Here is a 72,089-nt window from a genome sequence, read left to right as displayed (position 1 = left end):
AGTGAATAGTTTAATTTACTATTCCAACTCCAGTCCCCGTGGATAGTAGGGAAGGTGTTGAATAGTACATTAAACCTATTCCCTATCCTAGAGCGCCCCCCAGCGCAATGCGTTGTAATGGTTTGTGTTGTAAAAGTTGCGTTGTAAAGGCAGTGCGTTGTAAAAGTTTCGTTGTAAAGGTTGTTTACCCCTCCACAGTATTAAGGCACTGCCATCCGCCAGAGCTTAACAGTAGGTCCAGGAATTAATTTTGTTGCAAACTGTCCCTTCACAGATTCCAACCAAGGGCAATTTTGAAGCACATATTTTGGAAACCTGAAATATGTGCCTATTAAAACAGAAAGGGTCAAAGATAAATTAGTGGTAAGATACAAGCTTGAAATGGCTAATAAATGTAACACATTATTGTGATGAGGCAACATCTAGGCTACATGAATGCTGTACAGATCAAATAAACAAAGAAGCACTGACAAAGCCAATAGGTTTGATGCTCAGACTCAAGGCCTGGAAATATTTTTGCAGTGGCTCAAGTGTAATTTTCAGATCTAAAATATCCCCTTAAGACTTCTTGTGGAGATAGAAGCATGCATCCAATAGCCGACTGAAAGACTGAGAAAATACAATATTTATGTGGGCTGTTTCAAGATGTGATTGACTATGTCCCAAGCAAGTGCTTGATATTTTTGTAACCTAAGAAGCTAAAGAGTGAAGGAAGCGGAACATGAGCCCTTCGGGTATTATATACAATGTATTCCCCATGAAAGGAACAAACAATGGTGCAAATTTCATTAGACGTTAGATCTACAAACTTATAACTCTTGCTGCTTCGATTCTTAGATGCCTTCTCTCCTCCCCAAGCCAGGAAAGTCTATGTTTACTGATGTTTTTGCACTCCAGCCAAAATTCCCATTGCTTGTTCACCACATGTTGAATAATAGTAAAGGATCCCGCATTAAATAATAAATGTTACAATAATTCAAGATTGCTTGTTTAGTTACATTGTGGCTGTTCATTTACAGTTACAGTAGTTCAACTTGTAAAACAAGAGAATTGTCTCATTTGTGTTTATAGCCGAGTGCAGACGCTGCAGAAAGACACAACAGGTCAAATGCACCATTCTAGTCTTTTCATTTCAACAGGTCCAGTGTAGGTTGCTCATTGTCACTTTGCTGAACATATGTAGGTTTTTCCGTAAAGATGAACGAGTATTGCCAAATGTAAGTGTTTAGACATTGCATAGTGAAATGAACTTCACTAGCGTTACTAACAACAGTTACGGCACACCCAAGATCATGTAACCAAAGTGCAAGGTTCACTGACAAGACAGGGAGTATGCCAGGTTAGGTGTGAGTCAGAGGGAAGCATGTAATAAAAAGAAGTTAATGCTATATTAAATTTAGAATTTGATAGCACTCGATGTATCAGCCTTGGAAGGATTAAAGATTAAGCCCTTACTAGGACTTAAACGTAGGACTTTCAGGTCAGACATACATCATCAACTGGCACTTATCTCACCAGCTTGTTTGCAAAAAGTATTATATTGCATGGTAAATACCAATAGTACAAATAGAATACACATTTCCTTATTTACATATTCCGTAGGCAAACAGAAACTATTACTCAAAATGCCTTAGAATTGAGTTCCATCCAGGGAAAACTGCCTCTTACAATGAAAAAACCCAACTATGATCAGTGTGTGTCAAACTCCTATCAATCACTTCTTTTATGCCTAACCGCAATAAGACATTTGTCATGAATATCAGGAAAGATAGCACAAACTCATTACCTTTAACCAGGCATGCATGTTTAGACCGTCCTTCAAGTTCAGTAGAGGTCAGCTTTGGCTAATATGGAGCACAGAAACATAGAAACTAGGCTATTTCTCACTTTTGAGGATTTAGGGATCGCTGACCAGAAAAGGCCAGTGCATCCCTGGGCAAATCTCCGAATTGTTTCAGCTTTCTTTGCTTCTGTCAATTTATCACTCAGCATTTGAGACTCCTCACTGCTTGCTATTTGTACCGTCCTCAGTTTCTCATTCATGCTTGTCTTTTGAACCCCTTGGTCTTTATCCTCTGTTGACCCTTTTTTACCTACAAAGTTCTTTGGCTCCCCTACCTCTCTGTGCTCCCTAGCCATAAACATACTGCTGCTCTCCATCCTAGCAGCAACTCTAAGGCATTCACATCAGCTTCTGCTGTAGGTACCCCCTCGGCCTCCAACTGGAGACAGCAAGAACTATGGCCCCCAAACTCACTTTCCAATAGTGTTTCCATGTCGGAAAGTCCGGCATGGAAAGCCTGTCAGGAACTGAGCATAGTAATCCCAACGGTGGAAATGTCCTCCATTGGGATTACGGGCCGGTTTCACTTTATGACTGCCTAGATTTTAATTAGGCGGTTAGAAGTGAAACCAACGATGGTTGAGTTGCTTTTTTTCTTGTATTGTTTGCTTTGTTGGAATGTTCTTTTATGCCTTGTGCTTTTGTTTCTCTTACATTTTGCCACCTTTACTTCTGAGCTTGTTTTGGATACCATCATGGAACATCTCCTTTCTGTCCTTTAGTCACTCTGGATGACAGTGCTGAGGTTATTGTCAAGATTGCCTGTGCCTTTGGGCCGTATTTCAATTGCGGCTGTCCATTGAAGTGCCATAGTCTTGCTGGCAGTCCATGGATCACCAGACTGGTAGTCAACTTGCCATACTTCGACTATGGTGGTCGGACCACCACAGAACCCCTGCTGCTGCCAAGGATCCACGATCCCTGGTGGTCTTTCAGCGTTGTGAGGCCGGTAATATGTTGGTGGTGCCACTGCAGCACAGTCAAGCATATTACTAGTTTCCACAGTTTTCATGGCAGTAAGTGTGGTGGTGAGGAAATAAAGGGTGCCCTACAGGGTGCCTTGTTGCCTCTGCGCCAGGGGATACATTTAGGGGGGTATATGGTATGGTTTTTATTTTAAAATGTTATTAAAATATTTCAAAATAAAACATAAATTATGTTTTTAAATGTATTCATATTTTGAAATAGTATGAATAATTGTTACATTCATTCTTATGGGGTTTTATTTGATGTCCCTGCCTCCTATTTCCCTAGAGACAGTGTTGTACTATCAGTGGTTCTCCATGTATGGTGCTGACTTACTCCAACGCTGTGTTGAGATATATTTCTTATTGGTTTGTGTTCATTTAGGCTGGAGTGACTATAGAATCGAAGTTTGTGAATATCAATGGGCTCACTCCTTTGTTGTTGGGTTTATGCCTCTCAATAAACCCCTCCCTAATGCTCCCTACATCCCCCTTAAACTTTCTTAACCCTTCCCTTTAATCATAAATATCCCTTATTTTGCCATCACTCCCCTCTGTTCCTCCTACATTTCCAGGTATAACCTATACTTATGTGTGTTGAAATCTCTGCAGTCAGGGTGGAGATCCCTGTACAGAAACGGTAGGAGAGGTAGAGACCTCTGCTTGTAGGTATGTGAATAGCATTTTTTAGTATGCTAGTAGTACTAATGTAGTAGTGCTAAATATACTACAAAATTCAGTTTGTGAATATGCTGGATAATGCAAAAGGTTTTTAAATTTTCCGTAATAAGGAAATTCTATACCAGGAACAGGCATGACCAAGTTGATGTTCCTATTCCACATGAAGGCTAATATTATTTCATCTGTTATAAACTTCAAATTTGAATTTCAATTGGGCGTGGCTTGCATCTGAGAAAGATGGCCGCATACTAGTGGAGCTGCACTAGCAGATAGCAGCTAATCACCCATAATCCGACATCACCCGTTCCAGGGAAGGCACCTAACGGTGTGGGAAGCCGTCATGAGCCGGCGGAGAGCAGCGGCGACGAACGCAGTCCATCAAGTGGTGTTCTAACACTGGGAATTGGCGGCCCGTAAAGCGGATACAAAATGGCGCCCGCCAACACAGTGAGCGGCGGCTGCGGGAATCCCTGAACGAGTGCAGCCGGCAGTGCTGCCTGGAGCGCTTTATACGTATCCCCTGCGACGAGGACTGAAGTCGACAGGAGTGCGGCAAAGGTGGGGAACCTGTAACTTGTTCCGGCTGCGGCCCGTGGTACCGGAGACTACGGCGTCCACCGGGCGCAGCAGAGCAGAGGAAAGCACTAGTGGCCCTGGTGAGAAGAAGCGTGGCGAGGCAGTGCAGGAATTTGTGCCTGAGGAAGTGAGGGCTGGTGGCCCATCTGAGCGAGAACCCGCGGAGCCACCAGGGCCTCGCCTGACAGCAGCCTGGGCCCGGATGTCCGCTGGCACTTGAGGAACTGAAGTCTAAATTAGTCCTTAAGACATGTCGTAAGAACACGATCGCCTTAGAAGATTAGCGGGATGTAGCTATTTAATTCAATATAAGCACTAACACACTGATGGGTATCACATAAATCGATATTTAGCTCCTCCTCCCCTTGCTGTTTGAGTTTCTACCTTTTCACGAGCATCATAACTTAACCCGACCAGCTCCATTTTGTGGCCTAGCCTGACTATAGCACTAGCAAAACCCATTACGCGTTAGGTAGTAAGGTTTGCCCTCTCAATCAATTGCATCTCAGCCGCAACAAACTGCTGCTTCTGCATGTTAGGCCTGTCAAGATTATAGGTGGGGGTAGGTCGGATAAGCACATTCCAGGAGGCGCTGTGCGAGCCCTCCTGAGTGATAGGCAGAAGGGAGTCACCCTCATCAACCTTGCTATAACGTGCTGAGCCGAACAAGCTGCCTTTGTTTGCCATATATGGTTCTTCCTTGTCTGCAACCTGTACCAACTTGTATCTTTCCTTCTTAGGTAACGGTTTCGAAATGTAACAGTATATATGTGACCTCTTTATAATGTGCCAGCAGTCTTCTCGGCTAGCCTCGAGGGGTTAGAAGCTCCTCTGGCAGAGTCTTTGTATAATAAACGATTGAACCTTCTTCACTGCCAACTGACTGGTTATTGGTAATTGGTATTGGGGGCTATCAGTAAGTATAGCTCTATATGTTAATATTTATTTTCGGTACTTCAGTTGGCGACTCCGCTGGGACTCCGCGTTGGGGTCGTCCCTCCGTAATCGGAAAAGAACAGGACATTAGAAAAGGCGATCTTGGTTGAGGGGGTGGACTGACCGAAGTCTGGAAGTTACTCCGCTCTCCCGATCAGAGAGCCTCAGCTGCTAGTGACCCCACGCCGGAGTCCTACAGGTGTAACCCAGAAGCAGACCGCGTTGGTCTTCAGAAGTTGGCAGTGGAGAAACTTGCAATCGAACCTGAGTGCACCAGGTGGTGATTCGTCTTGTTTTGTGTTGGCTACACTTTGATTTTGGTTATTGGTATTTGGTGGTCGAAGACCACGGAGAAGTTGGCGGAGGTCCGAAGGGGTAGTACAGAGACTGCACGGGCGGATGCTCCTGTTCAATAGAGATATGAACCAGATGCCTAGGTGAGACTTGTGATAGTTCACACCCAGCCGGACTGCTCTCGGAAATGCTGGCAGTTAAGATTGGGTAGCCCTTGGGCAGATCTGGAGCAGCGCTTAAACAGCGGGCTAAGCCAGAATAGTTCAGGAGGTGAACCAGGAATGCTGCTGGATGGTCCGTAGGTCGGTCTGTGGTTTGAAAACCTGTGTGGCTATCTCTAGGTAGTCTGAGGATATGACTACTTGACTTTGGGTTTCTTTTTGTTCTCCATGAGCAGGAGTCGACGGCTCTGCTTTTTGTTTGGTGAAGCCATGTCACTGTGAACAGTTTTTCATCTTTTATGTGGTCAAAAGATTGTTGTATGTTTATTGTATGTGAATAATTAAAGTTGCTTGGACATGGCCATGTGTATGAGAGTGTTGTAATTAACTATCTTTTCTTTCCAAATTAGACTCTAAAAAGAATGCCGTGCTTCAGTAAGCTCTGTTTCGGCTGTATTTGCCAGGGAGGTACGAGATTGGATGAGAGTCAACCAGCCCCTCCCGAAGGGAGCCCTGGTCATGATATGTATTGCAAGCATGGGATAACCCCGATCCTGTTTAATACCTTATGGCACAAATATACAAAGGACAATGTAGAATTACAATGGCCATTAACAGGGTCTTTTGATGAGAAAAAGCTTCAGTATTTACAAGACCGTCTGTTTTCTAAACAAAGCAGACAATCCATGTTTGACACCCTTAATATGTGGCAGAAAGAGGCAAAGCGCAGGCGCATCAGGGCAGAAAAGTTAGTTAAGATAAAAGCAGGATAGACTGTCACCCAGAAAGCTGTTGCCTATGATAAAAATCAGACTGAGCAGAATATTGATTGTTTGAATAGGCAGTTTAGGTTGCAGACAGACAAGGGTTATGTTACTCGAAATGAAGCCGAAGACGAAATAGAGGATTTATTGGATGTTCGACTTCCCCCACCCTATGCGCCGCAGCGCGTATATCCCGCTGTTCCGCTTGAGGTGCACCCCTTGCACCAGCCCCTGTCGTAGCAGTATCTCTAGCTACTGCTGGTACTTTAAGTACCACACCTACCTCACTAAGAGATATAGCCACCCTGATTCCCGGTATACAGCAACCCATAGGAAGTTCTCGTGTAATTTTAGCATCCCCGAGTCCTATATGGACTTCTCAGTCGGCTGGTGCAACACCTGAGGTAAGGGAACAGACTCAATTAGGGAACGCAAGTGGACTGAACGCTAGGCGACTGTTCACTAGGGCAGCAGTCGGATATAGTGAGAAAGAAGCAATAACAGAGCAGGCAGTCAAGTGGATGCAGAACAATATGTACACTGTTACTGACGTATGGAGCACCATAAGGGATTTTGAGCCCATCATGCAACAGCATGTATTTGATCGAATGTCCCGCTACCTTATTGAAGTTTGGCAACAGTGTTTTCGGGACGGGTTGGCACCTCAGATATTGTATGATATTATGGATTGAACTCATAAGTTTGATCTAAGCCCAGAGGAGGTATACGGGAATGTAGAGACGTTGGTGAAATACCGAAGTAGAATATTTTTGAAATGCCCCAATTGGGATTCTCAACATCCCATGAGAGAAGTGCATCCCATTTTTCATCCCGAAATACCCGAGCTACATAATGACCAGAATGCAGTAACGAGAGATAGAGTGGAAGCTCAGTTTCAGGAGCAATGGGTACACACTCCATGGAAGAGAAGGGAAGTTTTGGCCCTAAAATCACAGCTCCCCGACCCCCGTAAGAATCCCACGGCCTATTATAAGGAATTGACAGAAGCTGCGGCTTCAGCAGTAATGACTTTAGCCGATGTTGAATTATTTTTCGAGCTGTTGGTTCCTGTGGATATATGGCGACAGGTACATGACACTGATCGTGTGGCAGAATTGGGAGGAACATGGGAACAGTTAAAAGACTGGGATAAGGACCGCAAGCCAAGGGGCAAGCCGAGGAATGAAATTATTACCCTCCCTGCTAAAAATATTGCTTACATGCATTACTTGATTACCCCTCGCAAGGTTGATTGGGACAAATTGACAGCCTGTAAGCAAAAGAGGACAATAGTGTTTCAGATTTCTTCAGCAGATTTGAGGGCACATTCATTGATTTTAGCGGTCAAGATCTTGCCACTGATGGTGGAATCCGGTTATTTGTAAATCGTTTTGTAACCAACTTGTTACCAGAAATCTCTGCCAGGCTACAAGCCGCTGAGAGCATTTGGACTACATCCACCCCTTTGGTTATATTAAGTATGGCCCAATATTATGAACATCGGTAAAACAAGAGTAAAGACAAAATAGAAAAGAAAGCTAAGGACCTCAAGACTCGGGTGTTATTGCAGCAAGTCGTCCGAGGACGAGGAGGAGGAGGAAGAAGTGGCAGAGGGCCCGTGTCCAGAGGGGTGGGGACAGGAAGGGGTGGAGGGCCATCCCCGTCTTTGGGGATGAATCAATGCGCATACTGTAAACAGGAAGGGCATTGGAAGGCCCAGTGCCCGTTGTTGTTAGCACAGAACGGAGCTGTCCGAGGGCGGGGACGTGGTAGAGGTGGTCCGGACCGAAGTGATATGCGTAGAGAAGAAGCGGCGCAGGGACATTCTGAACGAAACCATTTTGACAATCCACAATGTAGGCAGTACTTTAACGAGGACTACGAGTTTAGGGACCAAGATGGGTACGCTTATACATAGGACAGCCAAGCACAGAGTGGAGGCCAAGTGTCTATACCCGTCAATCAACAAGGACCTTATGTAAAGGGGAATTTGATGGGGACTTCTGAAAATGTTCTGATTGACACAGGAGCAATTAACAGTTCTGTTGCTCGATCCTTGGTCCCAGGGACTGCTCTGTCCGGGCAGAATAATGTTTCGGTGGGATTTTCAGGAGATCCAGTGGTAAGCCCCATCTCCAGGCTGCTCCCATTCACTATCAGTCCAGTTACCATTGACTCCCCCTTTTTGTTGACCTCGCATTGTGGCGAAAATGTATTGGGTCTGGATATGTTAAAGAAATTGAATGGAAAAATTCACTGCTCTCCAGACGGTGTTTATTTGACAATACAACCACCCTATCTAGATGCGAAACAGTATTTTGCTTAAAATGTACCCCTTCCTCCTGAATTAGTCACTGTTCCCTCTACATTGTGGGCTATGGCGGGATGCAGATGTCGTAGCTTAGACATCCCACCTGTACATGTGACATTGAAACCTGGTGAAAAGTTACCACGGATACCTCAATATAAGATTTCGCCCGCTGGTGAGCAAGCTTTACTTTCTATTATACAGGATTTGGTTGATAAAGGTGTAGTAGAGGAAACGGGTGCTAATATTTGTAATAGTCCCATTCTCCTGATTTTGAAAAAGGCTCATGGCACTGGGAATTCAGAAAACATCGATACCTATCGTTTTGTGATTGACCTACGAGAGGTTAATAAAATTGTAGTACCGCAGTATCCAGTGGTGTCTGATATAACTACCATACTTACCATGATTCCCCCAACCGCAAAGTATTTTTCGGTTATTGATCTCAAAAATGCTTTCTTTAGCATACCAATGCACCCAGATAGTCGTCAGATTTTTGGCTTCTCGTTATCTGGCCGTAGTTTCAGGTTTTGTCGCACTCCTCAAGGCTACACCGAAAGTCCTAGCATCTATAGTCAGGCTCTTAAAGCTGTTTTGGATGATTTAATTTTGCCTACGGGGAATGCACTTCTACAATATGTGGATGACTTGCTGGTGGCATCGGACACTGAGGAGGTTTGTAAAGACGCCACTGTACAATTATTGCACCACCTGGCAGCAAAGGGTAATAAGGTGTCCCTGTCTAAATTCCAATATTGTCGACAGGAGGTGACCTACTTAGGTCATCTACTGTCGAAAGTGGGGAGGCGTTTGACTCCTGAACGAATTACTACCATTTCTAACATGTGTGTTCCTTGTACCCAGCATAATGTTCGTCCTTTTCTTGGCATTACCTCTTACTGTCGCCAATGGATTGCTAATTTTTCTCTTCTTGCTAAGCCTCTGTTGTATTTAACCACTAAAGATGTGCATGAACCTCTTCCGTGGACCGATGAATGTCAACACTCTTTTGACTCTCTGATATCTGCTCTTTGTTCTGCACCGTCTTGGGTACCCCTGATTGCCGTAAACCTTTTGTACTATATGTGCATGAGGTTGACGGTTGCTCGCTTTCAGTGTTAACACAAGGATTTGGTGCTAAGCAAAGAAAGGATTTGGTGGCTAATTTTTCGACCACATTGGATAATGTGTCCAGACCGCTTCCTAGCTGTCTGAGGGCCACTGCGGCTGTTGCGGTGGCCATCCGACAGTCGGAGGGGCTCGTTCTAAATTCTACCCAAACGGTAATGGTGCCTCATGCTGTGGATGCCTTGCTAAATAAAATGAAAACACAGCATCTTACGAGTGCACGCCTTACTGGTTATGAATTAACTCTGTTTGCCCCGTATATTACGATTAAACGATGTGCTACTTTAAATCCTGCCACATTGCTACCTCTCCCTTAAGATTAAACTAAAAACGATGTGCATAATTGTATATTTCGGACAGAAGAAGAAACTAAGGGAAGAGTTGACCTCACAGACATTCTTCTATCTGACCCCCAAGGGGAGTTGTATGTGGATGGTTCTTGTTTCAAACTAGCAGATGGTACAACAACAGCTGCGTATGCAATCACAACGCTAAAAACAGTAGTTGAGACTTCTCGAGTGCCCTATCGATCAGCCCAGGCTGCTGAATTAGTGGCATTATTACGAACTTGCGAGTTGAACGAGGGGTTGGAAGTTAACATTTACACTGACAGCCAATATGCCTTTGGCGTGGCCCATAGATTCGGGCAGCTGTGGAAGGAGAGAGGTTTTCTTACCTCTCATGGTCAGAAAATACAGAACGGTCCCTTGGTGTTGCGATTGTTCACAGCTTTGACATTACCCAAAAGAGTAGCAATAATAAAATGCAGTGCGCATAAGGCAATAGTGGATGATGTTGAGGAAGGGAATGCCTTTGCTGACCAAATCGCTAAACAAAGGGTCCAGTCCACGCTCACCTCTATGTTTGTAACTTCTTCTGCAAGGTGGGTGGAAGAATCTGATTTGTTTGATAATACCATAGAAAGTGTGCAAGAAATACAGAAAGAAGCTACCCCGGTTGAGTTGGCTCGATGGGAACAAGAGATAGGGAGGTTGGATGAAAATAACTGCTGGGTTGATTTGACTGAAAAGCAACAATGGTTATTGCCCAATGCCCTGGTACAAGCTGTTGTAACTATGGCTCACGGCCCAGCTCATATCGGGGCAAAAGGCATCTGTGCCCTATTAGACCCAGTATGGAATACCCCTAACATTCAGAAAACGGCTGTCCATTTAGTCCAATATTGTATGATTTGTTTGCAACACAATCCGGGAAAAGGCGAACCTGTCTGAGCGGGAACTTTGTACCCCCAACTTTACCTTTCGAAGTGATCCAGATGGATTATATCCATATAGAACGAGTCAACAACTTGAAATACGTCCTAGTGGTGGTATGTGCCTTCAGTAAATGGGTTGAGGCCTACCCGACTAAAGAAAACGCCGTTTTGGCAACATCAAAAGCTCTTCTCAAGGAGTTTTTCCCCAGATTTGGGGTACCCCGTTTGATCTGGTCAGACAACGGGGGACACTTTAATGGGGCTCCGGTAAAGCATATCTGTAACGGACTGCAAGTAAGACAGAAATTCCATGCAGCTCGACATCCCCAGTCATCGGGATTGGTTGAGAAATATAACGGAATCCTGAAACTAAAAATGGCAAAAATTCAAGAGAGTACTAGCCTAAAATGGCCTGACACCCTGCCCCTGATGTCATTACGAGTTACCCCTCATTCCCGTTCTGGCCTGTCGCCCTATGAAGTGGTTTTTGGACGACCGGCTAATGTGTGGGGGGTGCCTAGACCGAAATCATTTAGAGATGTTGAATATCCTATGTTGATAGACTATCTGTACACTCTGACTAAAGATCTCCGTACTATTCATCAGCTGGTAGCATCAGTGTTGCAGCCCCTGCCAGAGGGCCCCGGACATCGTTTGGAATCTGGCCATGGGTGCTAGTCAAGAAATTTCAGCGAGACACCAGCCTGGCTCCGAGATGGTCTAAGCCACATCAGATTCTCCTGGTGACACGGACGGCAGTGAAGGTGGAGGAAAAGAGACACTGGATTCATGTGTCCCACCTGAAGAAACTGCCCCTCCCACTTCCTTATGATCGACAGCATCCGGATGGAATTCTGACGCAGGAAAGTGAGAGAGCCACCAGATTTGTCCCTTTTTCGGACGCCTTTGAAATTGAGCAGAGGTTAGAAGAAGGAGTGACAGGATTGGGTGAGGCAGCACCAGTGGAATCCGCAATTGCCCCTGATCCTGTCGTTGTCACTTCGCGCAAAGTCAGTAGTGGCTCAGATGAAGGAAACACACCTTCTCCTGTGTTATTTGCTGATCAGGAAGTCCCAGTTCATGTCCGTTACAGCCTGCGGCCAAGAAAACATCACGGTACCTCAGACTAAACGGTTAGGAGATAAGGAAAGACTTGAGTAAATAGGGTTTCATTGAATTCTTCTCTGAGGTACCGAGCGAGACACTGGACTGAACCCGTTGAGAGCTGGAACTTTGATATTTGCTCTGTTCAGAAAGACTTTTGCATCCCAGGGCCCAGGTTGTATGTTGTTTTCCCTTCCGCATCAATGATTGCCACACCAATCGATTGTTTCCTTTGAGATGAACGATAGGAGTCTGCCTGTGAGGCTCTAGACGGACACAGGGAAGAAGAACCCTCTGGCAGGAAGGTCTGCTCTGGCCCAGTGTAGTTTTGGACTTTTAGCTAGGAATGTACCCTTTTGGTCTTGTTGTGCCTGAAGAAGAACGTCCTTTTGCTCCACGACATTTACCATTTTATGTACCCATGTTTTCTGCTTGACCCACGCGTGTGCAGGTAGCATTTGTAATAGTAATAGCGGTTATATTAGTAATCTTTATGAGTGTGTTCATATATCTAGAGTACCAGTACCCAATGCAGACCATGATGAAAACCACTGTTGCCCCCCCAGATCATATGCTGTTTTCATTAGCTCCCCACAAGGAAAGACATCGTCAGACCTATGCTAAAAATGTATTTGTGGAAATGCTTCATCAAACGCATAGTACTACTAATATTACCGACTGTTGGGTTTGTGGCATTTTGCCGTCAGTTATGCACAAGCACAACTTGTTCCTCTCCTTACCCTTATCATATTTAGCTAGTTGTGAAGCATGGTTCCAGATGCTGTCGGCCATGTATAATCATTATGTGGAAAATCCTAAACAGTATACGGAGAAAGACTATAATATGATTTTAGCATATATTGAGACACACCAAGGTTTTGATCCAGAAGGGAATGATGGAGATGGATCTTTAGATCCAAATGCCTGTATGAATGTATACACCACTCATGAAAATAGTTCCTGGTTAAAAAATTAACTTTTCGATTTTACCAATTTCAAGTCATTCACAGTATTTTCAGCAGTTCATTACTAGAAATGTTACTAGCGATCGAATTATGCCAGTACCCATTTTGAATGCTTCCTCTGCTTTCTGTGTCCAGGAAATAGGACATGTGCAGGTCGGGAATAGTCTGTGTAACTATACTTACAGAATGAAGAGTTTTAGCAGCCCGCCATTATTAACTCCACCAAATGTTTATTTTGTATGCGGAGAAAATGCCTATACTTGGTTGCCTCGAGGATGGGCAGGTCGATGTTATTTGTCCTTCCTGTATCCCCCAGTGTATATAGCCCCTTCGAACTACCACAAGATTCACCAGTTGTATGAATCTGATACAGTTCCTAGTAGACGCAGGAGGCAACTTGAGATGACTGAAGTAGATCAGACTGATACTTCATTGCAGCAATTCTACGATGTTGCCATGGGATTATTTCCAATATGGGGTCCAATCTTCACCAGCAGGGAAATTAGACGATTGTCCAGGGTGGTGGAGAGAGTCATTAATATTACTACAGATATAATGACCAATATAACGGAAGAACTTCAGGTAACGAGACTCGTCTCGCTTCAAAACCGGATGGTTTTGGACGTTATCTTGGCTGATCGAGGAGGAGCATACCGCGTGATCGGCAGTTCCTGCTGCGTTTATATTCCAGACTCCGCCCCCACAGTTCATTTAGCGATCCAGAAGTTGCATTGCTTAGCCTCAGAGATACATACAGATAATGGGTCCCGGTCACTCTCTGGTTGGTTCTGGGGATTGTTGTCAACATGGGGATGGAAACTATTAATGATAGTGGTCGGAGCTGCAGGCATCTTATTTACCTGCTGTCCATGTATGCAATGTGGTCCTGACTGTTGCTCTTATTGTGCCACTAAACTTACGACTCTGATACTCCCCTCGCCTGTCTCTCCCACAATTCAGATGCTCCAACAGGAGATTCATGAGCTGATGGCCATTGATGAAGAGGTTTTCCAGGATTAGTATCTGATTGGTTAGCTACACCACGCTAAAAGGGTGGATTGAGGAACTGAAGTCTAAATTAGTCCTTAAGACATGTTGTAAGAACACGATCGCCTTAGAAGATTAGCGTGATGTAGCTATTTAATTAAGTATAAGCACTAATACACTGATGGGTATCACATAAATCGATATTTAGCTCCTCCTCCCCTTGCTGTTTGAGTTTCTACCTTTTCACGAGCATCATAACTTAACCCGACCAGCGCCATTTAGTGGCCTAGCCTGACTATAGCACTAGCAAAACCAATTATGCGTTGGGTAGTAAGGTTTGCCCTCTCAAGCAATTGCAGCTCAGCCGCAACAAACTGCTGCTTCTGCATGTTAGGCCTGTCAAGGGTATAAGTGGGTGTAGGTCAGATAACCACATTCCAGGAGGCGCTGTGCATCCCTCCTGAGTGATAGGCAGAAGGGAATCGCCCTCATCGACCTTGCTATAACGAGCTGAGCTGAACAAGCTGCCTTTGTTTGCCATATATGGTTCTTCCTTGTCTGCAACCTGTACCAACTTGTATCTTTCCTTCTTAGGTAACGGTTTCGAAATGTAACAGTATAACAGTATATATGTGACCTCTTGATAATGTGCCAGCAGTCTTCTCGGCGGACCTCGAGGGGTTAGGTCGCGAGAAGCTCCTCTGGCAGAGTCTTTGTATAATAAACGATTGAACCTTCTTCACTGCTAACTGACTGGTTATTGGTAATTGGTATTGGGGGCTATCAATAAGCATAGGTCTATATGTTATTATTTATTTTTGGTACTTCACACTTTCCACATAAATCAGCGCGGATGGCGCTCTGACCATCGAGACTTTGAAGGGAGGCTAGTCGAGTTGAGCAAGCAGTGCAGCTGACTCCGTTGGTGTCTCTGTGGTCCCGGGAGCGTGTGGCTGTACAGGGTTGGCGAGAGGCAACTAGTGGAACCTCAAAAGGCCGGTGAGTGAGTGTCAGCGACGCCCCCATTGAGACCGGACCTTTGACTACACGAGAGATCATGCAAGGGAGAAGACGGTGTCCTCTGGGTCTACATCATGCCCAACGCAAGCTACTTATTTGCGACACAGGGCCTGACACGAGGCGGCTCAGTCTGGTCCTGTGCGAGCCCTGAAGAGTGACAGTGGGTGGAGGTGTAGCAACCAACAACAGTCTGCCTGAAAAGGACTGAATTGCAAGAAGAAATGTCTAAGCGAAAGCCTAGCCTGCATACAGAAGGCGCCGGAGGGCCCCACAAGAACGCAGCACCATCATCAGAGGTCCTCCCCGCAACACGTGCGACAGGAAAATGGTCACAGACATGGGTCGCAACAGACTGCAAGTTCAATGCCAATCAAACCACATAGATAAGTATACGGTGGCCATGGGAAGAGAGGACGGAAGCCAAGGAGGGAGCCCACAGGGTGAAATACTGGAGGACGGACCCGACCCATCGCTCAGAGACATCATGGCGGCCATCAGAGAGATGCGCGGAACCCTGAACCTAAGCTGGACTCGGTAACCGAGGAGGTCAATTTACTGCGCGCAGACTTCAGGAAGATGTCGGACAAAGTGGCAGAGGCAGAGAGTGGTATTGGTAACCTCCAATCCAAAACAAAGAGACTCGAAGAGCAAGTAGCCGCCCTAATGAAAAACCAAACTGACATCTATGCCCGGCTGGATGCTCAGGAGGGATGGGCGAGGCGCAACAACATTTGCATCATGGGGGTCCCAGAAGGCATGGAGTGGCCGTCCACAGACTGGTTCATGGAAGACTTGATACCTCAAGCCGAAGCGCCTGTCCAACTTCTTTTCGGTGGGGAGGGCTCAATCTTCTTTGGGAGGGAGGCCTAAGCCTGGGGCCCATCCACGTACCATAGCCCGGATCCTGAACTACAAGGATTGTGATACCATCCTGCAGGCATTGCGGGTATCTGGGGACCTGCAGATTGAGAACGCCACAATTCGCTTTTTTCCAGACTTTACTGTTAACGTCCAGCGCCAGAAGAGGTCCTTTGACGGGGTTAAGAGAGCCCTCAGAGAACAAGGGGTGAAATATATGATGCTCTATCCAGCACAACTCAAAATCATAAATGAGGCAAGTCATACTTCTTTGACTCACCTGAAGAGGCCAGCGACTGGATGGAGGACTGTGGGTAAAAATGGTGGCCTGCGCAGATCTGAACACAGCCAACCCGGACGAGACGCGCCGAAGAAGGATAGACCGTCATCAGAGAACCGAGAACGTGAACAGAGTACGCTCAAGTGACTATGGATGTCGTAACTGACTGAGGTGATTTCTGTCCTTAATGGTGGTGGAGATGGTATGGACCTCGGGGCCCTGAGTCTAAAGGGGGACCCTGTAGGATAATTGAGGACACCGAACTTCACGGTTGTAGGAATGTGCTGATTTGATATTCAGAGGTTGTGTTCCTAGTGACTTCAGCAATGGTCGGGAGTGTTAAGGGGGGGAGGGCCCGGGGAGTTGGGGAAGGGTAATCCTAAAACATCTATTTACTGGGAGAGAAGACCGTTAGCTATGTATTATTCTTTCTGCTGACTGCAGGCTTACGCTACCTCATCAAGTTGATTTGGGGCTGATGGGGCGACAGGCTCTCTGCAAGTTTGAAAGGTGGGAGGTTGGGGACCCACTGAGCAGGGAGGCAGTGTGGGGGAGTGGGCAGGAGGGGGGGTACGTTCTATGGGGAGGTTATGTTTTGCTAATTGTAAATTTAGTTCTTATGCATGTTGGAATGGCTTTAATGGGATGCAGTGGGACATGACTGATCCAAGGAAGTGGAGGCCCCACGAGGCGAATGGGTGAACAGACACAAGTTAAGATATGGACGTGGAATGTAAATGGACTGGACAACTAAATTAAGTGGGCATTAGTGTTACAGTACCTGAAACGGCATTCCCTTGATGTGGTTCTCCTCCAGGAGACACACCTACGTGGCAATAGGTGTAATGCTTTGGCTATTAAATGGTGGCCCATTCGGTGTTCACGTCTGGCTCTAGGGCAGTAGGAATATTGATACGCAACACCCAGCCTATGGTAATTTTGGGTACATGGACAGAAGACTCATGATGCATGGCTGCTGTGATGGGTAGATGGGAGGGGTGAACAATAGTCTTGGGCTCTTGCTAAATCGTGCCTGGCCTACATGCCACGACTTATGCGAGATTGGGATCCTTCCTGGCTGACCTTCCTCCTGTTGGGAGGGTGACACAAATTCTGTAATGGACGCTGACTTGGACCGATTGAGTGAGGGGCAAGGGTACAGGGGGGAATGTGGACTACAAGGCTTTGTGATGGCCCTTTGGCTTGGTGACCTGTGGCGCGCACATCACCCCTCTCACAGACACTACACATTCTATTTGGCCCGACATGGGTCCTTGTCCAGGTTAGATCACCTATTCACACAGACCAGCTTGGCGACTTTGCGAAACCCGGCATCCTGGCTCAGGGAATGTCTGACCACTCCCTGGTCAGCGTTATCCTTAAGGGCGCAGTGACCACTAGGGCATCCTTCCCAAGGATAGACCCATGGCGTCTTAGAGACAAAACCTTAAGTGATAAACTACGGGAGGGTTCCCAGCTATATTTTGCAGAAAATCGGGGCTAGGTCGAATCCCAACAAACATTATGGGAATCTTATAAAACGGTCCTGAGAGGTCAGGCCCAAGCATTGATTGGTGCTCAGAAAAAAGAGGAGTCCATACAGATTAGACAGTTAGAAAGCGAGATAGAGATCCTCAAGCGTGACGCCGGTGTGACGTTCTCAGTCGATCACAGGCATGTCTTGGTCCTGAAACAAAAGGAACTCCATGCATCAGCTGAGAACGAAGTGCGAGCCTACTCTCTTGCTACGCTACATCGGACATAGGATGCAGAAGACAAAAGCCTGAAGCTGCTGGAGTGGCTTGAACGCTGGGACAGAGAGGGCTCATGGGTGGCCGAGGTGCGAGATGGGACGGGAGCGGAGGCTTCCACTGGCACAGATACAGCTGAGGCATTTGAGGCTTATTTAGAAAGGGTTTACACCCCGGATTGTACCAGGACGGAACAGGACTGTGCGGAGTTTCTGCAGGACTTTGCGCTGCCCACACTCTCTCAGGAACAAAGAGACCGATTAGAGGCTGAATTTACTGGGTTGGAGATAGGAGAGGCCCTCAACTCTCTCCAGGCCGGGAAGGCGCAGAGACCGAATGGACTTCCAGTAGAAATATTCAAGCGGTAAGCAAACATCATCATTAACACTCTCCTGCAGATGTATCTAAAAGCGCGTGATGTGGGGAGGCTTCCGCCGGATCAGAGAGAGGCCACAGTAGTGATAATCCACAAAGCAGGGAAGCCGGCAAATCAATGCTCTTGTTACCGGCCAATTTTGCTTATTAATGTGGAGGCCAAGGTCTTGGCTAAGCCCCTGGTGATGAGGCGGCTCTGTGTTCTGCTGGATCTGGTACACATTGATCAGTCAGGGTTTATGCCGCGCCGGAGTACTAGACACAATCTACGACGCCTGTATGGGGTCTTATATATGACAGAAGACGTGGGCAACACCCATGGCCAACAGCATTGATGGGGCTGGACGCCTCAATGGCATTCGACAGTTTTGAATGGCCTTATTTATTTAAGGATGTCCATTGACTGGGCTTTGGCCCGATATTTTGCAGTTGGGTATGACTTTTGTACGAGCAGCCGGTAGCGAGGGTGAGAGTTAACAGAGCGGTGTCTCGAGTTTTTCCCCTGCGAAGGCAACCAGATAGGGGTGTCCTCTGTCCCCCCTCCTGTTTGCCCTGGCCCTAGAACCACTGGCCCACTGGATTCGGAGAGACAGGTCATTCTGGGGCCTGGAGCTGAACCACGAGAGGGAGGAGCGTATTTCCTTATATGCGGATGATATTGTGATATATATGGCCAGACCTTATCACTCGATAGTGCAGGCGCTCCACCTCTTTGAATTGTTCGGTAGCTATTCGGGCTATACGATTAATTGGGCAAAGTCATTGTTTTACCCGTTCTCAGGCCCCCCCCACGGGTCCCGATGAGGTGTTCAGCGGTAAACGGGTTTAAGTACTTGGGGTATACATTACTAGAGACAGGGTGGAGTTTCTTGCAAGAAACCTGGGGCCCCAACTGATACGTCTGGTAACTGACCTGAGCCACTGGAGGTCACTGCCTCTTTCCTTCATGGGACGAGCTAAATTCAGGGATGGACTGGCAATGCCGGGCTTCGGGCAGTCCCCCGGTAGGCTTCCAGGGGTGGGGGCCGTTTTTTTGGTGGGGGGGCCGGTTTTGTTGCTGGGTGGGGTGGGGAGCCGATTGTTTGTGCTGCACTCAGTACAGTAGTCACTTACTCACTACTGTACTGCTGCGTCTGCTGCTTCTCACTGTCTCCTCGCTCCGTGGGGTAAAAAACACAATTTAATTAATCTCTCCTGGTCAGTGCTGGATAAATAATGCAGCAGCAGTGAGGGTCATTTTAGGAGGAGGTCCGGGTTACACATGCCGTGCGGCATGCAGATGTCTGCACCGCCGCGTCTGCACAGCCTGCTCAGTCTTCAGTTCACAGTTAGTTCATTCACCTTAGGGGGATGGGGCGGGCGTGGCTGTTGGTGGTGACACATGCGCATTGGGGCTCGTGCAATAAAAAGTGAGCGTGACCCCCTGAACCCAGGGACTGAGAGTGAGACCATGACGATGAGAGGCCCTCTCTTGCAGTCGCCACCCCAAAATGTAATAATTTCTAGCCGTAGTAGTCCCCTGGCCCCTGCCCTGCCTGTCCCAGTTTGAGTGTCCAGTCCCAGTGTCCCACTCTCCATGGCTGCTGTTGACGGTTTGCCAGTGCTGCGTGCCGCCCGCTGCCAGGTGAGTGTTGTTTGCATTTATGCATTTGCAATCAGATAATCTCGTATCTGCACACTGTGCATTATCTCAGATAATGCACAGTGCGCAGATACGAGATGTGATGTGAGATAATAAGAGGAGCAACTTACTGGGATGCTTGGCACACCGTGCACGTGAACGCTTCACAATTAATGAAAACTGCTTGGTGATGAATAGATATTGTGCAAAACAAAGTAAATTCATCCAAGTGGCGCCTCGCAACTTTACCTTCTGTGTCTGGAAACCGGCTGTGGCTCTTGGTTTCCACGAATGTGCCTGTTCTGAGCAGCACTTCTGCCAAGCTCTCGTGGGTGTTGTGCTGGGACGTGGTGAACGTCGCTTATTCCTGCACGATAACCAATCAGGGGGCTGCTGAAAAATTGCCTATTTCATGGCACCCATTGAACTAGGTGGAAACGAGTTCTTCTTTCTATACACAGCTGGTATTTAAATATTTAGCTACTTACCTAAAACACACAAATTATACAATCATCGTGAAAGAAACTTCTAAAGACACTTTATTCGTCTCAAAATCGGGAGCAGCTATCAACTGATGATTAGATTACACTTCTATACAAGTGCTTGCCCCCCAACACCCCTTCCTGCCCGTCCGAGTCATTGCACAGACGCTAATGATATCTTTGAGATCAGCACTGCCCTCACCTGCTCCACTTACCTCGGCGATGGATGGGCTGGCCATTGTAGTATCCTGCGAGACACGTTCTAGTGTCCCGCAGGAAGTTGTAACGCCAGCTACTCCCTCGAGGGCTGGGCACACTGCACCCCCACACCAATGTTTCCTCTAATTATTTTCCTTTGTGTACGGCAGTGGAGGGTCTCCGTGCACTGCAACCATGGCTATGTGCGCCAGGAACCAGACCATGCGTGTGTGCAGCCCCAAATGTCACTCTAAATGTTTACTTAAAAAAGTGAAAAGATGGTGCATTTTCGCACATACAGCACCACGTTAAGGGTCTTAAGGCCGGTTTGCAAATTGGATAAACACGCCATGACATGAATTGGTTACACAGGCAAGTACACTTCAGGTTTAGAAAAGCACAAGACTCCAACGGTGGTACAATCATAAGATTTTTATTAAATATCTTAACTGAAGCACTGTTCATTGGGTGGGGAAATGTTGAGAGCCTACACAATATCACATATGCACAATAAGTTACACAATTACATAACATATTTACAATTTAATCTGAAAGCTACTGAGTAATGTTGGGCTATCTCACCAAACATAGTTTGTGAAACTTCGACATCCAAGCAAACATGGACTGTAGGAGAGGGCCGTCCAGACACGTCAAGTGGCATCACTAGATGGGTGACAGTGTTGCTTCTCACGGCGATCCTTGCCATTTTTCCAGTGCTGATAAACTCTATCTAGGTCAACTTTCCCATTCAGGAGGTAGGCATTTGTTCTCATCAGCATGTCCAAATGCTTCTGCTCTAGTCTATTCCTCAATTTACTTTTGATAGTATTTATAAGGCGGAATCCGCGTTCACAATCTGCACTAGATGCTTCTAATGTTGCACAGACATCAACAAGTTGAGACACCACACTATACTGAGCAACACTGCGTACAGTGAAATTCACCATGTCTTAAAAAGGTGGTAAATAACCCACCCTTTACATGTTCTGCCACCACATATTTATAGTCTCTTTATTGTCGGACAACATCTTCTGGTGTTTCACAATCACCCAGGACCAAGACATTTTTATTCTTTTCAACAAGTCTTTGTATATTCTCAGTCCCAAAATCAAAATGTGATTGTGTTTGGTATTGCCTGGATTTCAAACCTTGCCCATTCTTTCAGCTCATCTTCAGGGAACCTTTTTTGCATGTGCTCACAAAGAAGGGAAACAAAAGACAAAATAAGCCCACTGTCAAACTCTTGCCTTTCCGTGTACAACAACATCATATCTCTTACATTGCTGCTCCCCTAAATACTGTTCCTTAATTTGGCCAATCTTTGCTCTTGCATACTGTACAGCTTCAACAGTAGTCAAAGAACTTTTTTGGAACAGTTTGCACAAAGATGCAAATTCACTCAGAATGTCATTAAGTACTGCAAGGGAAATATGGTAGTTAGAGTCAGATAGCTTTTTGTAACAATATTTAGCAACTGGATCATTCTCTTCAACTTTCTCATGCTCAAAGTACTTAAGAACAGCCTCGTAATTCCGAATTAATACAGCACCAACTGCAAAATGCCTTGAAAGCCACTGGACTTCATTCAATGGTCAAAAAGAGACCACTTCACAATCAGTGACCGATGCCATTTCATCCAGCTTGGACTTCCTTGCAGGAGATCTGGAGAACACAGTGTAGACAGTCCTCAATAATGTCTCCATCTCTCTAACATTGGAACCCTCTTCCAGGCATCATCAACTCCCAAATCTTCTCGATGAGCGACACAATGCTACTCAACTAGATGGGGAATAGATTGTTTAAGGCGAGTAGCAACACCATTATTCTTACCCAGCATCACAGATGCACCATCGGATGTGAACATGACCATTTTCATAAGGTCCAGTTTATTGGCAGTGTAGAATTCTTTCACAGCAGCAGTAATAGCCTCAGCATTACAACTAGTCAGCTTCACTATGCCCCCAAACAGTGTTTTGTGCTCTGTTGAGGTTACAGGTCAGAACTTGAAGTACAGGATGAGCATTTTTGTAACAGAAATATCAGTGCTCTCATCAATTATCAATGTGTGATACAAAGCGTTACGAAGTTCGGCCATATCTTCACAGTGTATCACGCTATTGATAGCCTCAAGGAACTCAAAGGCATAGTTCTTACTCCTCCAGCTGTCTGGTATCTTCACATACAAAGCTAGGTGATCATGGATGTCTTGTACAGATAACATTGAAGTATTCATCTTGACTGCCAGCAACACATTGTTGATGAGAATCTTTATCTCCTCAGGCAGGGATCTTTGTCATTCAACTACTTCCATTCTATTTGCTTTGTCAGTGGCAGTTTCTGTCAGCATTGCCCGCACTCCAAAACCAAACCTGGCAGCAGCACTTCTGTTTCTCAATGTCACCATGGCAGACTCGTGAACTTTGCTAATTAGATGACGTTTCAGGTAATCCAGTTTCCAGCCATCACTCCATTTCTTCCCTGTAGAAAAGTCCCAACAATCTTGGCTTCGGCACATGTTTTGCAAATCAAGCCCACGTCTGGACTGTATTGAAAAAGTTCCCCAAGTTGCACGCGAACCTTGCTTCGTGATTTCTGTGTCTCAGCCTCCACAATTTCTTTCATCCACTCTTCCTTGAATACAAGGCAACATTTCTTCCTTTGTGGTGAAGCATCACACTCTGCAGAAGGTACAGCTTTGCGCTTGAACATATTTGTGATAACTGGGTTTAGCCTGCTATGCCACAAAGCCTGCAAAATAAAGGAACATGTCTGAAGTTGATGCCAATGCTCATGATTGCAACCTGTCACATAATACGGAGGCATCCTGGGAAAAAGGTAGAGTGTAATTACCTGGATTTTTCTGTCCACTGCCCTGCCCTTTCAAACTTAAATATAGCACTGTCCGTAGAGCCTGCAATTGAAGTTAAGATTGTTTTAGCACATTGTGAATTTGTGATACAGCAATATACCATGTGCACCATAAGGGAACTCTACCAACCAATGACCTGCTTTGCTTGTACTCACGTATGCCCGTTCAAATGTGTGGGGTGCTGTCTGCGAAACCTACAACATAAGAAAACATGGGTAAGGTGTGTTGTTATACTACAATGCACAAGATGCACCACAGTTTAAATCTATCAAACAATTACCTGCTCTGCTTGTACTCACGGATGCCTGTTCAAATGTGTGGGATACTGTCTGCGAAACCTACAATAGAAGAAAACATGGGTAAGTTATGTTGTTATACTACAATGTACAAGATGCACCACAGTTTAACTATCAAACAATTACCTGCTCTTCTTGACTCACGGATGCCTGTTCAAATGTGTGGGGTACTGTCTGTGAAACCTACAACACAAGAAAACATGGGTAAGGTATGTTGTTATATTACAATACACAAGAGGCACCACAGTTTAACTCTACCAAACAATTACCTGCTCTGCTTGTACTCACGTATGCCCCTTCAACTGTGAGGGGTACTGTCTGTGAAACCTACAACACAAGAAAACATGGGTAAGGTATGTTGTTATACTACAATACACAACATGTGCCACAGTTTAACTCTACCAAAGAATTACCTGTTTGTTCTGTCTGTACTCACGTCTGCCTGTACAACTGTATTTGTAGCACGGTCTCACAAACCTGCAAAAGAAAAGGGGTGCAGATTGTGAATCTATTTTCCCATCATCCCCCAAATCCAATGTGGAACATAAACAGAATTACCTTATCCTTGTGGGTACTCATGCCTGACCATTCAAATCCAAATACCTTACAGATTGCAAACCTGCAATTGAAGACAAGATGGTTAGCAAAGGCTCTAAGAGTTACAAATAATGAATGGGACTTGCCCAGATACTCCAATAGGAAAAACGACCCAATAGTTACCTGGGATTCCAGTTTAGGCTAATAGGCACATGCCCCTATGCTTCATTATAAGCATCGATTAGGTTAAACTTATTTGCACCTCCCCACACAATCCAACCACTCTCCTGCATTTTCTTTACCTTTTGCCATGTCAATGTTTTACCAGTCAATGTTTTTATGTACTACGAAAAAAATCCTACACCCTCTCCTCTTACATGGATGCTCAGCAGGATTGTCGCAGACATTCTTTCACTTTGAAGTTAGAGAAAGAAAAGTAAACACCAAGCCCCCTCTGAAGCGAGAGTTTGACATTTGACCTTGTCTGTGAATGCACCGCAAATGCGACAAGATAAGACCAAGATGTAAAGGCATGTTTACAGAAAGTGAGTTTCTGGAACCAATATAGTAATCAAAGCTTGGGCAACCGGAGAGACGTACTCAAGCTGGACAGCCTAAACCAAATTAATCCAGCAAATAGAAAGCATGACAATGTGAGTTACAAACCCCTTAGCTAACGATAAGCAATGGGAAGAATGCATTCCTATCGCAGCTTTCTGAATGTCTCCAAAATGTCTTTAGCAACCCAGACAGCGTAAGGCTTTCAGCTAAAATAAAATGAAAGCTGGCAGGAAAACTACACATTGTTGCAGGTAGGCAGGGACGAAGTTCAGTGACCGACCCGGGGATGACAGGAACGGGCAACATTGCTACAAGTGGGTAGGGAAGTAGTGCACTCACAGATCGGGAGGTGGCAGAAATGGAAAACCTTGGTGCAAGGGGGCAGGGAAGAAAAAAACTTGCTGGGTTAGTGTAATGGCCGGATTTTCCGTTTAGATGGGATCAGCCCCTAGGGGCCCCTATAACCCAGCCAGAACGTACTCACCCCCCTCCTTAGAGCGTATTCACAATGGATATAGATATATATATATACAAGTCGTACCTAAGGATAGGGAAATAGCAATAAACATGCATAGGTTTTCTACTATATCTTATTCACATCAGTTAGTCTCGCGGCCGCTCCGACCCAGACTGATCTACCCCAGGGCAGATATGACACACAATCCGGTGCGTCTACACATGGGCCTGCAGAACCCAATGCTCTCTTTTCCAAACGGTTTACAATCCGGCAAACCTACACGCTGGTAATCCCCCCCAGCGCTCTCACTTACACAAGCCACAATCCTGTGGGTATACGCGTTGGTAATCCACCCCAACGCTCTCACTAACGCCGCATATCAACGACGACCACATTCCTATGAACACCTATCGGAACAGTTTCTCCTTTGTCTACTTGGGATAAAACTATAATAGAATTTGGTACGGTTTCCAAATAGTATGATGTGCCTCTTATCCTTGGCATCGAAGGTCCACTTCGCCCCCTATTTATGTGATCACCACTTACCTGATTGGGGTTACTCATCCATTCAAACAAACAATAACCACCTAGAAGCCACGTTTACCAAGATTGAACAAGAATACTCGGCACACATCCGTTCACTAAGAACTAGGGTATTTATTGTCAATAAACACATATAACACAATACTATGCAACATGAATTATGCAAAGGAAAGATAAAGATTAGAACGTGCACTTATTATGGAAGGGGCAGATATCACCTTATTAATATGAAGTCGGGACTCGGCAGTCATCTAGGTTCCCTTCTCGTCTCTGTGTCTTGGCTCGTCTTGTAGTCACACCCCAGCCGCCACAAGCACACGTCTGCACCGCTAGGCTCAACCTCGTCTGCTTCCCTCCAAGCCACTGGAACCTTGCTGGTTATTAGCTACCGTGTCTCTCTCTCCCTCTGTTTCAGTGCTCTCCGCGCTAATTCTCCTTCAGTCTTTCTCAGAGAGTCTCGGTCTTAAATCTTTCTCGGACTTCAAAGATGGCGACTGTCTGCCATGAAATAATTAATAGCAGAGATGCTAACGGCTAGATGCCGCCTACGAACTAACTGTCGACTAACTAACACCTTCGCTAATATCAAAGCCTGTTCCTTCATGGAAAGCTACGGCCAGTAACCTGCCGCCCACCAAATTCTTGTACCTCCCCGTACCAAGGACACGTTCCCAGCCGGCCGGCCTGAAGTTGTGTCTTCGGAGTGGAGAAAAATACATTCTTTCGATAAGGGCCAGCCTGAGCCGGTTCTCTCCAAGCGAACAACAGCTTGAAACTAAAACATTACACTTGACCTAGAAGGCCTCTCGAGCTACCAGGCAGAGGGCAAAATGGAGTCTGTCTCGTTTAGGGCCTACAGGGCCCGCAATATATATATAACTCCATGGAAAATATCCTAACATGTTAGCAAATAGGCAAATCATGATTAATACTTATGTATCTATCCCCTAGCTTGAATTCATAAGCCCTATTCTACAGAAAGGGACACGAAAATACTCTACTATATAAAAGGCAGGGATCCTACTTATAGTCCTAATCCCTATGCTATAAGGGTGATAGGCTGGAGTCACTCTCCATCATTCTCCTTCTTAAAGGAGCCAGAAAAAGTCAGCCATTACATTACACCCCTTGACTCCAGTCTATTAACCACAAATTATATAGAACTCACATCAGTAGAAGAATAATAAGAAACAAAGTTAACTGACCTATGCCTCTTGCTAAGTCTACAAAACTGGAGCAGGGAAGGAATGCACTGAATAAAGCAACAAACAGCTATTAAAATACAAATGGCAACGATAACTCCCCCTAAAATCTGTCGTAGAGAATGCAAGTCGGGTAACCAATTAAAGAGCCAGTCAAATAAACCCTGATCGATATGTTGTCTAATTTCTGCAGTCAAGTCGTGGAGTTTGTCAATATGGGCTTGGATCGTTTTAGAATGGTCGGACAAATTAAAACAGCATAATCCCTCAAAATCAGAACAGTCATGGCCATGTTTTAACAAAAGGTAATCAATTGCTGCGCGATTCTGTAAAATCGCTCTACGTTCACCCTGGGCATCTAATAACAGGTCAGATAAAACAGTAGATGTTTGATTGATGGATTTAACCATCCAACAGGCCATCTTGCCAATGGTTTTTGCATTATAAACGGCCAATGCAGGGACTCCAATAATAGAAAAAGCTAAACCAAGGTATTCCGACTTGGAGAAAAGGTGAACAGAGGAATCACAGTCCTCATGTAGTGACATTGAATCTCGTATCATACGGGAATGTGAACTAGGATGCGAAGAAAACATTAATAAACTCAATCTAGTGATAGCACATGGACCACCGGAAATGTTTGCGGGAATATATGGCCAAGACGAATTCCCGCAGGAAAAGAGCCAGCCAGATGGTAACAGCATGGAACGATAATAACTAGGGGCAACCAATAAACGTTTACATGTCATATTGTTCTTAACAGAAAAACATGAACTTGGAAGTCTCTTTAAACACAGTAATCGTTGATGAGCTGAAAAAGAAGTTGCGGCCTGTATTTTCAACCTAAGACATTCGGTGATAGCTTTGGGGTCACATGTCATCATAAAACACAGGTCACCGGGAGTAATATTGAAAGTGGTAATTCGGGAAAGAATAGGGGTATCGAGGTCAGGAAGAACAGTACATAAGGGGCAAAATTCATGGGCCGCGAAATCGCCCAGAATAACATTTGGTCGGGCATTCGAAATATTAAAGACATGCCGTAAAGTCACAATAGATGCTGGGACGGCAACCAGGCAGGTCGCCAAAATGTCAGTCACAGACCTCATGGGAGTAAGGCAAAAATGTGGAGAGTTTGTCAATCTCTTAGCCAAAGTAATCCAGAAGTTGGAAGAAGTAGTCCATGTCGAACGCGGAAATCGGGATTTCCAATCAACCGAAGTCGGTGGATCCTCTCCTCTCCCGGCGTAGCAGACCAAAAGGAGTCCAACGACGACACATCCTGCAGTAGCAGTCCAGGGAATTATCTGAAAAAATACAAACACAGGCCTTAATCATTCTCGTAAGTAACATTTATCAGCTGGGACAGCTTCCCAGCTATCTTTCCCTGGCTTCATCACCAAAACGGTGTTGTCACGACCGGTCGCAATAATATCAGCCTGTTCAGGGGGATTTTTAGGCGATTGCACCCATATTTTAGCTCCAGGAAGATCAGACGATCCGAAGCCTTTTTGTCCTCGTACAGTTAGTAACGTTGGGGCAGAGCCTTTCTTGATCTCACCACTGAAAACAGGCATAATCAATAACTGAGCAACACGGTCAGACTTTTTGATCAATAAGTCAGTCTCACTGCTATTAAGCAAGAGAACCTTAATCTCTCCCTGATAGTCACTGTCAATTACTCCCCCGAGCACTTGAATACCTTTCAGGGCAAGGCCTGATCTGGGGGCAATTAATCCAAAACTACCGGCAGGTATACAGACACCAATGCCAGTTTCAACAATGATTCGATCTTTTCCTTTTAAATTTGCATCATTTAAAGCATGCAGGTCTAGGCCTGCAGAACCTGGGGTCACTCTACACGGAGCCAGAGCACCGGGGGTAATTTCCCAATACATGACAGTGTTGGATAGGGAATTAGGCTTTACATCAACATTTGGAGGAAACAAACGCATCAAAGGGGATTCAGCATGTAACAAAGGACGATTATTCAAAATTAATAACGCCTGAAACAAAAAATCCCTCCAGTTCTTGTAGTGGTCATCCGTTAATTTACGTAATTGATCTTTTAGCAAACCATTCATTCTCTCAATTAGTCCCGAAGCCTGTGGATAATATGGAATGTGAAACACCCATTCAATGTTATTTTCCACACAAAATTCCTGTACCAATCTTCCACGAAAATGGGATGCATTATCAGATTGAATTTGGAATGGGACACCATAGTACAAAATAAGCAGCTCCAGGGTTTTAATGGTATTCACTTGGGTAGCGTTCTTACAGGGAAAAGCGACCAGAAGGCCACTATAAGTGTCAACAACTGTGCAGACATATTGACAATTTTTGCTCATAGGGAGCGGGCCAATGTAGTCAATCTGCCAAATTTGGGCGGGCAATTTTCCTCGATGTAACTGGCCTCGAACAATTTGAGGCACCTGCTTCTTTCTAGAATGTTGGCAAATGGGACAATGCAGAATTACATCTTTAATCAAAGAAAAAGGAATATGAATCCCTCGATCGGCAGCCCACCTGCTAGTGGCTTTCTCTCTGTCCTGCTTTCTGGTGGGCCCATTTCGCCAATCCCGCCAAATCAGAATCTTGCATTTCCACCACTGCCTCAGCAATTTTATATTTCTCATCTGCAATATTATGAAAGAATTTATCAAGGGAGTCTATTGGAGTGTGAGCATCCACGTGAAAGATTGTTACAGTACTCTGTGGGAGCAACTCCCAAATTTCTTGCCATAATTCTTTTCCCCACAATTCTTTTGAATGCAATTCCCAATTATGAGAATGCCATGTTGGTAACCACACCGCCAGTCCATTAGCAGTGGACCAGGAATCAGTGAAAATATGACATGTGCCAGGCAATTCTTGTTTCAAAACTTGGTAAACTGCATAGAGCTCAGCATATTGGCTACTCTTACCATCACCAGTTGTACTCAATAATTTCTGCGTGATCGGATTGTAAGACACTGCTTTCCAATGTCGTTTCTCACCAATGAACCTCGCTGAACCATCCGTAAACCACACATGTTTTCTATCCTCCGCGGACAGATCATCAAATGATTTACCCCACTTGACGGGAGATTCCTGCACTACGGGTACGGAACAATCACTTCCAGTCTCATTTGAGGGCGCCTGCGCCACTCGTTCATGCAAGACTGCCACACCTTTCGGACCCACACGTGCCCTATCCTGAATGTACCATTTCCATTTAATCACGCTCGCCTCTTGAGCATGTCCAATTCGATGAGATTTCGGCGAACTCAAAACCCACTGCATAATGGGAATTTCAGGTCTCAAAACCACAGCATGGCCTAGGGTCAATTGCTCGGTATCCACCAGAGCCCAGTAACATGCAAGCAATTGTTTTTCAAAAGGTGAATAACGCTCGCCAGCTTCAGGTAACTTTTTAGTCCAAAAACCTAATGGTACTTTTTGTCTGCCCTGCTTTTGCCACAGACTCCAATTTGCATACGGACCTTCCACGGACACATTCAAATCCACATCGCCTTCACCCACTGGCCACAAATCCAGAGCATACTGAATTGCTTCTTTCGCCAAATCAAAAGCATTCTGTTGTGATTCACCCCATTCAAACGCATTCTTCTTACGAGTGACTCGATATAACGGGGCTAAAATCTGACTCAAATGGGGAATATGCTGACGCCAAAAGCCAAACAAACCAATGAAACTCTGAGCCTCTTTCCTGTTCTTTGGGACTGCAAAATCTAGAATTTTTCGCTTCACCTGTGGGATCACTTCTCTATGACCTTCATGCCAATTAATTCCTAAAAATTTCACATTTTGGGATGGACCTTGTAATTTATCAGGGTTAATTTCCCAACCTTTTGCTCGCAAACAATCAATGATCTGATCCAAATGGGACTGTACCTGATCTTGCGTCTCACCTTGAATCAAAATGTCATCAATATAATGACACACCTGCACCTGTGAATTAGCGGGAACCTCAGACAAATGCTCCGCCACCAGCCGGTGACAGATCGTGGGACTGTGTACATAACCTTGAGGAAGACTCCGGAACGTCATTTGACGTCCATTCCATGTAAAACTGAATTGTTCCTGGCACTCGGGGGGCAATCGGAATTGAAAAGAAAGCATTAGCAATATCAATAGAAGCATACCATGTACCTGGATGCTTTTGAATTCTCTGAATCAAAGTGACAATGTCTGGTACTGCAACAGTCAATTTAGGTGTATGTTTATTCAGTTCTCGATAATCAACAGTCATGCGCCAAGAATTATCACTTTTGCGCACGGGCCAAACGGGATTATTCCAAGCAGACGTGACCGGAGTTATAACTCCCGCGTCAACCAAATCCTGAATTGTAGCATTAATTTCTTCATGACCTCCTGGGATACGATATTGCTTCTGAGAAACCACTTTCGTGGCTAGAGGAATCTTAATGGGGGGCATTCGCAAACGGCCAACCCGTACGGGTCTGGTCGAAATGTACTGTCTAGTTCCAAATTGATAACAACCATCATCCAGATGCAAAGTCATTCCTTTTAAAATGTCAATTCCAATTATATACTCCAAAAGTGGTACAACTAACACAGAGTATTCTCTACGAGGAATCCTGCCAATTTTAATTTCAAGTGTAGTTTGCACTGTGGGGGTCTCTTTACCACCTAAACCAGTAATTGTAAAAAACTGTCCTTTAAATTTCTTCGATTTTCCGTGGATTAAAGTGGCCTCCGCTCCTGTATCAACTAGTGCTCGGGCCCTTTGGATATTACGATGTTTCCAAAAAATCTCAATATCTACATAGGGTCTGTTGTCTCTGTGAGCCCACTTGTGTACTGGAGCTTGACCTATTTCCTAGTCATTTTTCCTGCGTTCCGTCAACCAAGACAAGTCAGGGTAAATACTCTCTGTTTTCTTTGGTATCAAAATGTCCTGTTCATATCCGTCTCCATTACGAAACGGATTTTTGTCATTTTCAAAATACTGTGAATTACGGTCAGAAAATCTATTACGATCCTCCCTTCTTTTCATTTCAGGGGAATAACTTCTCTCCTCTCTATATCAGTTGGAAACACGATCATCTCTCCCCCTTTCTTTTTCCCCCTCTCTCGTAATCACGATGAGGGGACACATCACGATCATAACGCCGATCATCACGGCGTTCAGAATCCACACGTCGTCTCTCATCACCACTATCATCAGAACCACGATCATACTCATTCTTTCGGACACGACGGGCACCCTCCTTTCGATCCAAACCACGCTTACGAAACATATCCCATAAGCGATTGTTAGGCTCCCCGTCAATGTCCTCCCTTTTGACACCATCAGCAATGAGAGCAAGAAACATGTCACGTCTAGAGAACTTATAGTCCCCAGCAGTACGACCCTCAGGTCGAGATTGTCTTTCAGGTTTAAACCACTCACCCAGCTCACCCAGCTGACGAACAGATTCAAGCACAGCAGACAAAGGATTGCCAGTTTGATTAATCAATAAAGTCATCATGACCTGCTTGTAAGCAACAGGCGAAGAACGGATAATGCGATTACACACAGAAGATGTTAAAAGACCATCTAGCAATCTGTCAGAAGTACTAAGAAAGATAGCAGTTTTCATGACTTCCTCCTTCAAACGTTGCGACGTATCGCGCAAAGTGTACCATGGCTTGTCATTAACAGGCCAATCAGATTCAGTAGGATATTTGTGATTACAGCCATCAGACGCAAGCTGGAGCAAAGTAATTTGACCAGCACCATTATAGTTCCGAAAATGATCTTGAATAGTGGAATCAGAGCTCAAAGAGCAAAACCGTAAACAATCAACAGCATCAAGCATAATACCGGCAGCGCCGAGTTCATAAAGGCGCACCATCCAAGTAAGCAAGGCCTCACCAGGCCGTTGTCGAAATCGTTGTAAAATGTCACTAACCTCCTGTTGAGTAAAATCTTCAATACAATCCAAAGCAATACCACCTGGATTACCAGGGGCTTGTTGTAATTTGCGACGAAATACAGGATGAGCAGAAACCTCAGGAAGGGCTTCCGAGGAAGCCCGCATCTTAGATTTAACAGAACAATCGGGGCAAGATACGTCACCGGAATGGGAAGAGCGAGCGCGTTCGCCGTGAGCAACAGTATCAGTATAAGAAGCAAATTTACAATCACGTCCGGAGCGAGAAGATTCGCGCTTATCACCCTCCTCAGCCGAGGAGTCTGAAGCATTTGAATCCCAGATATTACCATCCCACTCATCAGGGTTCCAATCCATTCCGGCCTTTGCTACGACCAGACGCACTTTTCGCGTAGATACATGACCACGACGATGTTTATACTTGTATCGTGCAATGCGGACCGCAGCTCTTTCGGCAATGGTCTGATATGTCTCAAGTTTATCAACAAGCAATTTATTTTGACAGCGCAAAAGAGTATGCGCATTTTGCAACTCAACACATTGTCCTTCCATGTCTTTAAACTGCTTCTGCAACTGAACAAACCTCTCGTGAAGAATTCTGTATGCATTAAGAGCAATCCAACCTCTGCGTCCTAAAATAGGAAGCTCATCACCCTTCACTACTGGCGCTTTCTGTAAGCACGACACCACATCGGCAGGCTCCGCCTGCTCCAAACACGAAGACCAATTTTCGCTCAAACCAGTAGAATCGGCCCACTCACGGGCCAAAGCCTCGTAAGGCGTAGACTCCCAGCCGGGAATCTGAATAGGTAACTTAAAAACAGACGGAGATTTTTTCGCAAACATATTGACACACAAAAATTATATACACAATTATACACAAAATATTATACGTACGAGCCGAGCGCAAACCAACAAGATCAAAACAATACAGCGCACACAGGCTTCGTAAACAGTTCGTGACGCCAGATGTAATGGCCGGATTTTCCGTTTAGATGGGATCAGCCCCTAGGGGCCCCTATAACCCAGCCAGAACGTACTCACCCCCCTCCTTAGAGCGTATTCACAATGGATATAGATATATATATATACAAGTCGTACCTAAGGATAGGGAAATAGCAATAAACATGCATAGGTTTTCTACTATATCTTATTCACATCAGTTAGTCTCGCGGCCGCTCCGACCCAGACTGATCTACCCCAGGGCAGATATGACACACAATCCGGTGCGTCTACACATGGGCCTGCAGAACCCAATGCTCTCTTTTCCAAACGGTTTACAATCCGGCAAACCTACACGCTGGTAATCCCCCCCAGCGCTCTCACTTACACAAGAGACAATCCTGTGGGTATACGCGTTGGTAATCCACCCCAACGCTCTCACTAACGCCGCATATCAACGACGACCACATTCCTATGAACACCTATCGGAACAGTTTCTCCTTTGTCTACTTGGGATAAAACTATAATAGAATTTGGTACGGTTTCCAAATAGTATGATGTGCCTCTTATCCTTGGCATCGAAGGTCCACTTCGCCCCCTATTTATGTGATCACCACTTACCTGATTGGGGTTACTCATCCATTCAAACAAACAATAACCACCTAGAAGCCACGTTTACCAAGATTGAACAAGAATACTCGGCACACATCCGTTCACTAAGAACTAGGGTATTTATTGTCAATAAACACATATAACACAATACTATGCAACATGAATTATGCAAAGGAAAGATAAAGATTAGAACGTGCACTTATTATGGAAGGGGCAGATATCACCTTATTAATATGAAGTCGGGACTCGGCAGTCATCTAGGTTCCCTTCTCGTCTCTGTGTCTTGGCTCGTCTTGTAGTCACACCCCAGCCGTCACAAGCACACGTCTGCACCGCTAGGCTCAACCTCGTCTGCTTCCCTCCAAGCCACTGGAACCTTGCTGGTTATTAGCTACCGTGTCTCTCTCTCTCTCTGTTTCAGTGCGCTCCGCGCTAATTCTCCTTCAGTCTTTCTCAGAGAGTCTCGGTCTTAAATCTTTCTCGGACTTCAAAGATGGCGACTGTCTGCCATGAAATAATTAATAGCAGAGATGCTAACGGCTAGATGCCGCCTACGAACTAACTGTCGACTAACTAACACCTTCGCTAATATCAAAGCCTGTTCCTTCATGGAAAGCTACGGCCAGTAACCTGCCGCCCACCAAATTCTTGTACCTCCCCGTACCAAGGACACGTTCCCAGCCGGCCGGCCTGAAGTTGTGTCTTCGGAGTGGAGAAAAATACATTCCTTCGATAAGGTCCAGCCTGAGCCGGTTCTCTCCAAGCGAACAACAGCTTGAAACTAAAACATTACACTTGACCTAGAAGGCCTCTCGAGCTACCAGGCAGAGGGCAAAATGGAGTCTGTCTCGTTTAAGGCCTACAGGGCCCGCAATATATATATAACTCCATGGAAAATATCCTAACATGTTAGCAAATAGGCAAATCATGATTAATACTTATGTATCTATCCCCCTAGCTTGAATTCATAAGCCCTATTCTACAGAAAGGGACACGAAAATACTCTACTATATAAAAGGCAGGGATCCTACTTATAGTCCTAATCCCTATGCTATAAGGGTGATAGGCTGGAGTCACTCTCCATCATTCTCCTTCTTAAAGGAGCCAGAAAAAGTCAGCCATTACATTTAGAGAACAACAGCAGCAGCGAAAGTGGCTGGGAAGGGCCCATGGTTAGCACTGAGCACTCAGTTAGGCTACCTTAAAGCAATGCACGTTGTCACCGGGAGCTGGCTTCCTGCGGGCGCCGTATTTGCAACTTTATTATGTTCTTTAAAGCACCATGTTCCTTTCCTCCAGCAATTACCAGGCCACACAAACATGTCAAGTTAACTCCTGTGATTAATGTTCTTCCAGGAGAGAGATTGATGTTTTGTATAGTTCATGTTTTGACTTCTGTGAAGGTAGTGCAGAGGGTTAATATGCCTGCTGCACAGAACGTGTACCATGTAGGTTACAGAGTGCATATAATGTAAATAGATCAGCAGGTTAATGCTTTTAAAAGAGACATCCTTTTGTTACTTGCAATTCATAACCTAAGTTGTAATATAGAATAGTGAGGCATTAACTTTCATCTTAGAACTGCATACACACTGTAAAGTTTACATTAGAGCATAAATTAATGTTGCAAAATGGGTTAATTTGGATAGAAATCGATTCTTTTTATTAAACAAAACTCCCAACTATGCTGTTTCTTTTTTTATTGACTGAGTTTGTGATTCTCCACACCAAGCACTCCTAAACTATACGGCCTACCAGTATGGATGACATGATGTGACTCCTACACTTTTAGTCCTTTGGCTTAAGTAGCATTTCCTATACGTTGATTTACACACATATGTTTGATTGTCTATGTGTAATGTGTATGTGATGCAAAGTGCCACTGACATCCTTTAATGGTATGAGTACCATACCAAAGACAGCTCGCCCACACGCCACCACCTTCTGAATGTTACCTTTAGCCGTCCAGTTGGCCCTCTCAACAATACCATTCCTCTAGGTGGTTGTTAAGAGAGGTGCGGTTGTGCCCAATACTGGAGAACGCTAAAGACCCTACATTTCTAGGGAGGTCAACTGCATGCCATTATCCATTATGATCACTGACGGAACTCCTTCATGCAAAATTTCCTTCAATAGACCAACTGTCGCTCTGGTGGTAAACTCCTTCATAAACATTACCACCAGCCATTACTGCCACAGACGGAACCTGGAACACCAGAACTGACTGTGTTCCACATTCCTCCAGAACACAGAGAAAGGCTATGCAAACACAGTCTTATAGGACTTAACATAAAATACAAGTCACAGACTTATTTTAACTCCAGGGTGAGGAAATGAATGGCTTTCAGCAACTGAGAACGACTGTGGAAGCACATAAGAGCTCCCCTGGTTCATAGAATCATCGGGTTCCTTTTACTACATGACTGCCGCGCATTAAACCTACCGTCCAATGCCATCATATTGAGGAAAGTAGATTTAATGCTGGAACTGAAGATGCTCATAACTGGAGAGGTCCGCTGTGTAATAGCGAAGTTTATTAAGAAGATGCCAAACTGGGTTGCAGGAAATTGGAGTAGTAATCAATGAGCAGAACCTTGCTATAATTGCAGATGTGTGCCCCTCTAAGGAAGTTGAATGCTACACCCCATAGAGCACACGATTCTGTAATCGAGCAGTTGCCAGAAAAAATGATAATTCTGCATTGGAAAGGATACAACTACCTCTAGAACATGGAGATACTACTTATATATGAGCGTTAGATTAAGTCATGAGCCAAAGATGACACCCTCAGTTTCCTCATATTGATTCTGGCAGGTCAAACCTGCGGGCGGTGAATGATTCTAGTTGCATCAAAAATATAGTATAGCTTTTTTTTCCTTTTACCTAAACCTTCATCTATTGTACTGAGTAGCCGATGACTGGTTACTAAAAGTCAGGAAATGAGTAGAGGTAATTGTGCATAAGTCGTCAGATTTCACCCTTTAACTGTGCCCCCCAAAGTCTCCATAACCACTCTCTTCAGATGCATTTAAATTGATTTACAGCGCCACTCATAGCATTGTAGTGTGTCAGAACACTTTACATCACACACATTACACAGAGACAATCAATATGTGTGTAAATCACTGTATAGAAAATGTTACATAAGACTAAGGACTACAAGGTGTAGGAGTCACATGACAACCATACTAGTAGCCCATATAGTTTTATAGTGATTGGTCTGGAGAAACACAATACCCAGAATTTAAAACGTAATACCATGGTTGGGGTTCTCCTTAATAATCATAATTTGGGTAGGATAATCAAAGACTGGGGGGGGAGGGGGACATAACGCTCTAATGTATACCTTGCAGTTTGTATGCAGCTCTTGGATGACAGTTAATAGCTCACTGTTCTAAGTTAGGATTTTAACTTATAAACTGCAAGTAACTGCAAGTAACAAAAGGATCTCTCTGATAAAAGCAGTAGCACACTGCGCTATTAACATTATGTGCACTTTGTGATCTGCAAAACAAGAAAACAAAATTAGCGCTTCACAGGCAAACTCTGTAAAAGTGGCGCTAATGTGTTCCAGTGTGAATAAAATCAGTTTGGCCAGTTTGCTACCACTCTGTCTTACTTTATTTAGTTATTTATATATTTTTCATATTTTTAGCCTTTTATTCCCAATGCTGCACTTTGGAATTAAAATGTCAGAAAAATACAACATTTCCAGAAAAAGCGTCTTTTTAGATCCATTTCACAGGGAAGCAAAGAAAAGAAAGGAGAGGAAAGAGAGTGAGAACCCCGTCTTGAAGTCACGGTGTTCATGGGCGTCCACAGGGGGGGCAAGGAGGGTCGCTCCAGGGGGGGGGGGGGGGGGGGGGGGGGTCGTGCTTAAAGAGGTGACAAGCAGATTCCAAGAGGGAAAGGACGTCACCCATCATTTCACTCAGTGTTATCTTTGGGTGGGTTTGGCTGGCTCTGCTCAGTCTTTTCAATTGCCTGAGGCAGGATATACAGGTGAGACTGAATGGCCCTGTAATATTCTTTTGGGGCAAAAATCAATGGCTGTAGTAATGGGTTTTAAGCTGATTCAAAGTAGGTTTGTAAATTGTGGGGGTAATTCACATGGTTGCAGATGTGGGGCATTTTAGAAAAATGGTGGATGTCCAATCTGCCAACTTTACAATTTCCCCATCATCTTTAGAGGTGAGAAAGAAAATGAGGTTTAACCCATCGAGCCTCAGTGGGATTTGCCAGCAGAAACCTTGACTGGGTGGTCTGTTTTTCACCAGATCGCTGAGCCATAGTGAGTGGTAGTCCAGTTCTATTACGGATAGGCAACTATCATTGAATTTCTGCCCCAGATGAGCATGCAATGCACAGCATTCTTGGGGGGGAGAATATAAACAATGGCCCTGATGCTCAGGGAGAAAACTCCCTGTGCATCATGGCCATTAATTTTTTATTTGTTTATGAAGCAAATTCCTACTTTAGGAGTTAGTTTAAAAAAAGAAACAAAATGCTGGATAGGGCTTATAACAGGACATCTTCTTGGCATTCTGTTTTGCCTTCATTGCATCCACTTATGAACTGAAGGTACAACGTTCTCTTAATATGGTGGCCAGACGTTTCAGGGGTGAAGGGGTAGGTAACACTGATGTGAGTATCTCTGTGAAACTAGCGGTCTGGTGAGCCACCTGCCAAACTATGGGCCTCATTTATGAAAAGTGACGCATCGCTGCGTGAAAACAGCGATGCGTCACTGTTCATTGCACCCTCCTTGCGACACCAATGATGCGTCATATTTACATTATGACGCATCATTGCGCAAGGAGTTACAGATACGTCAGTATTTCTGACGTATCTGTAAGCGCAAAAGTGACGCATTGCTGGAGTGTGTCACAAAAGTGATGCAACTCCAGAAATGCGTCCTTTCACATGGGGCAAGACCCATGTGAAAAGGCCTGCGTCAGTCTTACGCCTGCTGTGAGGCAGGCACAAGATTTTGACGCAACAGCGTCCTAGAAGTAACGCAGTGAAATTTCATAGATTTCACTGCGTCACTTCTACGGCCCTTTCTTGCGTCACTACGCCCGCCCTTGCATACATTATACCTGGCGCAGGTATAATTTGGCGCAGGGGTTTACAAAGTGACGCATCTACCTAGATGCGTCACTTTGTAAATATGGTACATTTTTTACGCCACTGGTGCGTCACAAAAAGTGACGCACCGGCGACGTAAAAGTGACGCAAGGGCTCATTAATGAGGTCCTATGAATCTGCCCGGATGTACTTTGTGCAGCTACAATGTGTGATTATCATAGTTACAACAATGTTACTGGGAGACACCCCGATATTTAGAAAGAAAAACCTTTGTGTGGGCAGACTAGACCAAGGTATTTGTAGGTTAGATTTAAAGGAAAGATTTTAGGTCACAGAAGAAAGTGGGGATCAGACCAAGAAATTGACATATCCAGAGAGGTGGGACGTTGAGGTCCAGAGAGCTAGTATTGCGATGTCTAGAGACGTACCGTCATAAGGTCTAGTTACAGACGAAACCCCCCTGAATTTGAGTTATTGTTCGCAGTAGGGTAGCTTTTCTCTATCAATTATTGATGTTAGATAAGTAGTATAAAAGGTAATAGAGCCATGATTTCTCTGTTTTATTTGATGTTACGGCTGGTCCAAATTGAGGTCCAGATACACTGTTTTTTGTGGGTGCAAACAGGTTTTAGATCAGTTTGCGCCCACAAAAAACATGTGGCCCATGTATTAATCCTATTTTGCGAGCTGCAAATCAATTTGCGACTCACAAATTAGGCTTAGCGACTCGCAATCTGGAAGGGGCGTTCCAAGGGCGTCCCATCCTAATTGCGGCTCCTTAAGCTATGTTGCCTGTTTTGCGACCGCAATTGCGGTCGCAAAACAGTTGCAGAGTACCACCCTTCACAGTAGGGTGGTAAACCAATCACAAATGTGTTGGGGTCCTCAGGGGACAACATCCTCTTTGTGAGTAGCTCTTAAAATAAAATCCTCAGGGACCTCTGCCTGCCCTTAAAAAATGAAACTGAAAAGTTTCATTTTTATTTTTTAAATGCATCCCGTTTTCCTAAAAGGAAAACAGGCTGCATTTAAAAAAAGAAAAAGCAAAAAAATAAATACATCTGCTTTATTTAAAAGCAGTCCCAGCAAGCCACCATCCCTGGGAGTGCCAGCCTTTCCCAACGGGGTCACAAAATGCGCTTGCCTCATTAATGTGCATGAGGCATGCACTTTGCGACCCCATTAGGAATCGCAAACAGGATTGTGCATCCCAATTCGCGACTCGCAAATTGGTGGTTGCACGTCTGCCCCAAATGTAGCTTTTTGCAGAAAGCTAATACCTGCTTCCAGTTGAGTGAGAATCCACTGCAAGGAGCACTCAAAAAAACAAACAGCAACAGCTCATCTTCCGGGAATAAATTCACTAATCCTGGCGAGTATTCGTCAATTTCTAGAAAGCAATATATATTATTAATATCTAAAAATACTTCGCCCCTGATGGAGGCAAAAAATAAAAGAGCCCTAATTAAATAGTCTTGCTATTTAAATCTAAAGTGAAACCCAGTACATGTCTAAAAAAACAATTTTAGTTGACTTGCTACAGTTGTAGCTTTGCGTGAGACTGTTGAAAATAATTGGGAACAAATGCATCCTGTAGAGTTTCAAAACAGTGTAAGAGGTCACTTGGTGTTAAAATACAACTTCCGGTTGCACGTTTCCTCACTCTAACCTTTATTATGTGCGTTAACGCAGGAAGCGTTACTGCTGATGCAACGAGCCCACAACGTTTCTTTCCGAAGAGCACCAAGGGCGTGAGTATAACCACTTCCGCTGAAATACACTCATTCCCAACAATTGCAAAACCGGGGACTTTATGAGAAGTATTTTATAGAGGGCTCATAACACTCGCCTGCCCTTCAGAGAGCAGGATATAGTGTGTTTACACACACAACTTTGTAAAATACAGCCCTGAAACTACTGTGAAATGCCCGCACAATGTTGTTTTTTCTACACACCATGTCCATTTATTTGTGTATTTTTAAAAAAGTATACGATTTGTGCTACAAATATACACTCAAGTTTAAACATCTATAACGTTGTTGTGCAATTTAGTTCAATGCACGAGTGCATGCTGTCTGTCTAGGAGCTTTGTAGACTTCAGGATGTCTAAAGTGAAAGGAATGCTTCCAGAGAATTCACCCCCATGAAGCATGCGAGGTGCTGCCATGTACTGGCTTGAAGGGTAACAAGCATTGGAAATGCAATAGGTCTCGGATTTTTTTGAGTTAGAGGTAATGGCATTGTAAATGGCAATGTGTTTTATCCATGTGTTCACCCTGCACACTCATTCACTGCAGTCACTGTCACTCCGCAGTCACTATCACTCTGCAGTCACTCTGCACTCACAGTCACTCTGAATCTGCACCCTGCACTCTGAACTCTGCACTCATAATCTGCACTCACAATCTGCACTCTGCACTCACAAATGCACTCTTCACTCACACTCTGCACTCTGAATCTGCACTCTGCACTCTGAATCTGCACTCTGCACTCACAATCTGCACTCTGCACTCAAAATCTGCACTCTTCCCTCTGAATCTGCACTCCGCACTCTGAACTCTGCACTCTGCACTCTGCACTCTGAACTCTGCACTCACATTCTGCACTCACAATCTGCACTCTGCACTCACAGTCTGCACTCTGCACTCACACTCTGCACTCTGAATCTGCACTCTGCACTCACACTCTGAATCTGCACTCTGTACTCACACTCTGCACTCACAATCTGCACTCACAATCTGCACTCTGCACTCACAATCTGCACTCTGCACTCACACTCTATACTCTGAATCTGCACTCTGAATCTGAATCTGCACTCACACTCTGCACTCTGAATCTGCACTATGCACTCACACTCTTCACTCTAACTCTGCAATCTGCACTCACAATCTGCACTCTGAATCTGCATTCTGCACTCACAATCTGCACTCACAAACTGCACTCTGCACTCACACTCTGCACTCTGAATCTGCATTCTGCACTCTGAACTCTGCACTCACAATCTGCACTCTGCAGTCTGCACTCACACTCTGCACTCACAATCTGCACTCTGAATCTGCACTCTGCACTCACAAACTGCACTCACAATCTGCACTCTGCCCTCACAATCTACACTCTGCACTCTCAATCTGCACTCTGCACTCATAATCTGCACTCTGCACTCACAATCTGCACTCTGCACTCTAAATCGGCACTCTGCACACTGAATCTGGACTCTGCACTCTGAATCTGCACTCTGCACTCTGAATCTGCACTCTGCACTCACAAACTGCACTCTGCACCCACAATCTGCACTCTGCACTCACAATCTGCACTCTTCCCTCTGAATCTGCACTCCGCACTCTGAACTCTGCACTCTGCACTCTGAACTCTGCACTTACATTCTCCGGATGATGCCATCATTGATATAATCAAGGATGTCACTAGAGATGTCATTAGTGATGTCATTAAGGATGTCATTGACCGGGGGGGGGGGCATCTTGTCACTAGGTGCAAGATGGCCACCACCTAGTGAGGCTCTGCTGGCTGGATGGATCATCCACCATTTATCCTGCAGATCAGGCCACTGACAGCACCTGAAAAAGACAGGAAATGTAATTGACCTGTCAGTGAAGCAGCTGATAGCAGTTTTGTCGATGGTGGCGGACTGAGGAGGGCGAAATTCACAGGAGAGCTGAACAGCGAGTGTGGCCTCTGGCACCAAGATGGTGGGCTGGAGTGCCTAAGCTGAACAGGGGATACTGCACTGTCTGCGGATCGGTGAAGTGTGCAGTGAGCCTGCTGGATGGCGGTTCAGAGAGGAGCGGAAAGGACATGTATGGCGGCCAGGGATCCGACTCACCTGGCCCGTGGGGAGCAGCCACGGCCATGCTCTGCTCTGGGCCCCCGGTGACACGGAGGAACTGTGAGCCGCAGTGAGCCCTGAGAAGTGGGAGGACTGTGGCCGATAGTCACGCCAGATGATGTGGTGTGGTGTGCCTCCCTGCGAGACAGGGGCGAAGGTGAGTGAGTGTCTGCCTGGCTGAGGGGATTTCGTCCGGGAGGCCGTAAAGCAGGGTGGAGTCGTGGTCCGGCTTCGAATTCCAGCGGTGGGGGCTGAAAGGAGGAGCAGACGGGGAGAGGCGATGTCAGAGGCCTCTGCGCGCCGGCATCTGGCTTCAATTACCACGGGCCCACAAGCTTTGGCAGGGAGCCAGCAGGCGCGCACACACAGCTGGAAATTTTTTTTTACTGAAAAGAGGTGAATGCGTGGGGGCCTTTGACAGCTGGTAATTGATGAATTATAGCCGTCTGCTGAGCGTGTCCGCACGGAATATGCAGGAAGTGGAGAAACTCTACAGACTATGGCCTATTGCGTGCTGCCTTGTAAAAACACAGCCATGCGAGGGCCAATTGCCATGCAGCTGCCATCAATAACAAACACAATTCACGTGTCTCTCTGGAATTCGTAGGTTAGATTTTCGAAGTCCTCTCAAAAGGACTCTGAAGCCACACCCACTTCATGGGATGTAGGCCGAGCCTTAAAAAGGGCCTGCCATGGCATTCAGATAATTAGGGCACAAAGGCAGATGAATATTAATTTATTTATTCTGTTTTCTACAGCGCAAACTTGCTCTAGGGGCATTGGAGCGTGAGAACGTAGAATTTCAAATGCTATTTATTCTGCTAGCATTAAAAATTGCGATCTCGTTTTTATACATTCCTAAAACTCAGTAAAGCTCAGCATTGTTGCCCATGTTTTAAATGTGTTGCCCGTGTTGTATGTTGCACATTTCAGCATTACTGTTCAATTAAGCGTAGCCCCGCTCTGATCTTGACACAGCAAAGCAACAACTGCAGAAATGAGCAGGTGCCCCTCGCGCCTAGGGGAGGGGCACCCTTAGTAGCGCCACAGGGCTGAACCTCCTCCGGGGCCCAAAAAAGGGGGGGCTGGACGTCATCATGAGGTGCAGAGAATCCTATCAGGTATTGAAGGCTGTGCCCCAGGGGTTTCGTTCTCTTTATCCCTTCTGACTACAGCCTGGCTACAGGAGCGTTGTCGACCACCAACCCACCCACCCGGCAGAAGAGCAAGGCTTCACGGAGGCAGAGCGCTGACAGTTAACAACAAAGGGGATGCACAACAATGGAGGTGCAGCCATTCAATGGACCCCAGGAGGGGGTAGATTCCACATGTGCAGTGGGTAGGCGGGCGGAGGGGCTGAGGGGCTGACCTGCTGGTGGTCCTGGACTCTACTGTCCTAACCCACAATGTATGGACTGAGTAGAATCGTGGGGAGGCTGCCTGTGTTCAGGTACCCCGGTGGGCCGGTGATGTGGTGCCCTGGATGTCAAGTAGTGCAACTGTTGACTGTAGCGCGTTGGGGTATGCTGGCACAAGGTGTGCAGCAACTACTGCAGAAATGAGTGGCAGCCGCTTTACCCAAGATCTGTGTCTAGTTTTCAAGGACTTCTCACTTTCTTCCAACAGTTGAGACGTCATCTGCTCATTAGTATTTCTTTACCACACTTTCTTCCTTCCCTTCATTTGCATCTAGAAAATGTACATAATTATAGCTCTAAAATGTATGGATTCTAGCATTATATGCACCAACTGACGAGAGAGTGAAGCTCTGGTCTGTTGATATGGTAATATCCCTCTAGTTTTATTGTTGATGTTTACTTGCTATTTTTAATTAAACATGTTAATTGGACCTGTCATCCATAGGGTGGTCTTTCCCCCAACCTTTTGCCTCCCATTTCTGTTGTATTTTCGTGTTGGCCTTAGGATTCTGAGCACTTTACCAATGCTAACCAGTGCTAACATGCATGTGCTTCTCCCCTAAACGTGTTGACATTGGTGTATACCTGATTGGCATATTTAGTTTACCTGTAAGTCCCTTGTAAAGTGGTACCTTTTGCACCCATGCCTGTAATCTAAATGCTACTAGTGGGCCTGCAGCACTGGTTGTGCCACCCACAAAAGTAGCCTTTCAAACCTGTCTCAGAACTGCCATTGCAAAGCCTGTGTGTGAAGTTTAATGCCATTTTGTCATGTCATTTAAAACCACTTGCCAAGCCTTCAACTCCCCTTTTTATCACACATGAGTCACCTGTAAGGTAGGCCCTAAGTGACCCTAAGGGCAGGGTGCTGTGTAACTAAAAGGCAGGACATTTACCTTTAGGTTTTATATGCCCTGGCAGTGAAAAAACATCTAAATTCATGTTTCACTGCTGTGAGGCCTACTCCTTCTATAGGCTAGCATTGGGATTACTTAATATCCCTATTAAGCTGAAATTCCTGATTGCAAAGGAATAGCTATGCCATGTTTAATATCTTTAGAATGGAGGTGATAAATCCTCTTTAGTGGTAAAGGAGGATTTGATTTTACCATTTTAGAAATGCCACTTTCAGAAAGTGGACATTTCTTTTCTCTTAACTTTGCCCTGTGTGCTGGCAGCCTGTCTCCAATACACATCTGGGCTGAGGTGAGAGCTACCCTTTGTGCATACTCTATAGACAGCCACAACACAGGAAGGGCTGGGTAGGACAGGTGATACATCTGCATTCATCTGCATACTGATAGTCTTCCCAGGCAGGGAGAGGGAGAGGTGGTTCTCCCTCACAATTGAATAGTTTGTGCCCTGCCCTCACACAAAGAGCTTATTTACCCCCCACTGGCAGTCTGGAGCCAGGGCTGGGTTGAACGGGATCCTTGTGCACTTATGAGAGCTCCTTTGAAATCATCCCCTACATCATTGGCATTTAAGAGTACACGTACCAGGGCTATGGCCATATCAAATGAGTACACTCCTGGACTTGGGGAAGAGCTCTGCTGGAGTGAGGACTGTTGTGCTGTAAGGGTTGCCTCTTTGCTGTGACTGATTTTCCAAGGAACAGCTGTTCTGCTTTGCTGAGATGCCCTGCTGCCTGCTGATCTTGCCCTGCTGAAGACAAGGACTTGATCCATCCACTTGAACCCAGAGTAGCTCCAAGGACATGCTGGCTTTTCTCCTGTTCCTAGAGGCTTCAGGGATACAAAATACTTCTTCCATCTTTTGGTGGTGCTGCTGGACTGTGCCATGTGCCCTTGCCTGAGGAGACCCTCTATTCCTGGGCCTCAGAAGTGGGTTTTGTGGCTGATTTATGCAAAAACTAACACGAAGCCCCAAAAAGCCTTGCTGCACAGGTGACAGTTCCTCGGAACCAGCGTTGAATGATGTGAAGCCTCGCAAAGCCTCACGGCACAGACTCTCGGATCCTACGCTGGACCATGCAAAGCCTTGCCAAATCTCACTGCACTGTTGACAGCTTCTCAGAACGGATGCCGGATGATGTAAAGCCTGGCCACACAGCCTCTTGAAACCAATGCTGAATGATATCAAGCATCGCAAAGCCTTGCTGCACAGCTTCTTGAAACCAAATGTGGATGGCACAAAGCCTCCCCACGAAGACTGCACTCCAGGGATCAAAGTACTGTGTTCAGCGGGCCCAAGTGGGTCCCCGTAGCCTGCCCGTGCTCTAACGTGGTCAGCCTGAACTTTGGATTTGTACTATTCTCTCTCGACCTCAAATAACCTCTTAACCGCTAGTGAGTTCAAAGCACTATTTAATCTTTAAACATTCATATATTGACTTCTACTGACTGGATGTTTGTTATGTTGGTCTTGTTTTCATTAGATAAATATCCTCTGTTTTTCTAGACTCGTGTGGTGTCCTTTTGTTGTGTTTTCATTAAGTTACTGTAATTTAAGTGTTACAGAAATACTTTACACATTGACTCTTAAGTTAAGCCTGGCTGCTCTGTGCCGAGCTACCAAGAGGGTGAGTACAGGTTAATTTAGGGTGTGTATCTGACTTATCCTGACCAGAGAGGTGGTCCCTACTTAGACAGGGTGCAAATCTCTGCCAACTAAAGACCCCATTTCTAACAGTGTTCTATGAGCTGTCCCAAGTGTCTGTTTTCTTTTACACCAGCTTTAAAAAAGAACTAGCCTTTAAACATGGATATTGAACACAAGTGAATAAATGCAACAAGATAGAAGAGAATGTAAAAGTCACATACTAGTTCAGAGAAGATTAAAAGTAGGTTATCAGACAGGCTGAGTAAGCTGGCGAGGTCCTTGCATCTTGGTATCTTATGGTGCCATAGCAAGGGTGCCATGAACATTATTGCAAAGAAAGAAAATACCCCTAAGCCTCAGTTGACTAAAACAAGCATATGCTATGCAATTGGTCTCTCATTTACGCAAGTTTGAGCTATTGACATTGCAAATGACAATGCCTTTTTTTCTTTTTTAAACCATAAATAAAAGGCATTGTCATTTACAATTCTTATAGCTTAAACTCGTGTAAATGCGAGACCTATTGCATTGCAAATGCTTGCTTAGACGAGGCCTCAAAACTGGTCTCTATCAGGCTCAGGCTGTCTGTCTATATTCCAGACTGCAGTGACAGCAGGCACATCATGTGCTCGTGCTCACACCGCTCACTTCTCACTAGTGGAGAAGTTACGGCATGACGTCATGCCAGGTGAGTATTGTAGGAGAAGGGAAATCCTTTAAAGAGTCATTTTCTCTGTGGATTTCCCTTCTCTTATTGAAACTCAGGAGCAGCAATATTGTTGTGGTGTCACCAGGGCTTTAAGTGGAAGCTTTTTCAATATTATATACACGCTAAAGTTGCTGCTTATTTATCTTTTGTAACTAACAACCATTGACAAAGTCAATAGTCCTGGCTAGTAGGTATGTTGTTACTAGTATCATATATCTGGATGCAATGACAGAAACTGCAAAATACAAGTTGGGCGGCACACTATGCTAAGCATAGATTTTTAGCTTACGTATTTTTAAGACACGCCCTTAATTACATTGGCCACGTCACCTTGAGAGACCCCCAGTATTTTCATCCCATTTAAAGCCCTGCATAGAGACAACCCCATGTATTAAATGAGCACTAACTGAACATCTGTGCAAAGGCCGTTAGAGAAGGGACTGCTCAAGCATTTTCCATGAAAAGTCAAAAGCGTCTAAAAAGGTGCAGACGCCTCTTTCACACTTTTGTTTCCTTGCTTCTATGTGAAATGCAAGTTTCTCATTAGAAAAGAAAAATATCACAGCACACTCTTGCCAAACTGCTTGTACGTTATGGACTATCACTGTTGGACGAAGGGCTGGATAGTGATGTTAAAGGCAACATTACAAAATGGTATATCAGTCATATATCCAAACAGGGAGCAAGGTAAACCCTCTACAGTGAAATTTAGAGGGAGTCCTACAGAGAAGCAAATGAACCATCCCAATATATCATGACCTGGCAAAGGTGTCCCAGAAGTGGTATTGCTCCAGCACAGCAAATTATCCATCTACCTACAGAAAATGTGTGTGCCGCGCCCTGAGAGGAGCTTCATGAGCCTATTGGGCGGCAGATACCCCATGCCACCCATCCTACGGGGGGGGGGGGTTAGTAGTGCCCCGGACCAACTTCAGCTCTGCGCTGTGGGACTGTGATTGACATGATATGCCAAAGTTGCACAACACCCGCAGTGCCATTTCAAAACACATATCTGAATAGAAGCCATTTCTTGAGATATGCCCACACAAAACTTGCCATTTTCATTAAGGCAAAATTAGTTTACAGGGACTTGTAGCAAATATTTGAATCCCCTCCTGTTTCATTCAGAAGAGTCTAATCACACACACATGCCCAGTCGCTCTCTCTCTAGCACATACATGCACACACATTCATAGTAAAAGGTACATACATACCTGCCACCATTTGCAATAAGCCCAGCCCTGCACAGACAATGCTCCCTGTGCACACAGACATGTTAAGAGTCATGTGGCAGTGTACCTCCTTCTTCTTCAAACTTGTCTGTGTGTACTTTCACTTTGTCTCAGGTTGTCATAGGCTGTTGAGTGATGACTATTGAGGCTCAGAGTAAGGAAGTGGCCAATGGGGAAACAATGCACTTGCAATGCAATAGGACTCGCAAGACCTATTGCATTAAAAACTGGAGTGCTGGTGGGGGGCAGGGAGCGAGAAGGCACGAACAACGAGAGTGCGGGTGGCGAGAACGCACGTACTGCAGGAGGGGGGTGCGGGAGAAGGCACAGGAAGAAAATAGTTACAGTGCGATACTCGAAGTAAAGGGGCCAGTAGCCTTGGAATTATACAAATGACGACACAGCCGCCTTAAGAAGGGTCCAACAAGCCTATAAACCAATGGGAAGGCAGCATTTAGGAACAACAGAGACACAAGCCAATGAAAAAGATGGGATGGAAACTGCTCACATACCTAGTGCCGGTACACCTGCTGGACTAATGATTGTTGTGCTGGTGCTCTCTCGATAATTCCTCCTTGCTTTACATTCAGACAATGTGTGTCATTTCACATTCTGGGTCTGTACCCCTGAGCAAAGGATCAAGGTCACTTCATCACTCAGAACCTATTTCAAGGTTCTTCCCAAAATGCTAATTCAGGGCGAAAGAAAAATGGTGGGGATACATAGCCATCAGGAGGGGGCCAGCCTGAAACAGGGTATACAAGAGAGAACCCCAGAAGGTTTGGACCTGGATGGCATTGAGGACTGGGTAAATGACATGAACCCAAACAGATATCAAGTCCTTACCTCTGATTCTTCTGCTGCCTCTGGGGGTGGACATAACATTCCAGACACAGTGGAACAAGCCCCAGTAGGGTAAAAAGGCCCAAATTATAGCGCCAAGGGCCCCACGGAAAATTCCAAACATTCTGTCAAGGGGGACCCATCTATCGGAGCACTCCTAGTCGACTTGACAGCCAAAATTAAGAGTAGATTTGAGACTTCGGAGATAAATCTGCCTGTGAAGTTCTGGAGAGGAAGATGGATGATTTAAGCAGTAGAACAACAACTCTAGAAGGGGAAGTAAAAGAGCTTAGAGTTACAATACTGGCCAATAGCGCTGAAATAATGAAGTTAAAAACAAAGGAGAAGGAGCAGCAAGATAGGGTAGAAAGATTGGAAAACTTCCAGAGACTTTATAATTTGAAGAGCCTGAAAGTTCGAGAAGGCAGAGAGGGGGATAACATTAAAACATATATAGTCCAATTGATTAAGAGAGAGCTGCAGTTGGAGGAATCAGAGCAAGAGATTGCTAAGGATATTCAGAGAGTTTACAGAGACCACTTTAGACTTAATACTAACAGGACTAAGCCCAGGAGAATACTAATTAACTTTCTAACCTACACATTAAAAGAGAGTCCAAAGCTTTGATCATGAAGTCGATTCAGGTAGATGGGGTTAAGTACGAATTCAGATCAGACGTCTGAAGCGCCACCTCCAACAGGCAGTGGGAGCTTGGAAAAAGGATTGAACCACTAAGGAGGCTGGGCGCCTCAGTGCCGTTGAGGTTCCCAGCATTCCTGAAGATGATGTTCAATAATAAGATGCACATCTTCCACTCTGGTGAAGAGGTAGACAACTTTATTGAGAGTCTGCAGCCAGGTGGCTAGTTACTCTGGAATAGGATCTAGGCTATGCATATGTGATTCATGATCTGGCCTGACCAGTTTACCTAATTTCAGGGCTGTTCAAACTCTTTTTTTCTCTTAATTTATTTTTTCGGTCATTCACAAATAAACACTAGATTAAGATGCACACTCTGGGGGGGACACCCACAGGGCTCTTAGCCATGAAGAGTCAGGGTTGGGTTTTCCATGGGGGGGGAGGTTGAGGAAGCACAGGGTGGGGAGCATGTGGGAGAAAAAAGAAGAAAAGTGCATAGTTTTAAACTTTAGTGGCGAGAGAATATAATAAAAATTATTTTCTGGAATTTAAATGGCCTTAGGCATGGGGAAGATGAGATAGAATAGTGCAATATTTAAAAGATTGCCCAGCCCAGATTATCATTGTGCAGGAAACGCATTTAACGGAGAAGGAGGGTCTGGAGTTTTTCAAGGCCAAAAAATGGATCACCCAAGCAGCCGTAACAAAGGGGGTGGCGGTCTCAGTAAAAGAAGGGGCACAAATCGGTATAGAAGACCATGTCTCTGATAAAGCCGCAAGATGGCTTGTAGCTAAATTGAAGATTCTGGGTCATGGCTTTACCCTGGTGAGATATTACAGTCTGAATCAGGATGATACTACTCCCCTAGGGGAGCTTCACACCTAACTACTTAACCTTTCGGACCCGATTATTATGGCAGGAGATTTTAATGCTGTTCTAGATTACACCCTAGACAGATCCATGCATAGCAGGGCCTTGGTAAATCCTAAAATATCGGGGCTTATTAAACATATGATGGAGCAGTTGGGTTTGTGTGATATCTGGCGTCAAAGGGTAGGGCCACAAAAAAGTTTCACATTCTATAATAAAAAGTATAGACATCAGTGAAGGATTGATTACTTCCTAATAGATAGCAGTATGAAGGATTGGGTACAACAAATCGACCATGTGGGGGTAAATTTGTCACATCACTCTGCAGTGATGCTTCACTTAAAGCTATGCGAGGAGGCTGGCCAATTCGGATGCACCATGGATCGCACGATTGTGCTAGAGGAGGAAGTTATAGAGGCATTAAGTAAAGAGACAAAAAAGTTCTATGTAATCAACCGGGGTTCTGCAGCGACTGGCGTGATCTGGGATGCATATAATGCCTTTTTAAGAGGCAGATTGGGTGCATTAGCTGCAGGAAAAAGATGTCGATATTACAAACAGGTCTCAACATTAAAAGAGCATGGCCGCTCGTTAGAAAGGGATCTGATTAACCCGGGGGTAGACAAGGGCTTCCGGGAAGGATTGCTACAGAGAATACCAGAAGTAAAATCTAAACTGTCTGCAGTTTTACAAGACAGGGACAGAAAAAGGCGGGAGGTTAGTCGGTTGGCACATTTTGAATATAGCAAGGGATGCAGCAAGTTGCTGGCTTAGAAAGCCAAAAATGAGCAGGTGAAGAACAGGAAAAACCAGGTAAAATGTGAACAGAGTGGGGCTCTCATTGGAGATAATAAAGGGATCGAGCAAAGTCTATCAGGAAGAGTTGAAAACCACAGAAGAAGAAGCAAGGATCTGGTTTGGGCAAGGATGGGCTGATCCCCTTACAGCAGATGGAGTGGTCAGCTGAATGGGGAGATCAATATGAGGGAAGTAGAACAGGCCATAGGACAAGGCAAGAAAGGGAAGGCCCCTGGACCCGATGGCCTGCCTCATGAAGTCCACAAAGCATTGGCAAATACACTAACACCTATCTTAGCTGAATTTTTTAATGAGCTGTTCTTGACAGGAGCTGAAATCCCTCTTTCATGGAAAGATGCTACCATCATGCTAATTCTGAAGCCAGGCAAGTGCCCCAAAAATTGTGACTCCTATAAGTTAATATCGCTCTTAAACTCTGACTATACAATCTTTGCAAAAATTCTGGCTGATAGGCTCAATGGGTTGATGGCTGAGCTAGTACATGAAGACCAAAAAGGTTTTATTCGAGGAAGATCCCTGAAGCAGCTGACTTATACGCTGATCGGTTCCATGGATCTGGCCACTGCCTATGAGCTCCCGCTTTCGTTAGTGGCACTGGACTCCATAAGGCCTCTGACCGGATAAACTGGGCCTACCTAAAAGATGTGGTGAAGTCTTTAAATCTCAGCACAAATGTTTACAGAGCTCTGAAAGGTTTTTATGCAGCACCAGAAGCTAGAGTATTGGTCAATGGCTCTTTGACAGACCCTCTACGTATTACTAGGGGCACGAGGCAAGGTTGCCCCCATCAGCACTTTTATTCAATCTCTATATCAAACCCTTAGCCAGAAAAATTAGGAGAGACACAGATATCTTACCTTTTCAATATTATGGCTGGAGCAAGAAATTAGCAGATGACATACTAATCTATACAACTCACCTACAAAATACCTTGAGCTATGACCCTGACAGCAGATTGTGGGAAGATTTCAGGCTATGATATTAATGGAGATAAAACAGAGATTATGACCTGGAACTTGGTGGTAGGGGAAGATGTCAGCAGAGGGGAAATGAGTTATCTGGGAGTTATGATCCCTCAGGACATTACAAAACTAACCAAAGTAAACTTTGAAAAAGTTAAGAAAGAGGTTGGAGGCCTATTGAAAAATTGGTCTCACCTGCCGCTCACTTTATTCGGATGAGTCAACTTAGTGAAAATGATAGTCCTCCCCAAGTTCCATTTTACTTTGACGCAATTCCCCTGCCTTTTAACAAGGAATGGTTCATTAAGATGCAAAGTCAGATTAGCAGTTTATTTGGTGATGTAAAAGCCCAAGCACAACATGAAGGAAATTGAGAAGGAGGGCAGAAAAATGACTACCAGATCTGCTTTTTTACTCTTGTGCATTCTTACTAAAGAATGGGAAAATGCTTTTAAATAGACCAACAGGCTCCGAGATTGGGTGACTCCTGGCGGCAATGTCAAGGCAGGAGGAGGGGGTTGAATGTGGATTTATACATAAATACACGGACCCCAAGTACTTTAAAAAAGGTCAGGCTAAAAAATTTAGAGGGTCTGGCTGAGACATGGCACAAAATCAAAAAGGTATCAAAACTACCATACTTTAGCATACTCACCCCTATCTGGGATTCTCCCGGTTTCCCAGAATGGATAATGATGTCTTGGCAGCGCCATTAAATGAGGCAGGTATTACACAATGGGAGCATATAATACATGAAGGACACTTTATTTCGTAGGAAATGTGTAAACAAAGATCAGACCATAAGATATCTAGATTAAAATACCCTCAAATACAGAGTTGTTATCAAGCTCCCAGCATGATAATAGGAAAACAAAATGAGCCTGAAGATCGACTTATGAGAGGGGTTGTTGCCAAGAAGGAAATTGTGATCTTGTACAGATTGATGGCCGAATTGGAGGATGGAGCTTTCACTTAGCCAATGGAGCTGTGGGGAAGTTGCTTGTCGGAGACCTCACTGGACACCAATGGCAAGTATCTATGTCTATGATGTATAAAGTACTTAAACCAGCATACCTGAGGAGAAATCATCTTTTCACCATTCACAGGGCCTACTGGAGCCCGCATGGGCTGTCGAGGTAGCATAAGTAAAGATGATGGGCATATTGTTGTTTGTAAAGCTTTTATTCGACATTTTGCCATAAAGCCAACACATAAAAAAAAGTACATTTATAACATTTATAACATTTATAACGTGATTTTTTAAAAACAAAATAACACCTTTAAAAGATACAGTATGTACATATGTCAAGTCTCCGGGCAAGAGCACAAGTTATTTACTATTTATGTGGGGAAACATTACTTTTTCGACATTTGTGGTAGACAGGGTTTTGTTCCAGTTTATATTTAATTTACAAGACCTAATGATAAAAACAACTATATACATCATTTAAATAGTTAAAATGCCAGCGGTTAAAAATGTTATAATCTATATTTTTTGTCCATATTTTTTCCTAATCAAGCAGACACTAAGGAGGTACCGACTGACTCCAAAGGTTATCAACCGAATAGTCGAAGATCTAAGTAATCTTTCTGCCTCTTTGTATGAACATATGCCCAAATTGTTACAAAGAGGTTTAATCCATTTCGTACGTTGTAATTTGTATAAAGGGCAAAAGAAAAGGATATGTGCCTCGTCTTCAATTTGTTTCAGATCACACAATTTGCAATATGGGTCATTCCCATTGGATTTACAGTTTCCCCACCGGCAAGTGTTTGCATTTATTTGTAAAACCCTATATCTATACTGTAGGTATATGGTTTTAGCCAAGGGTGGTTCAACTTCATCCATAAATTGTTCGAATATGGGAATGTCCTTGAATAGCAAAAACTTGAGTGTTAGTGAACCAGTGGCACATTCATATACATTATTATTCATGTAATACCAGAAAGCGGTTTTTACCTGATCTTTACAGTTGGATTGCAAAGTGGTTGGATTTTTCCAGAAGTGTGAAAGACCTATTTTTGTAAGCCATATGGATATGTGTCTCAGCCACTTGATCGAATTAAAAGTGTCCAATTCCATAATTTCCATTTATCCAGCTCTATAGTCTGCCAGTTCCGGGGTGGACCATAATCTTACCCAGTAGAGCAATGGCCTCAACCAACACAGATGGTCTGTACGTTTTAGGTTGATATCTAGGAAAACGGGGACTAAAGGTGTTCTTGCTGGTAATCTCAATAGACGCCTACAGAACATGTTCTCGTCAGTATCAAATGTTCTGTTTGAGTAAGGCCCCCAAATCTCGGCGCCATATAAGGCAGCAGATTGTGCTTTAGCTTTAAACACTTCAATCGCAGGAGTTATGGCTTTTGAAGTACTCCCTCCATGGATTTTTAAAATAGGGAGAGAGTTGTGTTTAAATGTCAACCTACTTTTTTCTAGTTGTTTTAACCAGGACAGTTTGCTGTCAAACCTGATACCCAGGTAATCGAAAAATTCCACGTACTCTAGTTTGGTGTTGTTTAGGGCCAGATTTTTCTTAAAAGTTTTAGGGGGATTAATGGCCATATACTTCGTTTTAGATGAGTTAATTTCTAACCCCTTTAATTCGCAGTAACTATTGAATTGATTTATTAAATTTTGTAGGCCTTTAGGTGTTTGTGATATTAAAATGGTGTCATCTGCAAATAGCAGCGCTGTAATTGCCTCATTACACAATTTCGGGGAATCGTGATTGCATTGTGCCAGATAGGGGGGAATATCATTTACAAATAAGGAAAAAAGGTCGGGGCCAACACACACCCTTGTCTTACCCCCCTTTTAACTGGTATGGCTTGAGTGAGTTCGCCATTTCTTCCCCATCTTACTTTTGCAAAATTATCGGTATGAAGCTTTATAAGGTTAAACAGCAGTTCTTCCGGGACACCCATGTTCCTTAAAGTATCCCATAAAAGGGAACGAGGGACAAGATCAAACGCTGAGCGTAAGTCCATGAATGCTACATATATGCTACACTTCTTTATTTGGACGTATTTCCAACAGATACACATAAACCTATGTACCTGATCCACAGTGCTTGTCTTAATTCTAAAACCTGCTTGATATTTTGAGAGGATATTAGTTTCCTCTACCCATCAATTGTTAGAAATGGTTGGGGAAGTAGCCCTAATTGTAAAGGGAAGTGGCCACTTTCAGGTCTGTTCACGACCGTGAAGGCCAACAACAGATGCCACAAGTTAGTAGTAATCAATACAAAATCAATCAATGATTTGGATGTCCCCTTGTTATATGTGTAATTAGCTGGCTTATCTGGATCTAATCTACCATTACATGCCCTTAAATCATAAGATACCGTCAATTCATAAATCTGCATGACTGCCACTGAGCTTTTTACTGGTTTTACGCTGTCTAGGGGAGATATATCATGAGCCCTATCTTCGTTTTCTAGTAATTTTTCGAGCCCCAACACAGGCTCGAATTGACAGTTAAAATCACCACCTATAATTATTTTGGAATTTGGCTCTAAGTTACTCAAATACGAACTTAGTTGTTTCACAACCACTGACTCCTTTTTTTGGGGATTTGGTCTATTATAGATATTTAACAAGTATATATCCCCCATATCCTTTGTGGTGATCTTTACCCCAAGCAAATCTTTAGAGGCAATGTTCAGAGGTGATACCACAACATTCAGACATATTTTTATCCAAATTAACAAGCCCCCTGAGGGTCTACCTCTTACAGATGCAATGGCCCCGCAATAAAAAGCTTTGTAACCAAGTCTATGCACCATATTAATTGCCCATGTTTCTTGTAGGAGCATAATGTCATGCTCTTCCATGAAGGAACTCCAGTTTCTATCACACAGGTTTCTTGCCAACCCTGCAATATTCCATGACAAGATTTTTATGTCACGTTTTAGATTATACTGTGCTGAGTTACTAGGGCAAACACTACGTGCACTTAATATACTTGGTATTTCCCCCTCAATATGGTCATCAGAAAACTCGCTATTAGATGCCAAATCTTGCAGCTCATTATGTACCGTTAGTGTCCTATTTTGGTCTTGTGCAATACAAACATTCACTATATCCCTCCGTTGATGGTCTTCGAGAGGGCTAATAGACAGAGGTCCGACCCATGTAGTTTTGGGTTTATCAGATACAGGAGGCATTACACAGATGTTTAGGGTTGATTTTACACATGGATTCTCTGAGTGGTTGCTAAACATGGGGGAAAGAGTTCCATAGGGTCCACACTTTCCTGCTTGTCAATAACCCCACCATGACCAATTTTTATCCACATCCATGTTTTCTGGGTACATTCTACCAATAGGAGTTGGAGGATCAAAGAACGAGTATCTGTTATTCACCAAGCCTGGCCGGGATGAATCTCTAATATCTTGTGGCCGTTGCATAGGATAGAAATAGCTAAGGTCACAGGTACCAATTCCTAAGTGACCTCTCCGATGATTTTGACCATACACAAGGTGTGCGACAGAGGGGTCTTTAAAGTTGACCAGAATGCAATCCCCTGCTATGTCTTTCGGCCTAATACCCAACTAACTAACTCTTCGGACCTGGATGACCTGGCAATTAACAGAATATGGTAAGGGTCTATTTTCTCTCAACCAATATAGGGTCTTGTTCTTCAATTCATCGTAGGACTCCCTTTTATTGGGTTTCAAGGGAGGGACACCAGTAAGCACTATCACATATGGTTGACACCCCGGTGGAAGGTGTGCGTTTGGGATCTTTTTCAGCACTGATTTGTCTCTATTGTGGTCAGCTACTTGTGCATTATTATCCAAACCACAATTAGTAGTGCGAGTTGTGGTTTCTATCACATCAACAGCCTTTGATGGTGCCGGGGCTTGGGAAGTAGTAGTATTGGTCACCTGTTTTACTTTGCGTGGCGCAGGTTTTGGGGGAGCAACCAGTTGAATTCCTCCATTAGTTGGCTGTGCCTTGGAAATCTCTACTTGACATCCCCTCTGTACAGTGTTGGTTCTGTTCTGATCTGACACTTTGTCTCTTTTGGATGGTCGAGTTTGTTGCGTTGAGTTTGGAACTGTAGGGCTAGATTCCACCCTTGTAATGTCTCCTCCAATCTTAGAGTGTAGTTTTACCAAGGTTTTTAGGGCAAAGAAATTGTCCAGTGACACTTGCTCGAATTTATCCAAACGCTCCGATAGCCCTTTCAGTCTTTCAATTACTGGTAACAACAAAGTTGTCATGAGCAATTGAATCTGATCAAGCAAAGGAATCGCTACTGGTGGATCTTTTGGGCAGTTTGTTAATTCGGTATCCAACGCTGGACCGGCTATAGCGTTTCGATAATTCCCCTCTTGTTGTTCGCTTACTTGTGACCCAATGTTCATGGCTTCTGGCTCTAGAGATTTACAGTATGCACCCCCGTTCATATAGTTCCTTCGTATTCTCTTGAGGGTTTTTAATCTATAAGCTTTTCGCGGGGTAACCAATCTCTTCCTTTTTACTGCAGCTCGGTTTACTTTTGGCAGGGGAGATGTTAAAGCTTGACCTGCAGGCATTTCATGTACCGATATTACAGGCAGAACCGGTGGATCAACTACTGTGCTTTCAGAGCAATTTCTTGTGTCAGTATTACCCAAAATTCTGTTTGTAGATGCAAAATCAGGAACGATTTCAAAAAGGCTATTATCTTGCCTTGAATCAACAGCACAAGGTTGCAAATGACTAGATGTTACAGAAATTAAGGGTTCTACCGGGATATTGTTCGCTGGGGATTTAGCCTGTACCAGTGTTCCCAAGGAAGAACGTTTGTGTGCCAGATATTCACGTGATAGTCTGCGTTCTGCTAAGATGATTTCTTTTTCCACAACAGACACTGCACGGGTTATGAAATTATCCATGGTGCCTATCGTAGAATTCCCCCCTCGTCTTGAACTTCTACCTGAACGGGTAGCCATTGGGGAGTATGCAGACATATAGAATGTAATACAAGTGAGCAATGTTGTAAGACCCAGAACAGCAAGTCAATGTTTTACCTGGGTTGTTGGAGGGGTGGCCCGTCCCGGCCCCTGCTGGCCCCGGACGGCCACAGACGGCCCACCCTTTGCCCGGGCTTCGCCCGGCGCTCCCGCGCTGCGGTAGCTGGATGTAGCTAAATAGGCTCGATAGCGTTCTGGGGGCGGGGCACCGAGTCAGCGCGGACCAGGTGTGCTGTGCAGGCAGGGACTCCTGGGAGAGCGAGTCCCTGCTACAGCACCGGTCTCTGCCGCCGACTTCAAGATGGAAGTTCCCCCGCTGGTTTTCCACGCCGATGCTGTGAGCTAGGAAAAGCTCCCAACAGCCGGAATGCCCCAGTGGACAACGCGGCACCCGCGAAGCGGGTGCGGCTAGGAGTGGTGCTGGAAGGTGCAGGAAGGGCGTCCAGAGAAACCACGGGTAAGCCCTCAGTAGCTTTGCAAGTGTCCCCACTAATATAAAAGCAGCATCTGAAAGTCCGCTTTATTGCCCTCAATCAGATTACCCTGGCGAAGCGAACGGCTTTCAGCGCTGTGCCCAGTCCACGTACGTCACATACATCACCACGCCTCCAATCGCATATGTTTGTGGGCTGCCTAGAGATCCAGATATTCTGGAATGATGCAAGACCCTGTCTAGTATTTTGGAGATCAATATCAAGGTAAGCGTCTTGTTCGTTATTTTTGGATGTTTAGACCCTCAAGTAAAAACCACCAGGAATGAGGCAAAGATGATCTTTTATTCCATATTACTGGCATGCAGAGAGATATATAAACAATGGGTGGCCTTGGCTCCTCCCAGATATGATGACTGAATACTTTCTGAGAAGCATATTGCCAGCTTGGATATGTCAGGGTATAGAGGACATGAGTTCTGGCTACCCATGCTCAGGTGGTGTGAGCAACAAGATAGAGAAGCGAACCAGGGGTCCAATGATTACGCCTACTCTACCTCAGCTGACACTTTACTAAAGAAGCATGACTTCTTACAGAGAAAGTGTGTTTATAACTGAATGTGGCAAAGTGTGACCCCCCCTATTCTGCTTTTCCTTCCCAGCAAAAAGGGCAGGATACCCCATTGGGTTTCCTGCCCTTTGGTCATGGTGCAAGTGGAATGGTGTTAAGTGGCAAATGAGGACATACAAAAAAAAGTATCCTTTAGGTAAATGAAAGTTACTTAAAAAAGAAAATGTTCATCCCAAATTATTCATTTATCTCCTGAGTTTAAATGCCACAAGGAAAAAACTACCCTTATAAAAATCAAAGAACCACTCTTGTATTTTGGGAGTTTAGGAAAAATGAGGAAGTAAACATTAGCACTCCAGGATTAAGCAGCACAAGAATCTTAAAGTAAAAAATAAAAGATTCATTTATCTGTATAATATCAGAAGTTTTGCCAAAACAGTATAAGAATTACAGTTAATCAACTGTTCCTAGCAACAGGCTGGTAAAGTGCAAAAGGTCATGAGACTTTTGCCAAAAAATGAATCAAGGGCTCATTGTGCTTCAGAAAATTAAAACACACCAGCTGGTGTGTACCAAAGAACAACAAGAGAAATCCTTCCCTGGAACTTTAACAGGAAACATGAGACCAGGAAAGGCCGAACTCCTTTAGTCACCAAAATCTACAGTTCCTTGGAACACATATAAATGCCGGCAAAACCGGCAGCCATAAATCCTCACTTCTCCAGCTCACTCATTAACAAAAATTACTTGGAATGACGCAGGCCAGCCGATGGGCAAGTACCCTATTGATAGTCACTGTCCCTCATGACTGATTGAGCTGTTAGCAATGGACCATGGAAGTTGTAGTGAAATATACCTATAGAGGAAATAACATTGTGTTTTATTGTGGGTTTCTTGAACATGAATATGAAACTTGAAGGTGCCTATGCCTGCTTTTCCCTGCCAAATAGATTTGTTCTGGGATGATTAGGATATCTGGCTCTTTGCTGATGGTCAGTCTCATCTGGCCTCTTGGTTGTTGTTTCGGCTTATTCGTAATTATTTTTTAGCTGGGGGTCACTGCTGCCCGTGTTTTTTGCATGATGCTAAAGTATGTGAGCAGCAGGTTGTGTAGATTTGTGTCCATAAGGGGGAGTCACAGGTTTCTCACCTCCTTTCGATAGTTTAGTCAGTCCCTAGTCAAGCGATCAAGCAATACCCCCTACAACCATCCAGCCTGCAACCTTTAGATGGGTGTCAGCAGGTTTAAAGCAGCCAAGTATTCACCATCCATGGCACAGGAACAGGATTCAGGCTGGAGTAGTGTAGAGAGAGGTCGCTGTCTTCTGCGCAGATGGTCCAAAAAGTTGGACTCTTGCACAGCTAGGGTGGCACAAGGTGAATGTTCCATTCCCAGGACCCTCATGATGGCACACGGTCCCCTCCACTGCCTAATAGTAAGGCAGTTGGGTTTACAATGTGTGTAAATGTTTTAAAGATTTTTTTATTTTTTTGATTGGGGGTGAGATTTTATTAGAAAATGCTAAGTGGGCTATTTGAGGATAGGCAGTTGTCTTGATCATGATCTGTGGCTACAAGGTCTCGCCTGTGACATATCGCTACCGTGGCCTATGTGGTAAAATCCATGCCCCAATTCCTTTGGTTATGTATTGGTGGCGTTGCTGTTTAGCAGCATGAACTTGAAGCAGCTAGTTAAATCCTTACCAGACTTTCTATGTTATGGGGGTTGTGTGCAAAGGAAGACTTTATGTGTAATTATCTGAAATACATTCCCATTGACTGCATAAACTGCTTGGGTACATATGTTTTCTTTAGTATGTTTAATTTTCTTTATATAACATATCTCTTCTTATTTTATTAATGTGTCTGGTCTTGTTTGCACTTGCAAGGTGCAAACATGCAGCAGTGTACTATAGGAGCACAGGTGTTTTACTCCTACGTGCACTTCTCAACATGCATTGGACTACGTATTGCAATTCCCAATTGTGGCGGCCATGTTGGGTGTGGCTCAAGTATAAAATGAGCCTTGCCCTCACTATTCATCTGTCTTCGGAAGAGGTCCAGGCTTTTTTATGGCCTCCGCATTGAGTTCGGTGTGTCCTCTTCACCTTCGCTAATGGCAACCTCGAATGGCGATCTCTTCTCAACACCACTGAATGCAGATCGTAGATCAGCAACAAGAGTTGTTATTCTCCAAGACTCTTGTCAACAGGTTTGAGATCGGATCGATCTAGAGGGGTAAGGGTGCATAGCGCTATAATCATTGAACACCAAACGATGTAATTTTTAGAATATTTGCACGATCATTGTGAGTCTTGTCCTGCATCTTTATCAAGACTTTGTTTTCTATCTGTGGGGAGAGTGTCACAATGATGAGCAGTTTTTAAAAAGCCTGCTGAACTAAATCTACTATAACCGCTGTTTTTAAGACCACTTCCTCTGCTCAAATCAAACATTCATGTGTGGTATTTAATATGCAGTACTTGGCTCATTATTGCATTATTGTTTTTTATATTATTATGTTATAGGTATTATGCTTCTAATCCAGTATAGGATTGCTGCATGATTAAGCTCAGATGAATAATGTAGTTATGTGAAATCTTTGGGGGAACAATAGAGGAATATTTTAAGAAATTGATTGCAAGCTTGTATTCTTCTTTACAGGTTTCCTTACCTGCAGTTCCCTTCCCAATAGCCCTTTTCCCTTCCTGCCCACTCTAACAGCCCTCACAATTGCGGTATTCAGACTTGGGGCTGCCTGAAGGTGGACCCTTCTAGCAGAGAGCAAGACCTGAGGAATTCTGGTGTTTGACAACCGTGTAGTTATTTGAGGAGGTTAGGAGCTTTAAGGGTTCAGTGATGGTTAGTGTACAGGGTGAGTTTGTAGGATTCAGGGTTGGATAATATTCATGGGTAGTAAGTGTTTTTAGACTTCCGGGTTAGTTAGTGCTTAGCGATGGTAAGGGCTTTTAGGGCTCAGGGATGGGCAGTTTATAGGGGTAATAATATGTGTTTTTAAAGTTCCTCGATATATAGTTTTTAGCGGTAGTTAGGGTTTTTAAGGATCAAAGATGGGTAGTGTTTAGGGGTATTAAGGAGTATTTAGGGTGATGGGATAGGTAGTGTTTATGGATAGTAAAGGGTTTTTATGGTTGAGGGTGGCATAGTTTTTAGGAGTGGTTGGAGTTTTATGCTTTATGGAGGTGTAATGTTAAGAGGTAGTAAGGATTATTTATGGCTTAGAATGGGTCTGAGGAAGTAAAAGGTTTTTAGGGCTCAAAGTTGGTTAGTATTTAAGGATAGTAAGGGTGTTTTAGGTACAGGGATGGGAAGAGTTTAGAATTAGTCTAGCAATTTTAGTGTTTAGGAAGGGGTAGAGTGTGGGGTAGAAACAGGTTTTGTTGTGTTTTGGGATGGCTATTGCAAAACAAACAAACAAAATGACATTACGTTTAACTCATTAAACTTACAGTTCAACCGAGTCACAAGATTCAAGTTGGATCTGAGAATCTGGCCGAAAGTTTTTTTAAATGAAGCATGGGCTTCCACGCTTCATTTTCTTTAAGCCCCCGGGTGGGCCATGTCACGGGGGCAATCATTAAAATAGTCCTGGGGAATGCCACCTACCTGGAGCTATGTGTATAAATGCGGTGTGCCACACGGCCTTCCACAGCCCCAGGGACCACCACATCCCCAGGGCTTTGTTTTTAAAATGAATGTGGGGAGGCCCCAGCCTCACCACAAAGCCCTGGGAACCACCACCTCCCCATAGCTAATTTAATGTATTATGGGGGCCACGCAGCCCCCCTGCAGCCCTGGGGATCACCACCTTCTCCGGGGCACAAAATCAAATGATGTTTGGTGGAGCACAATTTAGTACTGCTTGGAGGCTTTGGGTAGTTAGATCATGTAGTTTATTTCACCTGGCTACATAGTCTACTAGTAAAGCTGCTCCACAGCAAGTCTTCACATGTTGCACATCTTAAACAATAACATTCTTAACTCTTAAATCACAAACAATACAGATAATTCTTATCAGAATGGAAATACCTAGAGCAAACATGGCAACACTTAATCAATAAATACTACATACCCTCCTTCCCGAACATATCAAAAGAACAAAAAATTATTATCCAACAAAAGCATATAAAACAAGTTACACTGAAAAGGACCATACACCTGACTTCGCAGCCACCCCGCCCTCATGCAACGCCAGCCAGCCCACAAACTCCTCCTGGACACCCCCCCCCGCCAACTACGCTGGATTGCTGCTGTAAGGGCTGAGTGCAGCAAAAAATCCCACCTGGGTAGGCCGTATCTGTTCTGCAGTGTCTGGTAAGGCAAAAGAACACCCTCTTCATACAGGTCCCCCATCACTTGCACTCCTTGCTCCTGGATCTCCGATGCATATGGCCGTAGAACCCCACCTCTCTTATGACTACGGATCCAGCTCAATCTCATCGTCCGCTCTTCATGCATTAACGAGTCAAGCCGCAATCGTTAACCAAGTATGACAAATGATAACACATGACGTGGGATCCACCCGCCCTCCGGCCCATCCGGGCCCCTAAACTCCCTTGCCACTGCCTGAGTAAACAACTGCAGCTGGGCTGCCAAGTAGTGTTGCTCAAAGTCTGGGACCGCCCATCCTCCCTCTGCTCTCTGTCGCATCATTGTGGTCAAAGCCACTCGACGTCTATTACTCCGCCATAGAAACTCCCCCACCAAGGATCGAAGCCTTTTGAATAACGAGCCTGGTATCCACATCGGCAGTGTCCTGAAGTAGTACAATAACCGAGGCAATGCCACCATCTTCAAGAGTGCCACTCGGCCCGCCAATGAGACTGGCAGCGTGCCCCAAAATGCTATATTCCCTTTTATCCATCTTATTGCCCTACTTACATTGCCCTCCAGCAGGTCCTCTTGCGTGTGATAAATGTGGTCCCCAGGTAAGGTAGACAGCGTGATTCCCCTTGTACACCTCTCACCTGGTGAGGGCTCTCCTTCCTCTGTCTGATAGGGAACAGACAAGTCTTCGTTCAGTTCACCTGGAGCCTGACGCCTCGCCAAACCTACACAGCAGCGTTATCACCCCAGTCAAGGATTCTGCTGTTAGCCAGATACATGAGTAATTCATCTGCATAAAGGGAAATGTACTGCAGATCCCCTTGTAGCCCCAGGCTAATATAATATTTCCCTGTTCTGGCGCGCGCCGCTAGTGGCTCAATCGCTAGTACAAACAGCAACGGAGACAAAGAGCACCCTTGCCGCGTTCCCCGCTCCACTGACGATGGCAGTGATACCATCGCCCCTGTCCGCACTCGGGCCGTCGCTGTGTGGTAAAGGATCTGAGTCCACTTCATGAAACCCTCACCTAAGCCCATCACTCGCATAACCTGATAAAAAAACGGCCACTCTAAGCTATCAAATGCCTTTTCAATGTCCACCGAGAGGACCGCAGCTTCAGTAGTCGAGCTGCGATTCCCCTCCAAGACGCGGAGCAGTTGCCTCACATTGACAGCAGTGTTTGGCATAGGAATGAAGCCAGCCTGGTCCAAGTGTACCAGCTGCGTCATATACGGGAGGAGCCTTGTCGCTAGGATTCTACTCAGTATCTTGTAATCAGTGGTTAACATTGAGAGTGGGCGATATGCCGTCAGATCAGTGGGTTTTCTCCGGGGCTTCAATAGTGGGATGATAATGGCCTCGCGAGTAGTTGCGGGTAGCCTCAAGTTTTTCCATGCTTCCTGATACATTGCCATGATACATTGCAAACATTGCGGCGCTAAGCAATCGACATACGCAGAGTAAAATTTGATGGGCAGAACATCCACCCCAGGTGTTTTTTTATGCGCTATGTTCTTAATCACACCTCTAATTTCTCAAAGCGTGATCTTCTGCCCCAGCATATCTTCTTGCTCTTGCTCCAACCTAGGCAATACTAATTCAGATAGAAATTCCTCTACAGCATCCCCATCCTGCCGTAATTTTCTACGATAAAGTGCACTGTAATAATCTAAAAACAGGCTATTTATCCCTCGCTGTGTATACACCAAGTTCCCCGTTGGCCCTGTTAATCCCAATATAGGCGTGCCCCGGGCAAGCGGATTAGCTAACCATGCCAACAGTGTGCCTGACTCATCACCCTCTGTATGTGCCCTTGCCTGATACAACTTGTAGTCAAATGAACGTAGCTGTTCCACCTGAACCGTTACTGCTTCTCTAGCCTCCATATCCTCCCTTTGTATGTTCTTATCTTCAGGACGGGCCCTCTCCGCATTACGCAGCCTATGCTCCACCTCCTCTATGTCTTTCAATAGCGTTTTCCACACTCCCACTGTCTTGGCAATACAAAACCCCCTGACTACTGCCTTAATAGCATCCCACTCAATTGCCCTACTGATGCCGCAGTCCCCACATTCTCAGCAAAATATTGAGTTATACTCGTCCTAAGAACCACACAAAAAAACGGATCATCCAGGACCCATGTATCTGTACTAGTAACGGGTTATGTCTGACACTGTCCTAGCTAGATATTCACTATGGTTGACTTTGGCATGCACATCCGGGGTGCACAATATCGCATAGAGCCGCACGTGCAATTCATGGATGCCAGAATAGTAAGAATAGTCTCACTCCTCCAAGTGATGCTCCTGCCAGGTTTCTACTAACCCCCAATCATCCTGCCACCCCGTCTAACTTTGGAGAGTCTATGACTCGGAGCATCTGGAAGCGGGGGGTGGGACCTGTCCATCTCTATATGTACAATTGAGTTAAAGTCCACTCCCATTAATGTCGAGCCAGTCAAATATGGCGCTGTCCTCCATGACAAATGTCCAAAAAATTAGGCCTGATCTACATTAGGGGCATATATACTACTCAGTGTCACGTCAGCACCATTGAGGCAGCCGGCCACTACCACAAACCTGCCCTCCGGGTCAATCAACCTTTAGGTTGGTTGGAATGGGACTCCCGCCCTAACCCATATCAACACCCCCCTAGCAAAAGCTGAATAAGTTGTGTAAAATAATTGTCCCTTCATCGTAGTTTTCAGCTCTAGCCCTTCAGATTTAGTAATATGCGTCTCTTGTAGGAAAACTATGTGAGTCCTCCGTCGTATTAAATAAGCATGCACTTTGTGGCATATGAGCATCGTGTGTAGCCCCTGTACATTCCAGGTAATACATTTCAGATCAAGTAACCAACCCGTGTGGAAACCAAAACCTCACAGCACTTTGCCGAACACATTGAAACACACCGGCGGATCTACCTACCCCTACCAACTCCCAGAACCCTCCCCAACTACCCACCCCCAGGACAGGCGCTAGAACATTAGTGCCCATCCAAACTACCTCTCAAACTGTTCCGGTAGGAAAAAACCCAACCAACTCATACAAATTAGAGGGAGTGGACTCAGAGCCTCAGAAGGTCGACTTCCTATACCTCCAGTAGCCTACACTGTGTCCCCGATATAACTAATCATCCCCATCCGGGGGAACAATTTGATGGGAATACTACAATACCAGCAGACCAGGCCTTACTAACTCCTCCTACCACCATCACTCGGGTATCAGCAAAACCCTGGGGCGATACCCCGAGACCGGAACCAGTGCCCTCCTCTGCTCCGCAGCCCTCAAAATCGAGTACTGGCGCTATGCGTCCACCATCTCGTCTGCTGTTCCAGCTGTCACATGTGGCAGAAGTACACTTCCTGTGTCCGATTCTTCTGTGCCTGATCCCGCCGAGCCCTTCTCAGAGTCGGACGCTCCTCCTGCCATCACATCCGCCTCGTGTGAAATGGCCTTGACAGCCTGTAATGCAGTCGAGTGTTCTGTGTCCCAGTGGGTTTAGATGTCTCTGTGTGGCGTTGTCGGATTCTGTGCGAACGACGCAGCTTCGGTCCTCCCTTCGGTGCACTCCCGCCTCGCCCTGCTACATCGGCCCCCGCTCTGTACAGTTCTACCCAGTCCCAGGCTTCCTCAGGGCTGTCGTGGAAGTACGTCTTGCCATCCATTGCTATCCTTAGCAGTGCCGGAAACATTAGGAAACATTGGATGCCTTCGTCCCGGAGTGCCTTTTTGACTTCTAGGAACGAGGTTCCCTTACGCTGTACTTCTAGTGTGTAGTCCGGGAACAGCGTCACTTTCCCATTCCCCACCTTAATTGGGCCCGCAGTTCGAGCCTTGTACAGCAGAAAATCCCAGTCTTTATAGTGAAGCAGTCTAGCCACCACCGGTCTGGGTGGTCTCCCTGATGCTAGTGGCCGCGCCAGGACTCTATGTGCTCGCTCGGGAGTATAGAAGGAGGATCGGCCTTTAGGTGCCACTTCCGCTCTCAGCCAGGCTTCCAGGTACTCCACCATATTGGCTCCCTCCACTCCTTCCGGCAATCCAATCACACGGATATTATTCTTTCTATTCCTCCCTTCTGCATCCTCCGCTCTCCGCTCTAGCACCTGCAGTCAGCGCTGGACATCCGTCATCTGGGCTGCCATTGCCGTTCGGGCAGGCTCCAAGGCCTCCAGGGTCACATCCGTTTGTTTCACCCTGTCAGCCAATTTAACGTGGTCAGCTCGGAACAATCCCAATCCTTGCGCTAGATGCGCAATGTCCAGTTGCAGCGCTTCCCTGGTGTCAGTAATAGCTTTGAGTATCTGATCCATCTGTTGCTGCAGCATCCCTTCCTACTGCTTTGGGCGGTCTTCCTGCTTGTCTGGCAGTCCCGCATCATCTTCTTGCTCGGTGGGCGCCCCTATTTGTTTACCTCTGGGCTTCCAGATCTCTTCCTGCAGCGCGAGTACCAGCTCCAAGTCCGGCCCCCACTATTATCCGGTTATAAGTACGCTCCACCCGCAAGGGCTCTGTGCTCATATCTACACAAAGGCTGCCCCCTTGTCCCAGCGGTCTCTTCCGGGTACCCTGCTGGGCCACCTTCTTAATCACCCTCCCCTGAGGCCAATGCTATTCTCCTCAGTCAACACTGTCCAGCCTCCGACATTGACCCACCCCTCAGCAATGCCCCTCCACGAATCCTCTCCTCCCGTGGGCACAATGTGTCACAGCGCGTGGCTTCTCCAGATCGGAATGATGCTCAAATGGCGTCCACCTCCTGACTTCCCTGCACTCTGACTAGCATTACGCATACAGAGCACAAAAGCAGTCAAGCAAGGGAAAGGTAAGGATGGGAGCAGCAGGGGAAGGGACACCTGTAACAAAAGATGGCACACGTTAGTATATGCACTATACTTGCTATGCTCCTAATTTACCTCATTAAAACAAGCTGTACCTGGTATAAGAACAGGAGATGAACCCTTCTTGGACAATGAGATACTTCTCTCAATATTAACCGGGTTGATCTAAATATAAAACACAGCAACCGGTTATTCGGAAAGGAACCCTACATTGGCCACAAACATATATGTCTCCCTTCAGCACATACATACCAAACGCTCCCTCCTATTGAGCCTGTAGTTATAAAGTTTAAATCCGTAGAGGAGAATAACGTCTTCCTTCATTAATGGCTCCAAAATCAAAAGAAATGATACATGAGGTCAAGTCTGTTTCTACTCAAGGTCTAGCGCTGGTGGATTACCACGCTAGAGTACAACGGTTCCACAAAGTTCATTTAACATACAATATTCAGGCTTACCGGCAATCTAGTTCAATACAACACTCACGGTATTGTCCGGCAATATATCTCCATTGTCAGGCGTAGGACTGATATGCGGAACTCAGGAGGGTGCAATCCTGCGTCTCCCAGTTCGCAATTCTCAAAACACTACTGGATCAAGGTTCAGTACCCGAGACGGCAGGGGAGGGGGAAATCCAGCGGCTCCCCGTCCTATCTCGAGCAGCAAGGATTCCTAAGGAAATAGTGATGAAGTCCAATCCTTCAAATGAATCTGAAACACTAGGTAATCTCGGTTAGGGGCACGTAGGGGGCCAATCCAGCGTCTCACGTCACCCTTCCTATAACTGATATCACTGCTATGAAACCATCAACTAATGGCGTCCTTTCTCCACAGCCGCGGAGTTTAGGAAACAACAACAAGGACAAATCCGAGGATCCGAGCGGCTCCGCGGGGACAAGGCGTCCGCAGGCACCGCTATCTCCAAGACATAATCACGTGCAAAGAACTCGATCTCTCGCGCTACTAAATGCTTTCTCCAGACGCTAAGCATTATGGGAGATGTAGTCTTGCTCCTTATAATGTGAGGTAGGCACCTTTGTCAGACCCTGACAGTACGCCCCCCTCCCCAGTGCCTCCTAGCTCCAGGCTTACCCGGATTACGGGCGTAGAACAACCGGACCTCTCTCAGGGCATGAACCCCAGCACTCGGCTCCCATGAATCATCTTCAGGCTGATACCCCTTCCATGAGACAAGGAACCACAACCTCCCTTGCCGAAACCTGAAGTCCAGAATGTGGCGAACCTCGTATTCCATTTAGCCATCCCGCATGATAGTCGGAACCACTTTACTCCGAGCCGTACCAGACGGTTTCAGCAACCTGCAGTGAAATCCAGGATGTATTCTCATGTAGGCCGGTAGTTTGAGCCTGTATGCCACCGGATTTACCTTTCGAAGGACAACATAAGGACCTATGTAGCGGGGATGAAAAATTCTACAATAGCGGAAAAGGATGTTCTTCGTTGACAGCCATACTTTGTCACCCGCCCTGAACTGTGGACCATCCTGCCGATGTTTGTCAGCCCACTTCTTGTAGGAAGTCCTAGCCTTGTCCAACGTTTTCTGGATCCGCCGATGTGTGGGCAACAGTGTCTTTACGTGAGCTGCCACGATGGGATGGGTTTGCACCTCACTAAGGGCCCGATGTAGGAGCCTTAATACCGGTCGGAAACGGCCGTTTTCGGCCGTTTCCGACCGGTAAATGGCCATTTGGTATGTAGGTGCCCGTTTCCAAGGGCATATGTAGGTAACTGCACATTTACCGAATCGGTAAAATTACCTAATCGGTAAAATACCGATTCGGTAATTCTACCGATTCGGTAAATTCCTAATGTAGGTGGGACTCTTCTGAGTCCCACAGGTGTTACCGAATCGGTATTTTACCATGAAATACAACTTCATGGTAAAATACCGATTCCGGTGTGCATGCACATGTGTGCATGCACAACTATGCCATGTGGCAGGCAGACCTGCCCCTAGGGCATGTATGCCTGCCACATGGCACCCAAGCCTGTATTGGGGGTGCTAGGGGGTGTCAAAGTGACACCCCCTGCACCCTTGCAGAAATCGGTAATTACCGAATCGGTAAATACCGATTCGGTAATGCCCTTTGATTCCTATCGGCTTCAAGGCCCATAGGAATCAATGGGGGATACCGATTCGGTATTTACAGAATCGGTAAATACCGAATCTTACAGATTCGGTATTTACCGATTCTGAAATACCCACATCTCCCCCCCTCCAATTTACCACTTCTCAAATACCGAATCGGTATGATTCGGTATTTAAGAAGTGGTAAATTGGAGTTTACCTACATCGGGCCCTAGGTACTGTCAAGGGCAAAGTATTTGCATGAAAACCAGTGTTGGCCATAATTGTGTTTCCCCAATGGAGCTGTGCCAGGTGTTATTATAAGACAGTTCCGCTAGCCACAACAGAGAGACCCAAGAATGGTTTGCTTCTTCCGAATAACACCTCTGGTATTTTCTAAGTGTTTGGTTAAGG

General features: G+C 45.2%; 1 pseudogene; it reads right to left on the bottom strand.

Moving 5' to 3' along the window:
- Positions 1-22,509: 22,509 nt before the first annotated feature.
- LOC147747681 (uncharacterized) lies at positions 22,510-46,504 on the bottom strand (annotated as a pseudogene).
- Between the last annotated feature and the right edge of the window lie 25,585 nt (positions 46,505-72,089).

This window comes from Lissotriton vulgaris, chromosome 1_1 (genome assembly GCF_964263255.1).
Source record: "Lissotriton vulgaris chromosome 1_1, aLisVul1.2, whole genome shotgun sequence".
In the NCBI taxonomy this organism is placed as follows: Eukaryota; Metazoa; Chordata; class Amphibia; order Caudata; family Salamandridae; genus Lissotriton; species Lissotriton vulgaris.
The sequence above is the reverse complement of the archived record's forward strand: the minus strand, read 5'-3'. Positions and strand labels throughout refer to the sequence as shown.